Source organism: Aegilops tauschii, chromosome 5 (assembly GCF_002575655.3).
Source record: "Aegilops tauschii subsp. strangulata cultivar AL8/78 chromosome 5, Aet v6.0, whole genome shotgun sequence".
Lineage (NCBI taxonomy): Eukaryota > Viridiplantae > Streptophyta > Magnoliopsida > Poales > Poaceae > Aegilops > Aegilops tauschii.
In genome coordinates this window covers 78,120,367-78,192,455 of record NC_053039.3, presented here as the reverse complement: position 1 = coordinate 78,192,455, position 72,089 = coordinate 78,120,367, and the positions used below count along the sequence as shown (strand labels likewise).

Below are 72,089 nucleotides of genomic sequence, written 5' to 3'. Positions count from 1 at the left end.
GTCCATAGCTCGTACGATGTTTTGGGCATCGACTTGCTTGGTACTCTGTTGAGAATGTGAATGACGGTTTCAAGTGCCTCAATCCATAATCCCAATGGCAAGTTGGAATAACTCATCATGCTGCGCACCATATCCATAAGTGTACGGTTGTGCCTTTCAGATACTCCATTCTTTTCTCCCAGAGTGGGATACATGAAAAGCACATGAGTTATCATATCTTTTTCTTGCCGGAATTTCTCCCGCCATACAGGATTTTTGACATAATATTATGTCAGCTTTACCCCATTACGCAGGTATTTTCCCAGACTTTTCCCGCCATGCGGGTTTTATCGTAATCATCTTTTCCCGCCATGCGGGTAATTCCCTGTAAGGGAACATAAATGCCAGAATTGGCTCTTTTGACTGCATATTTAATCATCAAATTTAGGAATAAATCTGCATGCTCTTTGACACACATGCTTGCTCCGACGTTGGTCAAATTAAACATGCATGTTGCTTGTTTCATCTCAAATCATGTTGACTGAATAATCTTCTTCATAGAGAGTACATGAAAGACATTCATCAACCAAGACTCTCAATGATCTATCTCACTTCTTTTGATGCCATTCTTTAGAGAGAACATACTCCCTCACGTTATGACCTTTCTTGGTCATCTTTCGGGTCACAAGTACCCAGCCATTCGCTTTCACGAATGAAAGCATGGAAAACTTTTAGTCTGAGAAAACTTAGCCAATAATCAACAATAATGGGCATAAAAATAACCCTACGTTGGTCTGGTTAAAAGAAATGCACATTAAACTTTTGAAACTTTCTTTTATATTCTAAATCACCGTTGTGGCAGAATTAGAATAAACATCATCCTTCTACATTAATTCCATATCACCGTTGGGCGAAAATGGAAATAATGCATATAACTCAAAAACAATGTGATGATATTATTTCTATTAAACAACTTTACTAAGAATTAATCATCATCATCAACTTTATTGCAGCGGGAACAAGAAATATACATTTCTCTAGTTCAAGAGCATTTCTTGATCTTTATCCGTTCTCTGAAAATTGATCACTTCGATACAAAATTTGTCAGAGATTTAAACTTTGAACATAAGACTCATAGAATTATAGCACTGTTATCATCAACGTTGGTCAGAAAATAACAATACCATATTTTAACTTTAAAACAAATATCTTTCTTTTGTCATAGCGGAAACTATCTGCATCTTATTTCACCCACAGGGGAAAAACATTGCTAAGAACATTTCTTTCAATTAAATTTTCCCGTTGGCTCCAATTTAATTGGAGGATAAAACTTTTACTTTGGAGCGGAAACTTTACAATATTCTATTCAATAATAAAACATGATCATGTTATTAGCAACGTTGGTCATAAAAAGTAACATAATCATATTCATCACTTTAACATGCTCTTAAAAACTTAATTATATCTAAACTTTTATTTTCTTTGTAAAAGAGCGCTATTAATTATTTACACAACGGAAAAACATGAATAAAAAATTCATGAACTTTTTACATATTGCAGAAACTTTTCTTTGACTAAATAAAAATTCATGAACTTTATAATTGTCTTTATTAAATTCATGAACTTTTCTTTTTCTGAAAATTTTCTATTTTCATTTTCAGAACTTTTCTGTTTACTTTTGTATTTTCTAAAACAAAAATTTCGTTGGAAATTTTTTTTGCATAGAAAAACTATTTGAAATTTTCCCAAATACTCGACAAAAAACATCAAAACTCTGCTCTGTAAAAAAAATAACAGAGAAAACTCTGTTTCGCAGCCCAGCCCACGGCCTGCCTACTGCGCGCCGTACAATGCGCTTCTGCGTGCCTGAGCTGGCCTAAAACGGACTAGCGGCCCAAGGCCTCGCTTCACTTTCGGCCCGAAAAAGCCCGTGGCCAGCTAGGGTTTCATCACGACCATCCAACGCGATCGGACGGTCCACCGCCGGTTTCGCTGGATCAAAACCAGTGCCGACCGATCCTCCCGAACCCTAGCCCCATTCTCGTTCTCTCCTCGCGCGCCCCCGCTCTCTGTCTCCCTTTGCGGCGGCGGCCCCTGTCCAGGTCGCCGGGCCACCGCGCCGCGGCCGGTCGCCGGCGACGGCCATCGCGTCGCGCCGTGCCGTGGTGCTCCTTTCCTTTCCCTCTCTCCTTTCTTCCATCCTGTGATAGGGAGCGACAGAGAGGTGCGGCCAAGCCCTCTGCTCCCGTGCAGCCGGGTTGGGGCTCCGCCAGCGACGGCGTGCAGCCACCGCACCGCGCGAGCCGTGCGAGAGCCGCCTTCCCGTTTCCCTTTCCACCACCACCTAGCAGAGAGAAAAAAGAGAAGCCCGACGGCCTTCTCTTCCCCTCACGCGAGGCTACTTTGCCCTTTCTGCTCCCCTTCGTTTTCGACGACGACAGAGCACTCTACGGCCGCGTCGTGGTCATCCCCCTCGCCGGCTGCGCGTCCACCTTGCGGTGAGCGCGCCACCGTCGAGCGGTTTGTTTGCGATGCCCTTTGCCCCGTGTGGGGTAGTTCTTCTTCCCGGATCCTCGGCTTGCCGATGCGATTCGGGATCGAGAGGAACGACGCGGCCATGTGCGGCGGCGCAACTTTTCTTTTACCCTTGTTTTCCCCTCCTTTTCAGTTTGGGGTTAGGGTTCTTTAGGGGGAGGGATCTTTTTTCTTTCTCTGTTTATACTTTGCACCGAAAATCATAGCCTAGCATGGCTCTGATACCATTGATAGATTGCTTTGGATCGGAGTAGGCTAGATCTTCCGGTGAACGTACCTTCTCCTTGTCCAGATGAGGAACTCCCGGTGCCGGCCATGGTGACGGTGGCCGATGATGGCAGAGAGTGGATGGCGGCGGCGGTGGAGCTTCCCGTGAGCGCGGCGCTAACCCTAGATCGGAAGGGATTATCGGTGGGGTTTGTGGCAACGATCAACCTCATAAGTCGTGCCCCGGCCCCCACCTTTGTTTATATAGCGCGGGTCACAGGGGCCCACCAACCATGGTTTGGTTGGGCGCCCCCGATCAGGGCGTGAGTCAGGGGCCCGTTCGACCTGTTGAGTTCAAACGGGAGAGAGATCAACCTAACAGGTATGACACATATGTAATCTAGACCATAATCCAAAAAAGATATTGGCACCGCTTTGATACCATCCTTTAGTGGTGGGACGTCGTGTCTCTACACAATGCTAATCCTTCTAAGGCCATCGCCATAATTTTTATGCTTGTCTCATAGGAAATTTGAAATGAACGCAACTCGATGCGCCTCCATCGTGTGCACTATCATTTTCTCCGACATCAAGAAAGAAACATTGCTTTGGATAAAACTTGGGGCACGTCAGCCTGGTGTAATAATCCCGGGAGAGTTGTCCCGTTGTTTTGACTATGGCCTTGTCATGTAAATAAACTCTCTTATGCGTAATGAAGTATGACAAATCTTTCCCCATTCGTTTGAGAGGAAAAAAAAGATCTTGCGATCCACGTGACCCTGCTACTTTTGGACACGTCAGTACATCACCAGCGACACGTATGGCACGGACCTAATTCAATAACAATTCACTAGACATCTACAATTAGTATCTGATCAAGGATTAGTAACGTACAGCTTGATCACCATCTATGTTAATTCTCGGGAGACAGGAAGAAGCATGCCACATGACGATCCTAAGCTACTATTTGTATATTTTAGCGGGCACTAAGCTGGCGCATTGTAACTACGCCACGTCGTGCCAAATAAATCTATGCTTTGACTTACTAATATGATACTATGATCAGGAACAGATAACTTCCGCAGGCAAGGCGCAACACTGCTACGTGGCATATTTGTTTGTCAACTGCAGAGATCGATCGAGTTTTGTTGCCAGATTTTGGTCGGTGCTCCTTAATAATTCCTTGGTTTTCCTAGTGAGACACTTGCTTTATGAAAGCAGGGCTCAGAACCATTTTTCTCAACAAAAAATGAAGTTTATATCATGCAGTTAATCTTCTATTTCCTTCTAGTATCCTTTTTTGTACCAACTTGCGGACCGGGAGAGAGGGAACGTCTGGCATGTACATATACATGTGTTATTCATCTCATAGGTCATAATTGAAGCAAGAGTAGAGATGATTTCTAGTGCTCGGGCGCGAGTGAGCTCCTTTTCTTTTTGTTAAAAAAATTCATATCTCGAAGTTTCAAAACAAACATGAAAAAAAATCCACATTACACATGTATCTATACTGCATTCTGTAAATTTTCATGATGAAATACATTAACAAGCAAGCTACACAAAAAGAGAAAGTCTTAATTTTGAAGACAGCAAACATTGTACGTACTGTTCAATATCAAAAAGCAACTCATTTGTTTTTTGTGTGGCTCTTGAGTTAATGCGCACGAAATTTTAAATACATGTAGTATACATTCATATGAACATCTAGATTTTTTCCAGATTTTTCGAAACTTTGAAATATGATTTTAAAAAAATCAAAGAAAAGGCTCCATGGAGCTCTATCACACAAAGTCACAAACACCACACCCAAGTAAGAGTCTTATAAAAATACACTTTTATTGGGAAAACATTATTTTTGCGCGGCATGAGCTCTGCTTATTTTACGAACTAGCCTCGCTTCAGTCCCCTGGGAGGCTAACCGAAGAAAACCTAAATCTACTAAGAACATAAGAGTATTGACCACTGAGTATTGAGAGTCACATTTTGTTGGCACATTTATAGAACACAATAATATGACAACTTTTATACATTGTGCATGCGATAGGGATTGTAAGGTCAAACCGGAAGGGCTTCGAGAGCGGAAAGATCGGCCAGTGGGAAATCATGAGGCCATAGCCAAGGAAACCTAATCAATTTGACTTGACCTGCAAACCGCAGCCATAGCCAACAGCCAGCATGAGGCAAAATCAGCTTGGGGCCGATCTTTTTTCGGGGGAAGGCTTGAGCCGATCTTATATATTTGCACCAATTTAGCTCAATACCATTTGCATTTGGCCAATTCGGATCATATGTAAACTAGTGATGATCGAACTCGACGTAATAGTATTGGAGAGAGGTAATGCGAGGTACGCACGGTAACACATTGATGCTGGTAATTCAACCGCTAAGACATGCATGTTAACTCGTTACTGTGTGGATCATTGTGACAAAAAAACAAACACATCGATCTGGACGATAGAGACGCGTGCGAGGCTGCAGGTTCTGCCATGAAATAAATGGGGTTGAAAAATGAAAAGCACGTGAGGGTACTATATGCGTGAGAAAAATGGTGCCAAAGGATCGTGACGGTTTTATATGTGTTGATTAATTTTGATTTGGATATAGTATATGCGTACTGCAGTGGTGATGTCAGGAGGGTGACTTCTTAGCTGAGATTAATTTACTGATGTACTGATGTACACATATCGCGACTGCCAATTATGGTTACTCATCGTGCCATGGGCTATACTGCAAGCCACCAACACCTAGCTTATTGTATGTACAAGTAGGTTCTATTATTTTGCAAGAATAATTATTCATGTTGTGTAACATTCATTTGTACTTCCCCTAAAAATATATATAAGCGTTTAAATCACTACTTTAGTAAACTAAACGCTTTTATAATACTTTACAGAGAGAGAAACAAACTTCTCTATCTGCTTAACAAATAGGCGATGCAAATTTTTTGTCTCCATTTCAAAAAAAAAATAATCCTATCATCGCTGGAGTTTGGCAGCTACTACCTCCGTCCTGATTTATTAGTTCCCTATGTAATTTGTGTTAAATTTTGATCAAATACTTAAGTGACAAAATGTTAGTGCATGTTAACATAAATTATATCGTTATATATTTGAGCATACTCCCTCCGTCCGTGAATAAGTGTACATCTAACTTTTGTCCTAAGTCAAAGTTTTAAAACTTTAACCAATTTTATAGGGAAAAGTAACATCATTCATGGCACTAAACTAGTATCACTAGATTTATTTTGAAATGTAGTTTCATAATTTACCAATTTGATGCCATATATGCTACTACACTTTTCTATAAAGTTGGTCAATATTTTAAAACCTTGACTTAGGATAAAAGCTAAATGTACACTTATTCACGGACGGAGGGAGTAGTTTTCAATGATATAATTTTTTATGACAGTCATAAACATTTTGTTAGTTAAAATTGTAGTCAAAATTTGACATAAATTACAATGAGGACCAATAAACCAGGATAGAGATAGTAGCTTATAGAGGTAGTAGCTTATAGTAGAAGACATGCATATATGGATGCAACAGTAGCATACAAAAGACACGGTCGGTGGCCGTACGTAGGCATACATGACTGATGCGACCCAACAACGGCTGCCTTGCACTTTTGTGCCTCGAATATTACTCCTTTCCAAGTCAGGCATCTACTGAGCAGGAGATGGGAAAAGAAACCGTTGGGCCGGCGCCACGTGCCCCCAAAAGCCGATCGCACACTGTCGCTGCACGCAAATGCGACGACAGATCGATACGCAGCGGACGCATAGGCGATTCCTCTGCGAGGCGACGGCGGGTCTATCGTCTGTCGATTCCAGCAACCCACCACGACAGAAAGCTAGCTGTTCGGAGGCGCGACACGACGCCGAAATTTCTTCTTCTTTCAGGTCGCGCGCGCGGCCGGGGCTTTCCCTTCGTCACCTCCGTCCGCTAGCTCTAGTTGCGTGGAAATTCAGCATCGACTCGTCGGTCGATGCCGTGCCGTGCGGCCGCGGATAGTCGATCGATGCCCTGAGCGGATAATTTTCAGCGGCCTCTGGCTGCTGCGTGCCTGGCCGCGCGCCGTGTCGAGCCAAGGGCACGCGCCTTCACCTTGGAGGCGAGGCAATCTCCTCGGATCGCACATTCAGAGCTTCTCCGGACAAGAAAGACTGAAAGAGATGAGTGGATAACGACTGACTGACCAATGTGCTCTCACTTTGGTCCTTCACCCAGTTGGCTGGCTAGCTAAGAAATAGTACTCCGACTATTCCAAGGTATATCTAGCTAGCAATTCTGTGTCCTATTAGATTAATTTTTCTTTTACAGAAAGAAGGAATACCCCAGACACCTCTGCATCAAGCGATGCACGTCAGATTAATAAGGCGATTTCCCCGCGCATTTCTGCCGGATTTTAAAGATTAGTTTTGGATAAATTTGTACAAATGATATGATCTAAAGCGAAATCTATTATTTTCAGAAGTATTTGTGTGTAAACAAAGAGTATGCATGTACGATGGACCATTGGAGATGGAACAATTAAATTTAGGATACGCATGTGCTGCAAAAAAGTATTATTAGATGATGATGTCACACATTTGATGATGTGGAGGAGGCTGCATGTTAAGAGAATTAGAGTTAGTGGGATCAACTATTTAGGTATTATATATTTATGATGTTTTTATATTTTTTCTCATGGTAATATGTGTCTTATTCCTATAATTAGATCAAGTTACAAGCGGCTAGGGAGGTAGGGGCCTTGTTTGTAATTCCTTTGGATGCCAATGAGCACGTTCTTTGAATCCAATGTCTTTCGAAATTATTAATTGAGGAGTACTTCCAAACATCACTCATATCTTGTCAGGTTGCGACAAGTGACGTGCTGTATGTGCGCCATTTGTCGTAGCCTGGTTGTTTTTTCTTTTTTTGAAGATTCCTTTGTTTAATACGTTTTATCTTTTAAAACGTGTGTTCAAATTTCGAACTGTTTTCACTGTTAGGTCTCTCATGTCGAGATCTTAAAAATTAGATACTATGTTGATAGGTTTTGATGAATTTTTTTTCACGAAAAAAAAGACGAAAAAACCTGAACCGGGAGCATGTTTGTTTTCCTTTCCGAAGAGGCACACGTTTTTCCCTTTCCGACGGGTATGGTAATGCCCCCGCGGAAGCAAATCCGTGCCTCCACAAGAACTAAATCCATGCTTCTCGCGGAAGCAAATCCGTGCCTTAAATCTGTGCCTCTTGCGGAATGAAAAGAAACCGCTTTTTTTCTCTTTCGTGCCTCTCGCGGAAGCAAATCCGTGCTTCCACGAGAAGTAAATCCGTGCCTCTCGCGGAACGAAAAAAATGAGTTTTTTTCTCTTTCCGAGAGGCACACACGTGCCTCTCGCGGAAGCAAATCCATACCACTACGAGAAGTAAATCCGTGCCTCTCGGGGAACCAAAAAAATAGAGAAAATATGTTTTTCCCTTTCCGAGAGGCTCGCCCGTGCCTCTCGCGGAAGCAAATCCGTGCTTCGAGAAGTAAATCTGTGCCTTTTGTGCAAGGGGGAAAACGTGTTTTTTTAGCATTTTTTGTCCAAATTCTAAGAAAACCCGGGGAAACAGAAAAGCCAAAAAAAGCTAAAGCTCATCTAGAAACCGGAAATGTGTACTGAGAGCGCGTAAGTGACGCGTTCCTAGCCCACACTAGTGACCCTTGAAGGGCTCCCGAAGGAGTACACCTCATTAGTTCCCCGCAAAAAAAAAAGAGTACACCTCATTAGTTGCTCTCAATGTCTTCTCTCTCGCGAACCAATCTGTGGTTGGATGGTTAGAGGGAGTGTGGTATCCTCATCCCACCAGGTTTAAATCCTGATGCTCGCATTTATTTCTGGATTTATTTCAGGATTTTCGGCGATGCGCATTCAGTGGAAGGAGATGTTCCCGTCGACGACGAGGTGCCTACGGTGACTTCGTAAATTTCAAGATGATATGCTGGCTCAGTCTTTCGGAGGTGCTCATAGAGGTAGGATGTGCGTGTGTGTTCATAGGGGTGAATGTATGCGCGCGTATATGAGCACTTGCGTCCGTATTGTGTTAAAAAAAGTCTTCTCTCTCCATACCGAAAACGTTCTTGGATTTGAAAAGAAAAAATAGTTGGATCGACCCGACGCACAAAGACCGGTTCATCGACATAATCGAAGCGAGATCTCTGGACGCTCACGTCACCTGCTATTTTTAGGACACATCGCCCTCAAGACCTGTACACGAGCCTAGCCAGATGGCCCAACAAAACAATATACTAGTACTACTACTAGTTTGGGTAATTAGGAGATGATGATCGATCTAGGGTTAATTTGTTGCCCACCTGCTTTGTTAACTATCAGGAGACAAGACGAACCATGATGTTAAGCTGGCCATTAGTTAACTAGCAACTAGGTCCACGTCGTGCTAAGCAAATCTATGAGTTGACCTAATGACATGACAGGATTACCAACAGATAACGTCTGCTCATAAGTCGCAACACGTGTCCTTCTTGTTCTGTTTTGTATATATAAGAGCAATCTTGCTAATCTTGCTAATTATACGCGAGATTGCGCTCGCCAATTTGCTTTCTGCTGATGCACAATTAGGTAGCAAGAAATGGCATCTACTCCATACGGTTCAGTTCATACGAGTAATTAATAAAGGTTCAGTTCATACGATCACGGTGCTGTGTCATAGAGAGGGAGCAGGTCCTTACGTATGACTCCCTCCGTAAACTAATATAAGAGTGTTTAGATTACTAAAATATTGATCTAAACGTTTTTATATTAATTTACAAGGGAGTACATCAGTTTAAAGTATTGATGTTTTGCTTGCGAACGATCGATCTCAACGTAATCATGCAGTGCCTGCGAAATACTAGTAACCACAGAAAACGGCCGCTCTTGCTGACAATTAACCACAAAATTGACACCACGGGTTCCTTTTCCATCATTTTCTTGAGAGAAACCCCTTGTCTGCAGATGTCTTGTCAATCTCTAATCTCTTAGTGTTCAAGCCTGATCTGAAAGTATATCTGCATATGGAGGTGTGTGTGAGGTCTTCAGATTCGTCACTGCAAGATAGCTACCGATACCTAGCTCTATCTACCACTCCACGTCTGTCAATCATCAGTTAATGAGTTTGGTTTGATTTGATTTGATGGAACCCATTAGTGAGCGGTGGAAAGATATTATGAGAGAAACTTATACTACTGTTACCCCGCAAAAAACTAATACTACTGTTATTGTTTGCCAAAGAAAGATCGAGGGGACTTGCCTGTACTTTGATCTTGCAAGTTACAAAAGTTGTACCCCGGCTTTTTTTTTTTAAGAAATGGAGGATGACCCCGTACCCCCGGCTAAAATTGTACTAACACAACGATCGAACGTCAATTAATATGGATCGAAGGGAGTGACCTTTGTTTTCTTTAGACGAATAGCTAATTTTCAAGAACCCGTATATTTGCAGCAAAATCAGCCCAGCCTGCGTTAGGGCATGGCCAACGGGTAGCCTCAACGTGCTGCCCCGCAGGTCCACGTAGGTTCGGAGCTAGGCTCGGATTAAAAGGTATAGCCTTGCAGATGAAGGTGCAGCCTGCAGAAGAGCCGGTCTCTTCGGCTGAGAAAGGAGAAAAGAGAAGCAACGCTGATGCATGAGAGGAGAGAGACAGAGAAGGAAAGAAAAATGCCATGCATGTGATGAGAAAGGGGTGATGCAAGATGGGGTTCACTGGAGTGCAGCCTCGGTTGGACTAGAATATTCACGAACGGTAGTTTCATTAATTTTTGCTTAGGTAAGGAGCTGGGGAAGCACCAAAGTGCTGCCTCCATTGTAATGCCCTTATGCACAGAAAAAAGGTTCATTTTTTGGAAAAAAATAAATCAGCCTGTGTTTTGTGAAGTAGGTAGCTCCATACGTAGACGTACATATGTCACTCCTTTTACATCGTTTACAACAACAACGGGTCAGAGAAGATCAACAGTTTGCGTCAAAACTTTTCCCAATATCTTCCATGCTCGAGTTCGAAGCAAAAACAGAGATGAAAATAATTTTGAGAGGTATGCTTTCATTGTCAACATAACGACCAAGAGTTCCCAATATCTTTCATACTAGATACATTATAGGCGGTTCCCACGCAGAAAAGGTAAAATTTTTACTCCCCCTCCATCAACATTCACACTCCACGGCTTGTCCGAAACAACGGGTGCCGTCCAACTATCAACATTTCTGGGGGAGTTTTGTTTAAATTATTTGCGAATTTGTTTTTGATCTTTTGATCATAGGACTGGACATCCCAGTTACCAGCCATTTTCTCGTGAATGATGAGCGGAGTCCACTCATCGTGAGAATAACCCACCTAGCATGGAAGATACTGACAGCCCCTAGTCGCTACATGAGCGATTCGGGCATACAAAACAGATTATTATTTGAAGGTTTAGAGTTTGGCACATGCAAATTTACTTGGAACGGCAGATAAATACCGCATACAGGTAGATATGGTGGACACTCATGGAATAAACTTGGTTCAAGGAACTTGGATGCACAAGCAGTATTCCCGCTTAGTACAGATATTTTGGCTAGCAAAGGATTCTAAATAGCAAGCACCACATGTTAGAGGATCCATAACAATATAACTTCTATACAAATATACCCAAGCATAACTCATTATGTTGTCTTCCTTGTCCAACTTCAACTAATTTGCTCAGGTTTGAAAATAATTAATGGGGCTCACAATCATAGAAGATGTCCAAGGTAGTATATTTATATGTGAAATCTCTCTTCCTTCAATATTCTTTCATGAATGGTTCAAGTGACCAATATAATGTTTGCTAACCTTCAATAAATTTACCACCTCTACTTCTTATATGTGAAGGCATTACTCCCCATGGGAAAGTCATATGAAACATATATAATTTCAGATTTATGATATTCAAATTATTCAACCATTTACTCATAGGATATAAGTGAAGCACATGAGTAAATGACAAACTACTCCAAAAAGATATAAGTGAAGATCAATGAGTAGTTGAATAATTATGTAGCTATGTGAAGACTCTCTCTCTCATTTAAGAATTTCAGATCTTGGTATTTTATTCAAACAGCAAGCAAGGCTAAAGAAAATAAAATAACGCTCGAAGCAAAACACATACCATGTGGTGAATAAAAATATAGCCCCAAGTAAAGTTACCGATGAACGAAGACGAAAGAGGGGATGCCATCCGGGGCATCCCCAAGCTTAGGCTCTTGGTTATCCTTGAATATTACCTTGGGGTGCCTTGGGCATCCCCAAGCTTAGGCTCTTGCCACTCCTTATTCCATAATCCATCGAATCTTTACCCAAAACTTGAAAACTTCACAACACAAAACTTAACAGAAGATCTCGTGAGCTCCGTTAGCGAAAGAAAACAAAACACCACTTCAAGGTACTGTAATGAACTCATTATTTATTTATATTGGTGTTAAACCTACTGTATTCCAGCTTCTCTATGGTTTATAAACTATTTTACTAGCCATAGATTCATCAAAATAAGCAAACAACATACGAAAATCAGAATCTGTCAAAAACAGAACAGTCTGTAGTAATCTGTAACTAACGCAAACTTCTGGAACTCAAAAAATTCTACCAAAATAGGAAGACCTAGATAATTTGATTATTGATCTGCTGCAATTGGAATCAGTATTTTATCACGTTCTGGTGATTTTAAACAATTATTTTCGTGAACAGAAAGTTTCTGGAATTTTCAGCAAGATCAAATAACTATCATCCAAGAAGATCCTATAGGTCTTACTTGGCACAAACACTAATTAAAACATAAAACCACATCTAACCAGAGGCTAGATAGATTATTTATTACTAAACAGAACCAAAAAGCAAGGAACAAAAATAAAATTGGGTTGCCTCCCAACAAGCGCTAATATTTAACGCCCCTAGCTAGGCATAATGATTTCAATGATGCTCGCATAAAAGATAAAAATTGAAACATAAAGAGAGCATCATGAAGAATATGACTAGCACATTTAAGTCTAACCCACTTCCTATGCATAGGGATTTTGTGAGAAAACAACTTATGGGAACAATAATCAACTAGCATAGGAAGGCAAAACAAGCATAACTTCAAAATTTTAAGCACAAAGAGAGGAAACTTGATATTATTGCAATTCCTACAAGCATATGTTCCTCACTCATAATAATTTTCAGTAACATCATGAATGAATTCAACAATATAACCATCAAATAAAGCATTCTTTTCATGATCCACAAGCATATAAATTTTATTACTCTCCACATAAGCAAAATTCTTCTCATTCGGAATAGTGGGAGTATCATAAGAAACTCGAATACTATAAATTGTTTCCACATTAAAGGAGTAATGTTCAGAAAAAGGGTAATCATAATCATGACAAGTTTTATAAATATAATCATCACTACTTTTTATAGCATAAGTTTCGTCACAATAATCATCATAAATAGGAGACATGCTATCATCATAATAAATTTGCTCATCAAAACTTGGGGGACTAAAAATATCATCTCCATTAAACGTAGCATCCCCAAGCTTGGGACAAACATTAATTGCAGCAAATATATTCTCAAACATGTCATTCTCATCAAACATAGCATCCCCAAGCTTGGGCCTTTTCATATCATAAGCATAATCACTCTCATCATTAATAATATGGATAGCACCAATAGTATAGCAATTATCATCATCACAGTGAGTAATAGGAGCAACATCATTTGGGAGAGATACCTTTCTACCTTTGCTACTCCGTTTTTTATTTTTCTTCTTCACATCATGTGCGGGTTTATCCCTCTTTTTTGAGCTCCTTATTGATGAGATTGGTTGAATAGAAAGCTCCTCCTCGTTACCTGATTCATCATAAGAAATAATAGGAGAAAATTGGAAAGTCTCTTCCCTTTCATTAGTATTCTCTTCATCTTCTATTTGCTTTCTTTTCTTTATGTAATTGGCAATATAAGGATTTTCAATGCAATTCACTGCACAATACATATAAATTTCCTCTAGATCAAAATCAAGAAGTTTATCACGGGCAAATACTGGAAGATAGTTAGTTATATGTTTCATTTCTTCATAACCCATAAGCAAACTAAGTTCATTATGATGTGCAAGGGAAATCAAATCACCACAATTTTTAGAAATGATTAGATCATGAAACAATTTGCATCGGATAGTTAAATGACCATATTCATTGCAAAGTTCACAAGTACGGCTAAGAAAATTTAAATTTTTAGCACAAACATCTAGCCTTTCTTGCAACCATTTAGTTTCTAAGTACTTATGCCTCTTACAAAATCTATCTTCCCTTTTTGGTATGTATTTGCAAACTCTATGCACTCCACAAAAATCGACATGCTTATAAGAGATATTTTCATCATGACTAGTGCAATCATCATTAGTACCATGGATATTCAAGGAGTTCATACTAACAACATTGCAATCATGCTTATCATTCAAAGATTTAGTGCCAAACATTTTAATGCATTCTTGTTCTAACACTTTGGCACAATTTTCCTTTCCATCATTTTCACGAAAGATATTTAAAAGGTGAAGCGTATGTGGCAAACTTAATTCCATTTTTGTAGTTTTTTTTATTGACTAACTAGTGATAAAACAAGAAACAAAAAGATTTGATTGCAAGATCTAAAGATATACCTTCAAGCACTCACCTCCCCGGCAACGGCGCCAGAAAAGAGCTTGATGTCTACTAGGCAACCTTCTTCTTGTAGACGTTGTTGGGCCTCCAAGTGCAGAAGTTTGTAGGACAGTATCAAATTTCCCTCAAGTGGATGACCTAAGGTTTATCAATCCGTGGGAGGCGTAGATGAAGATGGTCTCTCTCAAACAACCCTGCAACCAAATAACAAAGAGTCTCTTGTGTCCCCAACACACCCAATACAATGATAAATTGTATAGGTGCACTAGTTCGGCGAAGAGATGGTGATACAAGTGCAATATGGATGGTAGATATAGGTTTTTGTAATCTGAAAATATAAAAACAGCAAGGTAACTAATGATAAAAGTGAGCACAAACTATTGCAATGAGTTGAAACAAGGCCTAGGGTTCATACTTTCACTAGTGCAAGTTCTCTCAACAATAATAACATAATTGGATCATATAAATATCCCTCAACATGCAACAAAGAGTCACTCCAAAGCCACTAATAGCGGAGAACAAACGAAGAGATTATGGTAGGGTACGAAACCACCTCAAAGTTATCCTTTCTGATCTATCTTTTCAAGAGTCCGTAGTAAAATAACATGAAGCTATTCTTTCCGTTCGAACTATCATAGAGTTCGTACTAGAATAATGATGACCCACAAGTATAGGGGATCTATCGTAGTCCTTTCGATAAGTAAGAGTGTCGAACCCAACGAGGAGCAGATGGAAATGATAAGCGGTTTTCAGCAAGGTATTCTCTACAAGCACTGAAATTATAGGTAACAGATAGTTTTGTGATAAGATAATTTGTAACGAGCAACAAGTAACAAAAGTAAATAAAGTCCAGCAGGGTGGCCCAATCCTTTTTGTAGCAAAGGACAAGCCTGGACAAACTCTTATATAGAGAAAAGCGCTCCCGAGGACACATGGGAATTATCGTCAAGCTAGTTTTCATCATGTTCATATGATTCGCGTTCGGTACTTTGATAATTTGATATCTGGGTGGACCGGTGCTTGGGTGCTGTCCTTACTTGGACAAGCATCCCACTTATGATTAACCCCTATTGCAAGCATCCGCAACTACAAAAGAAGTATTAAGGTAAACCTAACCATAGCATGAAACATATGGATCCAAATCAGCCCCTTACGAAGCAATGCATAAACTAGGGTTTAAGCTTCTGTCACTCTGGCAACCCATCATCTACTTATTACTTCCCAATGCCTTCCTCTAGGCCCAAATAATGGTGAAGTGTCATGTAGTCGACGTTCACATAACACCACTAGAGGAGAGACAACATACATCTCATCAAAATATCGAACGAATACCAAATTCACATGACTACTAATAGCAAGACTTCTCCCATGTCCTCAGGAACAAATGTAACTACTCACAAAGCATATTCATGTTCATAATCAGAGGAGTATTAATATGCATATAGGATCTGAACATATGATCTTCCACCAAATAAACCAACTAGCATCAACTACAAGGAGTAATCAACACTACTAGCAACCTACAGGTACCAATCCCAGACTTAGAGACAAGAATTGGATACAAGAGATGAACTAGGGTTTGAGAGGAGATGGTGTTGGTGAAGATGTTGATGGAGATTGGCCCCCTCCCGATGAGAGGAGCGTTGGTGATGACGATGGCGATGATTTCCCCCTCCCGGAGGGAAGTGTCCCCGGCAGAACAGCTCTGCCGGAGCCCTAGATTGGTTCCGCCAAGTGGCGGCGGAGTCTCGTCCCGAAAGCTTGCTTCTAATTTTTCGGATGAAAGACTTCATATAGCAGATGATGGACATCGGAGGGCCACCAGGGGGCCCACGAGGCAGGGGGCGCGCCCAGGGGGTAGGGCGCGCCCCCACCCTCGTGGCCAGGGTGTGGGCCCCCTCTGGTATTTCTTCCGCTCAATATTTTTTATTATTTCCAAAAATAACTTTCGTGGAGTTTCAGGACTTTTGGAGTTGTGCAGAATAGGTCTCTAATATTTGCTCCTTTTCCAACCCAGAATTCCAGCTGCCGGCATTCTCCCTCTTCATGTAAACCTTGTAAAATAAGAGAGAATAGGCATAAGTATTGTGACTTAATATGTAATAACAACCCATAATGCAATAAATATCGATATAAAAGCATGATGCAAAATGGACGTATCAACTCCCCCAAGCTTAGACCTCGCTTGTCCTCAAGCGGAAGCCGATAACGATAAATATGTCCACATGTTTAGAGGTAGAGGTGTCGATACAATAAAATACGGACATGAGGGCATCATGATTATTCTTATAACAGCAACATATATGGATATTGTCATATGATTTCTTTTGCTCAAGTAATAATCTATTCTCATTGCAAAGTATGAATCAGAAACTTTATTAACAACTGACAAACTATAATCTCAGTCATTGAAGCAATTACAATTTATCATAACATCAGAAAGAGTCTATGTCAGAGCTTTTTAGCAAGTCCACATACTCAACTATCATTTAGTCTTTCACAATTGCTAACACTCACGCAATACTTGTGGTTACGGAGTTTTAATCGGACACAGAGAAAGATAGGGGCTTATAGTTTCGCCTCCCAACCTTTTACCTCAAGGGTAATGTCAACAATAATAGCTCATGCTAACTTACATCCAATTGGATATATCTATCAGGATCTTTCCAACACACTGTGCTTGCCAAAGGATAAAATGTAAAAAGGAAAGGTGAAGATCACCATGACTCTTGCATAAGGTAAAAGATAATAATAAAAGATAGGCCCTTCGCAGAGGGAAGCAGAGGTTGCCATGCGCTTTCAGGGTTGGATGCACAAAATCTTAATGTGAAAGAACGTCACTTTATATTGCCCTGTGATATGAACCTTTATTATGCAGTCCGTCACTTTTATTTCTTCCACATCACAAGATCGTATAAAGCTTATTTCCTCCACACTAATCAATCATACATATTTAGAGAGCAATTTTTATTGCTTGCACCAATGACAACTTACTTGAGGGATCTTACTCAATCCATAGGTAGGTATGGTGGACTCTCATGGCAAAACTTGGTTTAAGGGATTTGGAAGCACAAGTAGTATCTCTACTTGGTGCAAAGAATTTGGCTAGCATGAGGGGGAAAGGCAAGCTCAACATGTTGGATGATCCATGACAATATACTTTATCTCAGATATAAGAAAACATAACCCATTACGTTGTCTTCCTTGTCCAACATCAACTCTTTAGCATGTCATATTTTAATGAGTGCTCCCAATCATAAAAGATGTCCAAGATAGTATATTTATATGTGAAACCTCTCTTTCTTTATTACTTCCTATTAATTGCAACGATGACCAAAGCTATGTTTGTCAACTCTCAACAACTTTTAATCATCATACTCTTTCTATGTGAAGTCATTACTCTCCATAAGGTCAATATGATCTCTTTATTTCTTTTTATTCTTTTCTTTTATTCACTCAAGATCATAGCAAGATAATCAAGCCCTTGACTCAACACTAATCTTTATTATATAGCTCACGGACTCGATTACATAGAGGGATCATAAAGCAAAACTCAAAACTATATTATACCAAAAACTTTATTCTACTAGATCAAGATATTACTAAAAGGATGGAACTAAGAAAAACGGTAAAGATAGGAGTGTGATGATGATACGATATCGGGGCACCTCCCCCAAGCTTGGCAGTTGCCAAGGGGAGTGCCCATACCCATGTGATTACGTCTCCTTTGCTGGTGAAGGGGTTGTTGATGATGCAGGCTTGTCGTCCATCTTCCAAGGCATAGATAGGCTCACCATCATAGAAGGATGATCGAGTCTCTGGGATCCTTAAATTTGCAGTCAAACTCATCCTCTTGAATCTATATTCATACTCACAGTTTTGATTTTGCAGGTCATAGATTTGGGCTTGGAGGTGCTCGATTTTCTCGTGGAGCTTGAAGATGGCCTCCCCAATGTCCTTGGCACCTAGCTTACGGTTGTTGGTGAACTCCGCGATCATCATGTGATTGGAATCAAGTCCACGCTCCACCATCTCCTGGCACTTGAAAACTTGTTGCTCCATTGCCTCGAGCCTTGTCTCCACGCTTCCGGTCCTCCTTGGTCCCTCAACATCGCGGATGTGCAGCACCCCCTCATGCAGCTCAATGGTTTGAGGGTGTTGTAGCACCTCCGCGAGGTAGGGGTTGATGACCTTCTCGAAGAACTTGTCCTTGGGGGCACTTGGAGATGTCATGATGATCTAGATATGTCAGAAAAACAGCTCGAAACAAGAACAGAGGATATTTGTGTGATACAGGAGTCAAAACCTTCGGGAGATTGTATAATGAATTTTTACCGACCAAAATACGCATCGTGCAAGAAAACAGAGTCCGGAGAGCGCACGAGGTGCCCACGAGGCAGGGGGGCGCGCCCAGGGGGTAGGGCGCGCCCTCCACCCTCGTGGAGCCCTCGTGTCCTTCCCGGACTGCTTCTTATTTTTCTATTTTTCTAAATATTCCAAAACGGAGAAAAATTGCCATCAGAACTGTTTTGGAGTTGGTTTACTTACCGTACCACATACCTATTCCTTTTCGGAGTCCGAAACGTTCTGGAAAGTGTCCCTTATGTATTCCTCCGGGGTTACGGTTTCAATAATATTGGTTTCAACATTTATAGGATTACCTGAGATATAATGTTTGATTCTTTGACCGTTCACCACCTTCGGATTTGTGCCTTCGAAGTTGTTGATTTTTATGGCACCGGAACGATAGACCTCCTCGATAATGTAAGGACCTTCCCATTTAGAGAGAAGTTTTCCTGCAAAAAATCTTAAATGAGAGTTGTATAGCAATACATAATCACCTACATTAAACTCACGCTTTTGTATTCTTTTGTCATGCCATCTTTTAACTTTTTCTTTAAACAACTTGGCATTTTCATAAGCTTGGGTTCTCCATTCATCAAGTGAGCTAATGTCAAATAACCTCTTCTCACCGGCAAGTTTAAAATCATAATTGAGCTCTTTAATGGCCCAATATGCCTTATGTTCTAGTTCAAGAGGTAAGTGACATGCTTTTTCCATAAACCATTTTATACGGAGACATACCCATAGGATTTTTATATGTAGTTCTATAGGCCCATAATGCATCATCAAGTTTCTTGGACCAATTCTTTCTAGATCTATTAACAGTCTTTTGCAAAATCAATTTGAGCTCTCTGTTACTCAATTCTACTTGACCACTAGACTGAGGGTGACATGGAGATGCAATTCTATGATTAACATCATACTTAGCAAGCATTTTACGAAAGGCACCATGAATAAAATGTGAACCACCATCAGTCATTAAATATCTAGGGACTCCAAACCTCGGAAAAATAACTTCTTTAAGCATTTTGATAGAAGTGTTATGATCAGCACTACTAGTTGGAATAGCTTCTACCCACTTAGTAACGTAATCAACAACAACTAAAATATGTGTATACCCAATAGAGGCAGGAAACAGTCCCATATAATCAAAGCCCCAAACATCAAATGGTTCAATAACAAGTGAATAATTCATAGGCATTTCTTGACGTCTACTAATATTACCAATTCTTTGACATTCATCACAAGATAAGACAAACTTACGAGCATCCTTGAAGAGATTAGGCCAATAAAAACCGGATTGCAATACCTTATGTGCAGTTCTGTCTCCAGCGTGGTGCCCTCCATAAGCCTCGGAGTGACACTTGCATAGGATCTGTTCCTGTTCATGCTCAGGTACACATCGTCTAATGACACCATCTACTCCTTCTTTATAAAGATGTGGGTCATCCCAAAAGTAATGTCTCAAATCATAGAAAAACTTTTTCTTTTGTTGGTATGTGAAACTAGGTGGTATAAATTTAGCAACAATGTAATTAGCATAATCAGCATACCATGGAGCAGTACGAGAAGCATTTATGACATTCAATTGTTCATCAGGAAAGCTATCATCAATAGGTAGTGGGTCATCAAGAACATTCGCTAACCTAGACAAGTTGTCTACAACGGGGTTCTCAGCTCCCTTTCTATCAATAATATGCAAATCAAATTCTTGTAGCAAGAGAACCCATCTAATAAGTCTAGGTTTAGCATCTTTCTTTTCCATAAGGTATTTAATAGCAGCATGATCAGTGTGAATAGTTACTTTAGAATCAACAATATAAGGTCTGAACTTATCACAAGCAAATACAACTGCTAATAATTCTTTTTCAGTAGTAGCATAATTTCTCTGGGCATTATCTAGAGTTTTACTAGCATATTGAATAACATTTAATTTCTTATCAACTCTTTGCCCTAGAATAGCACCTACATCATAATCACTAGCATCACACATAATTTCAAAGGGTAAATTCCAATCAGGTGGCTGAACAATAGGTGTAGAAATCAATGCTTTCTTAACTATTTCAAATGCTTCTACACAATCATCATCAAAGACAAATGGTATATCTTTTTGTAATAGATTAGTCAGAGGCCGAGAGATTTTTGAGAAGTCCTTAATGAACCTCCTATAAAACCCGACATGACCAAGGAAACTTCTTATACCTTTGATGTCCTTGGGGCATGACATATTTTCAATAGCATCAACTTTAGCTTTATCAATTTCAATACCTCTTTCAGAAATTTTATGCCCCAAGACAATACCTTCATTAACCATAAAGTGGCACTTCTCCGAATTCAAGACAAGGTTAGTTTCTTCACATCTCTGCAAAACTCGACCAAGGTTGCTTAAGCAATCATCAAAAGAGGATCCATAAATGGAGAAATCGTCCATGAAAACCTCACAAATCTTTTCACAAAAGTCAGAGAATATAGCCATCATGCATCTTTGAAAGGTAGCAGGTGCATTACATAAACCAAAAGGCATACGTCTATAAGCAAAAGTACCGAAAGGGCAGGTAAAAGTGGTCTTAGCTTGATCATCAGCTGACACATGTATTTGAGAGAAACCAGAATAACCATCTAGAAAGCAAAAATGTGTATGTTTGGATAATCTTTCTAGCATTTGATCAATAAAAGGTAAGGGGTAATGATCTTTTTTAGTAGCTTTATTTAATTTGCGGAAATCAATTACCATCCTATAACCTGTAATAATTCTTTGCGGAATCAATTCATCTTTATCATTTGGAACGACAGTAATACCTCCCTTCTTAGGAACACAATGGACAGGACTTACCCACTGACTATCAGCAACGGGATAAATTATACCCGTCTCAAGGAGCTTTAGTATTTCTTTTCTTACCACTTCTCTCATCTTAGGATTCAGCCGTCATTGATGATCAATAACTGGTTTGGCATCTTTCTCCAAATTTATTTTATGTTGACATAGAGTGGGACTAATGCCCTTAAGATCATCAAGAGTATATCCAATAGCAGCACGGTGCTTCTTCAGAGTTTTCAATAATTTTTCTTCCTCCTTCTCTGAAAGGTTAGCACTAATAATAACATGATATATTTTCTTCTCATCAAGATAAGCATTTAAGAGTATCAGGCAATGGTTTAAGCTCAAACACGGGATCACCCTTGGGTGGAGGAGGATCCCCTAAGATTTCAACAGGCAAGTTGTTTTTCAGAATAGGTCCTTGTTTAAAGAACACTTCATCTATTTCCCTTCTTTCATTCATAAACATATCATTTTCATGGTCTACCAAATATTGTTCTAAAGGATCACTAGGAGGTACGGCAATAGAAGCAAGACCAATAATTTCATCTTTACTAGGTAATTCCTCTTCACGGTGTTGTCTACGAAACTTAGAGAAATTAAACTCATGAGACATATCACCTAGAACAATAGTAACAACATCCTTTTCACAGTCTATCTTAGCATTAACAGTGTTCAATAAGGGTCTACCAAATATAATGGGCCAAAAGTTATCTTGTGGGGAACCAAGAACAAGAAAATCAGCAGGATATTTAGTTTTTCCACACAAGACTTCAACATCTCTAACAATTCCCATTGGTGAAATAGTATCTCTATTAGCAAGTTTAATTGTGACATCAATATCTTCTAACTCAGTAGGTGCAATATCATGCATAATTTCTTTGTATAAGTCAATAGGTATTGCACTAGCACTAGCACCCATATCACACAAGCCATGATAACAATGATCTCCTATTTTAACAGAAATAACAGGCATGCCCACCACAGGTCTATGTTTATCTTTAGCACAAGGTTTAGCAATTCTAGCAGTTTCATTACAGAAATAAATAACATGCCCATCAATATTATCAGCCAAGAGATCTTTAACAATATCCATATTAGGTTCAACTTTAACTTGCTCAGGAGGTGTATAAGTTCTAATATTGCTTTTACGAACCACAGTTGAAGCTTTAGCATGATCCTTTATTCTAACAGGGAAAGGTGGTTTCTCAACATAAGCAGTAGGAACAATAGGATCATTATAAGTGATGGTCTTTTCTTCAACTTTAATAGGTGCAGCTACTTTTACTTCTATGGGGGGATGTTATTTAAACCACTTCTCCTTAGGGAGATCAACATGAGTAGCAAAAGATTCACAGAAAGAAGCTACTATCTCAGAGTCAAGTCCATATTTAGTGCTAAATTTACGGAAAACATCGGTATCCATAAAAGATTTAACACAATCAAACTTAGGTGTCATACCTGACTCCTTACCTTCGTCGAGGTCCCAATCTTCAGAGTTGCGTTTACTTCTTTCCAATAAATCCCATTTGAATTCAATAGTCTTCATCATAAAAGAGCCAGCACAAGAAGTATCGAGCATGGTGCGATTGTTATCAGAAAGCCGAGCATAAATTTTTTGAATAATCATTTCTCTTGAGAGCTCATGATTGGGGCATGAATATAACATTGATTTAAGCCTCCCCCAAGTTTGAGCGATGCTTTCTCCTTCGCGAGGCCAAAAATTATATATATAATTACGATCATGATGAACAAGATGCATAGGATAAAACTTCTGATGAAATTCCAATTTCAATCGCTTGTAGTTCCATGATCCCATATCATCACATAGCCTATACCATGTCAATGCATCTTCCTTCAAAGATACAGGGAAGACCTTATTCTTAATAGCATCATCGGGCATACCTGCAAGCTTAAATAATCCACAAACTTCATCCACATATATTAGGTGCTCATGCATCAGGATGTAATGTTCCATCTCCTGTAAAAGGATTAGCTAGCAGTTTTTCTACCATACCCGAAGGGATTTCAAAGTAGACATTTTCATTTTCAGTAGGTTCAGTAGGTTGAGGAGCAACTCTTTGCTCTACTGGTCGGGGTGAAGATACCCCGAACAAGCCCCTCACAGGATTACTTTCCATAGTAACAAGTGACAGTATATTTCAGCACACTATATAAATTTTTCCTTACCAAATTCCACCTACCAAAGGCGCTTCACTCCCCGGAAACGGCGCCAGAAAAGAGTCTTGATGACCCACAAGTATAGGGGATCTATCATAGTCCTTTCGATAAGTAAGAGTGTCGAACCCAACGAGGAGCAGATGGAAATGATAAGCGGTTTTCAGCAAGGTATTCTCTGCAAGCACTGAAATTATAGGTAACATATAGTTTTGTGATAAGATAATTTGTAACGAGCAACAAGTAACAAAAGTAAATAAAGTGCAGCAAGGTGGCCCAATCCTTTTTGTAGCAAAGGGCAAGCCTGGACAAACTCTTATATAGAGAAAAGCGCTCCCGAGGACACATGGGAATTATCGTCAAGCTAGTTTTCATCACGTTCATATGATTCGCGTTCGGCACTTTGATAATTTGATATGTGGGTGGACCGGTGCTTGGGTGCTGTCCTTACTTGGACAAGCATCCCACTTATGATTAACCCCTATTGCAAGCAACTGCAACTACAAAAGAAGTATTAAGGTAAACCTAACCATAGCATGAAACATATGGATCCAAATCAGCCCCTTACGAAGCAACGCATAAACTAGGGTTTAAGCTTCTGTCACTCTAGCAACCCATCATCTACTTATTACTTCCCAATGCCTTCCTCTAGGCCCAAATAATGGTGAAGTGTCATGTAGTCGATGTTCACATAACACCACTAGAGGAGAGACAACATACATCTCATCAAAATATCGAACGAATACCAAATTCACATGACTACTAATAGCAAGACTTCTCCCATGTCCTCAGGAACAAACGTAACTACTCACAAAGCATATTCATGTTCATAATCAGAGGAGTATTAATATGCATATAGGATCTGAACATATGATCTTCCACCAAATAAACCAACTAGCATCAACTACAAGGAGTAATCAACACTACTAGCAACCTACAGGTACCAATCCCAGACTTAGAGACAAGAATTGGATACAAGAGATGAACTAGGGTTTGAGAGGAGATGGTGTTGGTGAAGATGTTGATGGAGATTGGCCCCCTCCCGATGAAAGGAGCGTTGGTGATGACGATGGCGATGATTTCCCCCTCCCGGAGGGAAGTGTCCTCGGCAGAACAGCTCTGCCGGAGCCCTAGATTGGTTCCGCCAAGGTTCCGCCTCGTGGCGGCGGAGTCTCGTCCCGAAAGCTTGCTTCTAATTTTTCTTCGGACGAAAGACTTCATATAGCAGATGATGGACACCGGAGGGCCACCAGGGGGCCCACGAGGCAGGGGGCGCGCCCAGGGGGTAGGGCGCGCCCCCACCCTCGTGGCCAGGGTGTGGGCCCCCTCTGGTATTTCTTCCGCTCAATTTTTTTTATTATTTCCAAAAATAACTTTCGTGGAGTTTCAGGACTTTTGGAGTTGTGCAGAATAGGTCTCTAATATTTGCTCCTTTTCCAGCCCAGAATTCCAGCTGCTGGCATTCTCCCTCTTCATGTAAACCTTGTAAAATAAGAGAGAATAGGCATAAGTATTGTGACTTAATATGTAATAACAACCCATAATGCAATAAATATCGATATAAAAGCATGATGCAAAATGGACGTATCAAATAACACCTTAAGACACAAATCAACCAAAACCCTAATGTCACCTAGATACTCCAATGTCACCTCAAGTATCCGTGGGTATGATTATACGATATGGATCACACAATCTCAGATTCATCTATTCAAACCAACACAAAGAACTTCAAAGAGTGCCCCAAAGTTTCTACCGGAGAGTCAAGACGAAAACGTGTGCCAACCCCTATGCATAGGTTCATGGGCGGAACTCGCAAGTTGATCACCAAAACATACATCAAGTGGATCAATAGAATACCCCATTGTCACCACGGGTATCCCACGCAAGACATACATCAAGTGTTCTCAAATCCTTAAAGACTCAATCCGATAAGATAATTTCAAAGGGAAAACTCAATTCATTACAAGAGAGTAGAGGGGGAGAAACATCATAAGATCCAACTATAATAGCAAAGCTCGCGATACATCAAGATCATATCACCTCAAGAACACGAGAGAGAGATCAAACACATAGCTACTGGTACATACCCTCAGCCCCGAGGGTGAACTACTCCCTCCTCATCATGGAGAGCGCGGGATGATGAAGATGGCCACCAGTGAGGGTTCCCCCCTCCGGCAGGGTGCCGGAACAGGGTCCCGATTGGTTTTTGGTGGCTACAGAGGCTTGCGGCTGCGGAACTCCCGATCTATTCTGTTCTCGAAGGTTTTTAGGGTATATGGATATATATATAGGCGAAAGAAGTCAGTAAGGGGAGCCACGAGGGGCCCACGAGGGTGGAGGGCGCGCCCCTGCCTCGTGCCTTCCTCGTTGCTTCCCTTACGTACACTCCAAGTCTTCTGAATTGCTTCCGTTCCAAAAATAACTCTCCCGAAGGTTTCATTCCGTTTGGACTCCGTTTGATATTCCTTTTCTTTGAAACACTGAAACAAGGGAAAAAAACAGAAACTGGCATTGGGCTCTGGGTCAATAGGTTAGTCCCAAAAATAATATAAAGTGCATAGTAAAGCCCATTAAACATCCAAGATGGATAATATAATAGCATGAATACTTCATAAATTATAGATACGTTGGAGACGTATCAGTAGTGTAGGAGAGGATGCAAATAGTGGTATGTGTCGGCGGTAACTGTAAGACGATGGATCATGTGATGAGTTCGTGGTTGTCGAGCGAGGGTGTCAGATCTGAAGTTTGAAGTCATGTCCAGGGTGCTACCCTGACCAGATTCTTTCAAGGACAATAGCTTTACCTTTTCTAAGCTACTTTGGAGGTTCAGAAAGTTGCATATAAGCGATGGGGCCGCGTCAAGCTCGGGTGAAGAGGTGACCCGTCATATTTTTCTTTGATGGATGTTGCGGTGCTGCGGGAGGCGAGTGACAGGCATTGGCATCAAGCTTAGGGATTTTCATCCGTCTTGATTGTAATTTTTCTTCTTCGTTGATGGTTCTTTGTGCAAATGCTAGAGTTCGGTTATTTTTATAGTTTTCTTAGATCGGTATACACGTATCACCATGAAAAAAAATCAGCAGTTGCATGTCAATCTTCCGAGGCTTAAACCTAAACTTAATCATCAGGGCTCAGGGCGAGGTGAGCTCCTATACGACGCTTACCATGTCGAATTGCCATCTTTTTGCATAGGGGAATTCGTGACTGGACCGGCCCATTGCTTCGCATTGTAACGCTCACGATAGAGTAGCGAGCAGGAGCGGAAACAATAACAAGATGACAATTGTAGTGCCTGTTTTATTGTTGTTTTTTAATTTAGTTTTTGGAAAATTAAACATGAAAAAAAGATATGTAAAAATTGTGAATATTTTAAAAATAAATTGTGATAATTTTTCTAAAATGGTGAGTATATCAAAATTTTACATATTTTTTAAACATGGCAAAAGTGAACATTTTTTAAAACACAACAGTTTTTGTCAACGTGTTATTTTTCAAATTTGAATTTTTTTAACACATGGAACATTTTTTAAATTCGTGAACATTTATTAATTTCTAATATTTTATGAAAAGCTATTTTTTTCAAATTTCTCAACATTTTTAGAAACACAAATATTTTGTCAAATGTCCAAACATGCCCCAGCGGCGAATTTTCCGCACGTGGCAGCACTACGCACGCACACACCTCCATGTCTAGCCCAGGACCCAAACCAAATAGTCCCAGAAATGTTGACACGTCACCAGCCTCCCTCCACCCTACCACGCCCTCTCTCGTCTCCCTCACGCTGTCTCGCAATCGTTCCTCTCCACCCACTGTCATCATCAAGAAAAAAAGAATCGTTCCTCTCCACCTCCCTGACGCGTCGCACCGGCGGCCGACGCGGCATCGGCGGCGGAGGTATGCTCCCCTCCCACCCGAAACTTCCCCCTATCCCACCTATTATCTTCCGTTTCTATCAGTTGAATCCTCTAAGACCTAGTTCCGTGAGATGGAACTTAGCAGCCCCTTTGGGCACCGACGACAGCCCCTACTTCAGAGGCACCTCAAATAGATGTTCATGAACTTGGTTGGGCATTTCACCGGCAGTCACTCGATCCAGTTTCCCTTCGTAATCGATTGTAGCACGATTCTTATTCCTAGTAGTATTTGGCAACAGCTCAGTAGGTAACTTACTTTGGTGATAGTTCTAGTCCCATTCAAATTTCATTAAAACTGAATTTGCGTGCAATGGGTTAGCTCTAGTTACCAGTGCAAGCAAGATGTCACTAGGGTAATTAATTTGATTTTGCAAACTGTATCTGCTCATATGGAAATGCAGGGCCTCCCGAGCGTTTTAGGCAGTCATCTCTTAGATGCCTTTTTGTATCCCGCGTCTGGCATGTCTTTCATCAGGAATTATCATCCACACTGAAATATTCTTTTATACAGAAGGTGCTGTTAGATCGACTGTCTAAGAAAATATAGAGGGGTCTTTCTGTCCTCTGCTCGTACCTGAAGCAAGCGTGGAGGGGCTGCTCTAATAGGTCTATGCACCCTGTGTCAATCTCCTTTCAACCATTCACTGCAACTCCAGCGGGCAATTTTCCCTCAAGGTAAGTTTTTGCCTGCTGGACCTGTATTCAGTTTCTTGGCCAACTCTTGTGTTTCCTTTAATTTTAACCCTGTTTCTTGTTTTTTTGGCATTAGGACCACTAATGTGAGGTCTCGCCGTGATTTTGTCAAGTTGCCGACAGTTGAAAGAAGTAGTGGATACCGTGCCATGAATTCCGGACCAAATTCTGCTTCCAGGTCTGAAATGACTGGGGAACAGGATTATGCTGTGGGAGAGAATGATGGTGTGATCATAGTCGACCATGGGTCACGGCGACAGGAATCTAATCTCATGCTAAGTAATGGACCGATTATTTTCTGTGAATTTTATGGTGTTTCCCATGGTGCTTATCTTGAGTAGTAATTTCTTGAAAATTGCAGACGATTTTGTTACTATGTTCAGGGCAAGGACTGGCTACAGGATTGTTGAGCCTGCTCACATGGTATGCTTGTTGTTCTTGCAATTTTTGTGCAATTGCTTTTCTGATTAGGGAGGGAGGTGCAGATTCTAAATTTATTAAACTCTGCTTTAAGCCTGCAGCCCTTTGCCAATTTTATGACAGTAAACTGGCAATCAGTAAATCAACTTGTAATTTTGATTTCAGGTTACATAAAGCATTTCTGGATTTAATTTTCCCTTGCTTGCCACTGAACATGGCTGCAGATTTCTAATGGAGTGCAGGCTATTCTTTGAAACTACCTTGTACTGGCCAACTCACAAGACCGCTCTCTGCGGAAAAATAAAAATAATTAACATGGTCACTCATTTAGAATTCTCTATCTGACATGATTTTATTCAGTAGATTCTTTCTATTTACCAATGAGAATCTGTATATATACCTTTGGATTCTCTGACATTCCTCTCATTCGAGTCCATACATATTTTGTTGGCAACATCCACAAAGGAACACTTTGAGTTTAGGTTAACATCATTTGTCAATCTAGTTGAGGATACTAACTATATTTAATGGTCTAAATCGTCAGCTTATGCGTCTAAGATAAGCATCTGCCACTGTTAATGTTACTCATGTTGCGGTTTCTGATGCTTTGTAGTAACAATGTGACATAAGTAATTTAAAATTCGTTTCCAAAGTACTGATTTAGAAATATTTGTGAAGACATTGTCTTCATAAGTAGTTTTTCAAAATTATTCCTAAAAGATATTTGTGGCATAATTGGGAGTTTACTTGTTGATTGAAACATTGCTCGGAGCTATTTTAACAAATATTTAATTTGGTATGATAATACAATTCTAGCAACACATTGGCTTTTTATGTTGGTATCTATTTGTCCATTCTTTGCTATTTGGTTGTACTACTAAACTATATATGGTCTGGAGACTCTGGGGCAAATAAATCATATTTATCTAGTTCTTTTTTCTATTCATTTGACAAAATGAAGGAGCTCGCTGAGCCTACCATTAAAGAAGCATTTGGAAAATGTGTCCAGCAAGGAGCATCCCGCATTATTGTCAGCCCATATTTCCTCTCACCTGGACGGCACTGGAAACAAGTAAGATTTTCAGCCATTTAACATTGGTATTCAGTTTATTAAAATGTTCAATGCAGAAGTAGGTAGCGGTTTCTGTGTAATATCTTAATGCTTACATAGCTATAGTAAGACAATATTTCTCATTCAATTCTGCACTGTTTTTTCTCAGGATATACCTTCTTTAGCAGCAGAAGCCTCTAAAGAGCACTCTAACGTGGCCTACATTGTCACTGCTCCTCTTGGATTGCATGAGCTTATGGTGGTATGTGCTCATTAATTCCCCCATAGTCTATCACAGTTTGCATTGTGCAGTCTCATTTTCTTATGAGAACTAGTTGTTAATCGAAAAGTAAACTAGATGCCCGCTGAAAGTTGGAAACTGCATTTTTTAGACAACTTATTCTTCCAGCCCTCCAGAAAAATCATGAAAAGGAATGTGGATTTTCGTTGATAAGTAGATCTACTAAAACTTCCATCCTTTTGAATTTCCTAAATTTTTCTTGAAGGGAATGTTGAACTTCTCTACTAAAAAGGCATAATGGTTTTTTTTTTCCGCACAATGAATCAAAGAGTTATTGAACACGATGGATTAATTTTTCATTACCTTAGCATGCCATTATGTTACTGTGTTACATTCTTGTAAATTTTACTTGTAGATCACTGTGGTATTTGATTCTATACTGTATCAGTATGCCACTTTGTTGCTATATTAGTAAGCGGTATGCTAGTAATCTGAAATTATCGTGATAATCTGCTTTAATTCTGTAATATGGTATTTATAGATAGCAGACCAAATTGAATATACCACCTACTCCACTGTTCATATTATCCCAGGCAATCTTCTCTTTTTTTTTTGACAATCAAGAAGAGCAATCTCCTCTTCAGTATAATCTCAAAGTTGATTGGCTACAAATTCCACGGCAAACATGTTTCTGTAGGATATTATGAATGACCGCATCAAGTACTGCCTGAGGCACGTTGCAGGCGATGCCGATGAGTGTGCAGTATGTGCTGGGACTGGAAAGTGCCACCTCTACTCCTGATGATGATGACATGTGAGCTGCTCGAAAGTCTAATCAGGACACCTTGTTTTTCTCTCATTGGCAGCGCAGATTGATGGCTGAGGCCAATATTTCCATCTTGTTAACCCATGCTCCTTGTTATCTGCCATGTGATCAGAAAACATTGTAACAATGATCTCGGCGGTTTTGTTCAGCTTGTAGATCTAGAGTGTTTTCAGTAGTCTGAACAAGATACCATGACAAGAGAGTGTAAATTTGTCATGTAAATCAAACACTGCCTGGTATGCACCACAACAAATTTGTTATGCCCCTGCAAGAAAAAAAATGTTACGGAAATGTCTGGAATGACGCTCCATCGCCATCCTCTGCCTCTGAGTTGTTCTCTCTCTGTTTTTTGTTTGTTTGCGGGGTGCCTCTGAGTTGTTCTTTCTCCCTGCTGCAACCTTTTCGCCGTCGCTGTGTATACGCTGCCTTGCCCGTTTATTGTTGCTTGTTGCTGCCGGACCGCCGCCTCCTCTGTTACAAAATACAAGATGTTTGAATTTTAGCGTGAAAGTTCTAAAACGTTGTCAACAAGCCAACAAGAAAACTTATGTGTCTTATCTTATACTCTCTTCATCCGAAAATACTTGTTTCTTCGATAAGTATTTCCGGATGGAGGGAGTATTTTGGAACGACGAACCATCACATCGTCTTGCTCATGGTTCCCGTGGATGGTCGTTGGATCCAGGTCATTTTATATGCTTCGTCTTGCATTCAACCCCGAGCTGCTCTGTAGAGTGACATTTCTTCCAAGCATTTTTTTGATCGTTCTTCTAATTATTCAACATTTTGTTTATTCGGCTGCATTTGTTATGTTCTTTTTGTCCCCATGAACACACCAATCTGACTATTGTCGAGTGTGTCTTCTTAGGATACAGTTAAATTTGAACACTATGAGATAAAATAAACTTCAAACTATGGTAAGCACTTTTAGTAGTGCAGACTCTTGCAGGGGTGTGCTTCCATATGAGTCTATCCATAAAATCACAAGCATAAACAAGAATACAAGAAATTCAGGCCGTACTATTAGCGCCAAATAAGTTTCTAATAAGAGGAATATTCTAATTTTTGGATTGAGGAAACCAAAGATGAGAGACTCGTCCAAGGGTAAATAAAGCCTTGATTTTGAACTCGACGATGACTATGAATATTTTCCAAAAAAGGGTACCTAGGTTCATTCTAGACAATAGTATGCGTTTACAAATTTGCAAGGTGCACAATCTAAATGATTATGTTTTATCTTAAGAACTGATCTCCAGAAGACATATTTAGGCACATGCTTAGGGTGCCTCTAGGCGATCCCTTAAAATATTTAACTCCTCAACATATTACCTTTTGAGGAGTTAACTGTACCTAGCTAGCCGAACCCCTATCCAGTTAAATCCCCACTGTCAAAACCCACCCAACTCTCTCATGTTTTAGGGCAACCACAAGTTCTCAGGAAAACTCCTTCCCATCTGCGATGCTCCGCCTTCACCGGCGCCACCGGCTGCCCCAGGATTGGAACTGCCGGCTGCTGGCGCACCCCCGACAACTCCTCTCACCGGAGTTGCGCCATCGACGTCGTTGCCCACACTGCCGCCCATGGGTATTTGGCCGGATTTGGGTGATCCACGGGGCTCTGAGAGTTACTTCCCACTCTGACCAACTCTACGGCAACCCCGAGCTTCCGTCATGGCAGCAACGTCCCTCGGTGCCTCCTCATCGTCGCAGACAATGATATCCCACCACATCCCCGATCATGGCTTCTCCACCAAAGTGTCCTCCTCCTCTCCCTAGTCGTGTGATGTGAGCGACGAGGACATGCTCAACCTGGACTCCTTGTGGGTGGCGGCGGTCGAGGCGGAATCCTGACTGGAGGAGGTTGCTCGTTGTTGGTGATCCATGGGATCCCAGACTTGGCGGCGGTGGCAGAGGCCGGTGGCGAGGCGATGGGGTCAGGGCTAGGTGACATGCTGGAGCTGTGCGCCGACTGAGGTGCTGCTCTGGCTGGGCGCGTCAGAAGAGAGAAGAAGAGGGTGAGACACTTCTTCCATGTGGGGTCTACTTTGTTTGAGGAGTTAAATTTAAAGGTTTGGTTGAAGTTAAAATTTCCTCCACTAACGCCGATTGGGGATCGGCTGGGTGCCAGTTCGAGTAAAACCGGGTTTTTACTCCTCTAACCGGTTATTGGGGATCAGTTAGAGTTGCCCTTATGTCCGAACACTATCTAACTCATCAAAATTTAATGAGTTATGGTTTAGGAGAGTAATTTAAGGAGTTACAGTTTAGGAGAGTATTTGAGGAGTTATAGGATAGGGGATCGGGGTTTCCCTTAGGAGCTTTTGAAAAAGACGTGTCCGAAAAACGTCTTACCTTGAGAACCTTGAATATAGTGTCAGCTGGGTCTGTTACAATTCTTTAGGCAATAGATGTACGCAGATCCTTGTTAACTGCTTCAATGTCTCTTATTCTTAAATGTGTGCAGCATCAAAATATAGCCGTTGCATTGTGTATGTGTTAGATATGAATCACCTATATTGTCATAATTTTACTTTGCAAAATGATTGTTCAATTACCTACAAATATACATATCATTGCTTTACGGTCAGTTAGCATATAAATATATTCACTCGGGCCCCAGTGGCATTACAGACCAAATCTACAATTTCACAGTCGTTTTAACCAAACAGCCTCCAGCTTTTCTACAACAACATTTTCACAGTAGCTTTTCCATAGCAGCTTTTTCAGAATATGCAGCTCAACCAAACACAACCTAAGTCCACCTTCAACTTTAGGCTTGCAGATTTCATACCAAGCTTTGAGAAACTGCTAGCCAAGACGAAAGTTGTGATGAGAGATATTCTATGGACTGGGGTACAAGGAGAGAGTAATACTAAATGACTGAATGGGGGAAAGTTCATCATCCCTCCTCCTCCTCTTCCTCATACTTCTTCTTCTGCTTCTGTTGTTCCTCTCGTCTGACCTCTGTTATCCCACATTGCCTGTGCCCACTCCAGCCTTTTGTTCTTTCAGACTTCATTGTCAAATGCCTCAACACCATGGCCACCGAGGTCAACATCGTCAGGCATCACATCTTCCTCCCCAGGCACCAGTTCATCAACACCCCATTGCAGGATCCAATTATGCAGAATGCAACATGCAAGAACAAGGTTAACCTAGGTAGGGTAAGGGTGGAATGGCTTCTGATCCAGGATCTTGAACCTGTTCTTCAGAGCTCCAAATGCCCTCTCAACTGTTACTCTAAGGTTGGAGTGTTTGAGATTGAACAACTCCTATGGAGTCCTAGTGTAACGCCCACGATGCGGCTATATCTCCCACGTGTCGAGGCACGACTTAGAGGCATAACCACATAGTGGTTTTGTCGCAAGAAGGGTCATCTTCACACAATCCCATGTAATGAACAAGAAAGGGATAAAGAGTTGGCTTACAATCGCCACTTCACACAATACATAAATATAATTCATACATCATCCAAAATACATACATATAGACCGACTACGGCCATAAACCAGATGAAAATAAGACAACCCCAAATGCTAGATCCCCGATCGTCCCAACTGGGCTCCACTACGGATCATCAGGAAAAGACACATAGTAACGACCACGCTCCTCGTCGAACTCCCACTTGAGATCGACCCCATCATCTGCACTGGCATCGTCGGCACCTGCAACTATTTTGGTAGAATCTGTGAGTCACGAGGACTCAGCAATCTCACACCCGCGAGATCAAGACTATTTAAGCTTATAGGAAAAGGATGGTGTAGTGAGGTGGAGCTGCAGCGGCAATAAGCATATATGGTGGCTAACATACGCAAGAGAGAGCGAGAAGAGAAGCAACGGAGCGGTCGTCAACTAGCAATGACCAAGAAGTGATCCTGAACTCCTACTTACGTCATACATAACTCAGACCGTGTTCACTTCCCGGACTCCGCCGAGAAGAGACCATCACGACTACACACACAGTTGATGTATTTTAATTGGGTCAAGTGACAAGTTCTCTACAACCGGACATTAACAAATTCCCATCTGCCTCATAACCGCGGGCACGGCTTTCGAAAGATAATACCCTGCAGGGGTGTCCCAACTTAGCCCATCATAAGCTCTCATGGTCAACGAAGGATAAACCTTCTCCCGGAAAAACCCGATCAGTCTCGAAATCCCGGTTTACAAGACATTTCGACAATGGTAAAACAAGACCAGCAAAGCCGCCCGATGCGCCGACAAATCCTGATAGGAGCTGCACATATCTCGTTCTCAGGGCACACCGGATGAGACATCCTACGAGTAAAACCAGACCTCGAGTTTCCAGGAGGGGCCCCTGCAGTCTACTCAGTTCGGACCAACACTCGAAGGAGCACTGGCCCGGGGGGTTAAAATAAGATGACCCTCGGGCTCGCGAAAACCCGGGGGAAAAGGCTTAGGTGGCAAATGGTAAAACCAAGGTTGGGCCTTGCTGGAGGAGTTTTATTCAAGGCGAACTGTCAAGGGGGTCCCATAAATCACCCGACCGTGTAAGGAACGCAAACTCAAGGAACATAATACCGGTATAACAGAAACTAGGGCGGCAAGAGTGGAACAAAACACTAGGCATAAGGCCGAGCCTTCCACCCTTTACCAAATATATAGATGCATTAATTAAATAAGAGATATGGTGATATCCCAACATATTCATGTTCCGACATGGAACAAACTTCAACTTCACCTGCAACTAGCAACGCTATAAGAGGGGCTGAGCAAAAGCGGTAACATAGCCAAACAACGGTTTGCTAGGAAAGGATGGTTAGGGGCTGACATGGCAAAATGGGAGACATGATATAGCAAGTGATATGTAGCGCGACATGGCAATAGAGCGAACAACTAGCAAAGCAAAGATAGAAGTGATTTCGAGGGGTGGTCATCTTGCCTGCAAGGTTCTCAGAGTTGTCGAAAGCTTGATCCTCGTAAGCGTACTCAACAGGTTCCTCGTTCACGAACTCGTCTCCCGGCTCTAACCAAGACAAGAACACAAACAAACGGAACCACAATCAATCACGAGAAATGCGCAAGCAACATGATGCAAAACATGTATGATATGCGAGATATGATATGCGATGCATATGCGTGCTCCGGAAGGAAAATGATGAACAAGGCAGTAACTTGGAAAACCAAGCGTGCCACTGGAAATATGAGATGATTTCGGTCGAAATCGATATAAAGTTCACCGGAAACGGATGCACGGTTTGCAAATGGCAAGCAAAACAAGAATGACATGAATCTGCGATAAACAGCATGATAGCACTTAAAATGCAACAAGTAACAATGCTACAGCACTCCAACATAGCAACAAAGCATATGGCAATACTCTACAGGAGATGCTTGACAAAATATGAACACTGAGCTACGGCTAGATCACAACATATCAAGCTCAAACAAGCATGGCAAAAGTGCAAAAGATAACAGGTTCACAGACTTGGTGAAATTACTGGACATGCAGAAAACAGCATCAGGTAGCAATGTTCAGAGCACGAAATCAACATGTTACAGGAACTTAACATAGCAAAACAAGGCATGGAAGTGTTCTACTAAATGCATATGACAAAAGTCCATTACTGACTATAAGCCAAAAAGGACCAGAAGATATGATGGCAAGCATGTGAACATAGCAAGTTTCGTTATCAGGTTTCAGACTTAGCAGAAAACAGAGCATGGCAGAAACAATAATATGTAGGCATGTTGGTGAGCTTGATGCACTCACTACAGAGCAATGCATGACAAAAAAAGCATACCTACAGTAAGATGACATGTTTATAACGCTATCCATGGCAAGAACAAGAGCATAGCATGTATGGATCAACTACAATAAGCTTGACAAAATTGCATATCATGTTAAGAATCTGCCAGAAATATTTTATAGCAAAAGTAGAGCAAGATTGAGTCATGCTATGGTACTACATAATTGCAAACAAGGGCAGGAATGGATCAATTACAACTATATATACAAAACATCCTTACTGAACATCTCCAAAATATGCATGGATCTCTCTGTAGCATCAAGTTTACATGGCAACAAAATAACAGCAGACAAGGACTTAGAGAAATCAGTAAGTCCCTGAAATCAGAAACATTACGGGGCCTAGTTTGCATGCTTGTGCTAGTCACCACAGAGATCACAAAAATACATGACATACACTCCTGGAAATATGGCATGGTATATAACAAAACACATGTAGAGCTCATGCCCATAAGATGCACAGATTAAAAGATACAAAAATGACAAATCTCCAAGTTCCGATAAGAACCAGAAGATAACAGCAACTAGCCCTCTTGCAACAGAGATTTGGGCATCAAGATGACCTCTAATGAACATGGTGCAATTGAACAAAATGTAGAGCATCACGAGGTGAACAATTTGACATATTACACGCGCGAAACAAAGCTATGCACAGTAAGTTATGCAATGAGGAACAGGGACATATAATATGGAGAATGCAAAAAACTTAGGAAATTTGAGGGGGGCTCGGGGTCAACCTTATGCGTTGACTCGATCCAGATCGGGGCCGGCTGGGCTCGAGGCTCCCGTGGCCAGCGATGGTGGCCGGCGACGGGGGAAAGGAGAGGAGGCCGGAGGGAGGAAGGAGGCGGCGGCACCGGCGGGCGGCGGCGGCGCGGGTGGCCGGGGCCGGCGGAGAAGCAACGCGGCGGGGCAAGCCGGGCGGGAGGCAGGCGGCGGCGGTACAGGCCGGGCGGGCCCCGCCTGGGCCCGGCGGGCTGGCGGCGCGAGGAGGAGAGAGAGGGCGCCCGGGGTGACGTGGCGCGCCCTTATTGGCTGCGGGCGGCGGCGGGTTGTGTCCGGCGGCGTACGGACACGTCCGGCGCGCGGAGGGACGAAGGCTAGGGTTTCGGGGACTGCGAATGTAATTTCGGGGTGCCCACATATAAATAGGTAGAGGGAGCTAGGAGGCTCCAAATGAGGTGCGGTTTTCGCCCACACGATCGTGATCGAACGACCTAGAGCATGGAAGAGAGTTTGGTGGGTTTTGGGCTGGTTTTTAGGGGGTTTTTTGCTGCACACTCAAATGGACTTTGCGGATGCCCGGTTAACCGTTGGAGTACCAAACGACCTCCAAATGGAACGAAACTTGACCGGTGGTCTCCGGGTGGTATACTAAGGCCACATGACAAGCCTCCGTCCATTCCGAGAAAGTTTGACACCCGCTCACGAAAGAAAACAAGAGGGGTGCACCGGAGGAGATAGGAGCGCCGGATTGCAAAACGGACAACGGGGAAAATGCTCGGATGCAAGAGACGAACACGTATGCAAATGCAATGCACATGATGACATGATATGAAAATGCATGACATGAATAAAAAGCAAAACAAAAACAAAACCCGACCACGAAGGGAATATCATATCACATAGCCGAAAATGGCAAGAGTTGGAGTTACAAATATGGAAAGTTGCATGCGGGGTGTTACACCTAGGGTAGTTCCTACCAGCGAAGTCGTTCAGATGGTACCTGGTTTTCCTGAAGGGTGGAAGAATACCTGGCCGACATGCATAGCCAACATCTCCTAGGTAGAACTTGCCATCAGGGATGTTGATGCCATCAGGACGACTCATGATGTCACTGAGTATGTTAGCATCATGTGCTGACCCTTCCCAGCCAGCCAGCACATAGGTGAACTTCAGATCGAAGTCAACAACAGCAAGCACAGTCTGGCTTGTGTAGTGCTTCCTCCCCCTGTATGTTGCAGCTTGTGACCTCGGCACTCTGGCAGTGACATGAGTACCATCTATTGCCCCAATCCAATCCTGAAATGGCAATACAAGATTGTGTTAGTGCTCAACCTAAACAATCCAAGCATATCAAGCAATGAACTACATTGTGCAATGCTCACCTTGAAGTATGGATACCATCTTGGTCTAGTGCGAATCTTGGTAGGAGTCCGGCCAGTTGGTGACTTGATCATCTCTCCTCTGAGCTCCCGAACAACATACAACACTTGCTTGAAGTACCTTGAGATGATCCCCATTGATCTCCTAAATGTGATGAGGACATCAATACCATTGTTATACCCACAGCCCCTGCTGCTATACATACTGGACCAATTACTAGAGCTCGCGCACGCCAATTGAATTACTAGGTACTTTTGTTTCTAGGTAACAATTCTAATGTTCATGAGAATATGATGCTGCCTAAATTGGATACATTTGTGTTGATTACTCATGAAGGGCTTAGCATGGACAGGTGGGATGAACACTGGAGCAGAAACAAGCATGGAGATGAAGGCGCGCGCGAAGGGAACCAGAACGGCGTTTCTAGTGCAGATTTCAGTGCTTTGAAGCCTCCTTGATGACATACAAGGACATGGACGAAATATAACACTGAATGGGTAAGTCACCAATCCAATCCCTTTGACAAATCGGATTGGGGCTTCACAATTACTAGCCAATATTTATCTCATGCCTTTCCTCGTTCATGGTTCGGAAAGATGGGTGTTTTTATCCAAGCAAGGGAATAGAATAGGTAACAACCCGACTTTTTTCCTGAAATCCCTGCAAAAGAAGAAATTATACCTCCTTTTTTCTTAATGTTAATAAAAAAAGAAGAAAATTCTTGTTTTTTCTAAGATGCCCTTTCATAAATTTCGTCCATAGCTTATAATAGTGTTGCGCCACCTTATTTTTGGGCCAGGCCCATGTAATTTCGAAATACTTGACTATAGGATATTTTTAGAGTCCGTATGTGTGGGGAAACAAGAGTTAGGGTTGGTTTCGGAGGGGTCATGAAATTCCCCTCTCTTCCTCCATATATACAGCCCTTAGGGCGTCGTTTAGACGTTGGGTTTTGTTTAGATTAAAAGTTCGTCATAGCTGCAATTTCGCGTACTTCGTTTGTGTCCAACGACCAGACCAAGACGTCACAGAACCCCACCTTCATTAATAAAGCTTCCATCTTATATTCGCAATATCCAGACTGCGATTTTAGTTTCTTGCTTGTTCTTCGTTTGCGTGCAGGAAACAGACCCTCGTGGTCAGGTTGATCGTCCTCCGGCGTGGTCAATAACCTCTTGGAGTTGGTTTAGCGATTGCTAAGGCGCGACGTCTTCGCACGTTCGTAGTCGGATTGTCAAAGTCTACTCCACCAAAAACGATAGCTACCATCTCATCGAAAGACGAGACACCCTCGCCTCTATCAAGTGGTATCAGATTTCCAGATTGCTCGGTGAGGTTTTCCAGTTTTTTCATAGTTTAGATCGAATATGTTCTTCATATCTACAGTCCATGAAAAAGCCAAAAAAATAGGGTTAGTTCATCATATCCAAACCAATCTCAGCTATAGCATAATCTTTTCTGTATTTGCTTTGCTGAATTTGCGGTTGCATCGTCGTATCAAGTTGCTGGTCTTAGTGTCTAGTCCTTTAGAGTTTCGAGTTCTGTTCACAAGTTGTCACGCGCCACCGCACCATCGTCATCACCACTGCCATACACTACTAGGAAAATGCTTATAGATAGAAGTTTACCCGTAGCGTTTGTTTATGACCCCACGCTACTAGTAGTTAGTAGTAGCGCTGGGTAGAAAGAGCGCTCACTACAAAAAAAATACACTTCCGTGATGATACGTGTTTGTCACAGTAGGTCGCGTTTTCTGTCATGCATGTACATCCATGATAAATTTATGACAGAATCAAGATAGTCATACCTGTGCTGTCGTAGAAGTGTTCCATGACATTGCCAAAATTATCATCACGGAAGTGTCCACTTCCATGACGATAAATCGCGCGTCACAGAAGTGCTTTCATTAAGGGTGACCGACACGTGGCATCCACCGTAACGGAACGCCGTTAAGCTATCGGGTCGGATTTTGGATCCGATAACCCATTAACAGCCACGACCAATGCCGATTTTCCACGTGTAAAATTCTCATTGGCTGACGGATCCACGCGTCAGCTCCGCGTTGGCACATGTGTCACTCATCCAACGGTCGAGATGGGCCTATGATATGTTGACACGTGGACCGGCCCAAAAGTGGCCCACAAAGTTTAAATGGGCCGGCCCAACCGAAGGCCCATAAGATTTAGCGGACCATAATGGGCCGGGCCAGCTAAAGGCCCACAAAATTTAGCGGACCATAATGGGCCGGCCCAGCTAAAGGCCCACACGATTTTGCAGACCATAATGGGCCAGCCCAGCTAAAGGCCCATAAGATTTTGCGGACCACAATGGGCCGGCCCAGCTAAAGGCCCACAAGATTCTGCAGACCATAATGGGCCGGCCCAGCTAAAGGCCCAACATTCTCTGTCAAATTGGCCCGTCAACGGCCTGTCCTAAACTTGTCATCAACGCGGCCCATGGTCACTTCTGGCCCGTTAATAGTCCGCTAAGTAATTGGGCCGAATTACGGCCCGGTGTATTTCCGGCCTGTTAAAGGTCCGGCTTCATTTGGGCCCATTTACAGGCCATCAAAACTTTCGGCCCATAAACGACCATGAAGGATTTGGGTCATATTCGGCCATGTCTGACATTCGGCCTGTTAGAGGCCCACTATAGCTTTGGGCCACTTTCGGCCTGTTGTCATTTTCGGCCTGTTAACGCCGGACGTAAACCATGGGCCATATGTGGCCCAACGTCATATCGGGCCCATTAATGGCCCATATAAAAATGACTATAATCTAGCCCGACCGAAGTTCCGGCATGTTAAAGGCCCGTGTATTAGGTCGGCGCATTTACGGCCCGTCCGAATTTCGGCCTGTCAAAGATCCGCATCGTAAATGGGCCACCATTTCGGCCTGCTAAGTCCAGTGGGTTATTTGGCACAATCAGGGCCCAATCTCACTTTCGGTCTATTAAAGGCCCATGTTTTTTATGGGCTCGAGATATTTACACCTGTAAACGGCCTATTTTTACTGAGGGCCCAAATTATGTTTAGGCCTGTTAAAGGCCCACTATGGGCACAGGCCTACCAGAAAAATATGAAAGCTTATGCTGATTTAGGCCCAGATATTTTTAGTGGGCTACATGCCAATTTCGGCCCGTAATCGTTTTTAGCCCAATTGGAATGGGCCCGACAAATGTTGGCATGTTGGGCTCCTACGAAGCTTTCGGCCGAATACATTACTAAGATAAACCTACACTATACAAAAATAGCGTCGTAATTACTGCAACCTGAGGTAGCATCATAAATGTTGTATCACAACAAAATAAATTCCAACCATACAACAAAAGGCCTGTTGGCATAAAGTTTACAGTCCTTCCAGATAAAAGCACTATCAGATGTATAGAAGCACAGATCATTTGACCTGAGTGCTAATGTTTCAGGCTGTAGAATCTGATGGAGCAGCACGATCTCCACCTTTTTTCCGCCATTGCTCTTGAACAACGAAGCGAATGTCTGATAGTCTGGTTTCAAAACCATTCATATCTTGACGACATTTCTCAACCACTATTCTTGTTTCCGAAACAATGTCCATTAGGGATTGGACTTGTGTCTGGAGCACAGATATATCACTCTGTCTAGCAGGAATATTTTGTTCAGTAGGCGATTTGGACGAGGTTACCTTGACAACCAACCCAGAATTACGCAGGAAGGTGCTTTTTGCACTGTTAGTGGAGAGATACTGACGCACTGCAGCAAGAGGTGACATTGTGCCTATAGTAGCCTCGTCACCTTCAGGTAGTTGGGGCTGTTCAATCATTTGTTCCATAGCTTCCTGAAAGTTTGAACTTGTAGATTAGTGTACTAGATAAGTTACTAATGAGACAAAAACAAACAAAGTAGGTTAAACATTTATACATAACTTATTTTGGTGAACTACTGTAATACATTAGCATGTATTGTAGTGCCAACTACATAATAAAATCACTTTCGGAACATATGTCCATGTAGCATGCCTACTGTATTGTCTATTTCCTCACATTCGTTGACATCTAAGGATAAAGAGACATGGTTAAAGTAGGATGAACATAGTATGACATCATTCATATCATGGGCAAATAGATATAAAACAAACAGGCTATTTTATCATTGTGTGCGCACGTGAACATAACAACTAGATTACAGATCAAGACCAAAAGAATATCCTTCATCTCTTTTAAACCTTGTAAGGTGAAATGATATGTTAAGACAACTGTGAATAAAAGTGAACAGAGTAACTGACATTGGCTGCAAACCAAGTAGTTAAATGAACACATCACAGTACCAATCAGTTCAAGGCAGGAGGAGTAAGGACTTACAACAGCGGCTTGAACTAGTGTGCTCATGCCCTTCATCTTGCTGGTGTGGTAATCCTTGAAGATTTGCACTGCATTCGGTTCAGGTTCTTTTTGGTCCGCACGGGCTTTCCTCTGTATTTGGAACAAGTCAATGTAGATACGATAATATGGCACAAAAAAGAAGGAAGTAGCAGCTATTTACAAGAGCCTCGCAGTGTGCAATATAGCTACAAGATCCTGTTGTCTGTTGGAATTTCACTTTAGAACGGTTGGTTTTGTTCTTCAAACAGTTAGCCTAGAAGAAGATACACTTGTAAGGCACATACATAAATACAAGTTCAATATGTGGTCTGATCAAATACATATAGCCTACCTGATACTTTGGATCAGACCAGTGTTTAACGAGGGCTGTCCAGTCTTCATCTGTAATATATTCCACTGGAGATGTTTGGGTGATTTCATTGTCAGCCTTGCCTTCAAAGTGAGATTTTCTAAGGTGGTACCGATACTGTCGCAGAGCAGACTGAAAAACATGAGTGCATGCTTGTTTAGTTGCATCATCTTTCGGATCCAACTTGAACCTCATCTGTTGAAAAAAGAATGCGAGTCTTATTAGGAGGAAGCTAGAAAGTATGGGACAGAGCAAGACAATATTACTAATTGCGATGAATAACATTACTTACGGATAAATGGTCAAGGAAGGTGTTAAACTGGGTATTGTCTTTCTTATTCCTGTACTGGATCCACGTTGGGAGGATACGTGCATGACACCTAACGGCAACGGCTGCCTCTGATACTAACTTGGCTGACTCTGTAGCATCACGTGGCCTTTTTAAACCTGCCTCAAAATGGATCTCCATTCTTCCTCCTTTAGATTTTGTTAATCTATCAAGCATTATCCCTGATGTCTGTTTCCGCTTGCACCGTGGTGCTAGTTCAACAATGAATATGGAAAGTGTTAGTGTACATCAAACTGTGAGAGTACATATAAAGGAGCATGCAACTGCAACTTGACTCGGTCAGGTACCGTCTTGGTGTTGATGCTCATGAGGTTCATCTGATCTTGCCAAGTCCTGTTGTGTCAGCAGTGCTTCGGAAGTAGTGTTAGGTGTGAAGGCAGCTTGGGAACTGGCCAGTTCCGGAGCAAATGAACGAGTAACTGGTTGAGATGCTGGTACAGTTGAAGCGGATGCTGCAGCTGGTGGAGCAGGTGATACTGTGTTTGTAGATTTAGCCGGTGGACTTGGACCTTCTACTGCACTATAAGTACCAGCAGAATCTCGACGGCAGAACCTTTTCCGTTTCACCCGACAAGTAACAGCACTCCCTACTATATTATTTTCCTTGCTCTTTTTTGACTTTGCCATGTCAAGCTGTACCCACAACACAAAAGAATAAAATCACTCTTCAGAACTCATTGATGCATGATACAGACAAGCAATACTTTGATGTAAGACAACCGTATGAGGATGGAATATGTAAGAAAAACAGGACGACATGAATATTCACAGCTACGATGTGCAAACTAAGCAGAAGGATTTTCAAGAAAATAGAAGTAATGCAAGCTAGACACCATATGAAAGATGCAACCAATATTACTCTGCCAAGTTAAAACTGTCTTGTCATAAGTGGCAATTCGAAAAATTAGAAGCAATACAACGTAGAAATCAATGCAAGATGCAACCACTATCAAACTGCCATGTTAAAAGCGTCCAATCATGAGTGACTGATGCGGGATACACAACAGCAGTACTTTGATGTAAGAACATGGTATGATAGATAGATGCAGTGTATTCTAGACACAGAAAGCCATGTCATATGCACATGTATAACGTATAAACTCAGCAGCTGCAATTTAATCAAAATAGAAGAAATACAGGCTAGACAACATATGCAACATGAAACCAATTATCACACTGTCAACTTAGAGCAAGCACCTGCGATGGTGGAGTACGGGAGATGAACTCATCATGTAGACGTGGGACTTCAACTTCATTAGGAGTAGCAGTGGCAAATCTAGAGAGTCTGTGTTTGCGTCGGTGCGGAGGACCACCAACATCCCCTAACTTACTCTTTTCCTTCATATTTTCTGATATTGCCTTATGAAGTCAAAACCACAAGAAGATGAATAAAATTAGCTCTGCATAACTGGTTGATGCATCATACAGACGAACACTACTTTGATGTAAGGCAAGCGCAGGATAGGAGGATGGAATATATACAAAAAAAGACATCATTTCATATTCACACGTACGATAGGAGGATGGAATATGTATGAAAAAACAGTAAGCGGAAGGCACTTCAACAAAATTAGAAGAAATGAAAGCTAGGCACCATATGAACATGCAACCAATATCACTCTATCAGGTAAAAAGTGTCTCGTCGTAAGTGCCATTTCAAGAAATTAGAAGCAGTACAAGCTAGAAGACAATGCAAGATGCAACCACATCACAGTCCCAAGTTAAATGTGGCTTATGGGTAAGTGATCGTTGCAGGTATAAGTTGTAAGCTACGCAGATGCAATTCAACATAATCAGAAGCAATACAAACTAGACATCATACGGAAAACGCAACCACGTATAACAGTTCCAAGTAAGAGCAAGCACCTGTGATGGTGGAGTAGGGGAGATGTGCTCATCATGTACACGTATGTTCTAGAAACAGGAACACGTGTCATATTCACATGCATTATGTGTAAAGTAAGCAGATGCAATTCAAGTTAGAAGCAATACAAGCTAGACATCATACGCAACATGCAACCACATATAATAGTGTCAAGTTAGAGCACGCACCTGTGATGGTGGAGTAGGGGAGATGTGCTCATCATCTACACAGCTACGTTGACTGTCCAACCTTGTGTTGTCTTGCGAATCTTGTTGGGAGGATGGCGGAGTAGAATCAGTAGAGACCCCCTGTTTGAGTTGCTCCGAAGGACCACCATCATCCACTGCCGGACTAATTTCCTTCAGCTGTAATGATTTTGCATTGTGAAGTCAAACCGATAAGAAAAAGGAATAAAATTTGCTCTTCAGAACTCATTCATGCATGATACTGACGAACACTACTCGGATGAAAGGCAAACACATGATGCGAGGATGGAATATGTATGAAAAACAGGATGGTGTGACATATTCACACCTATGATGTGGTAACTAAGCAGAAGGCATTTCAACAAATTAGAAGCACTGCAAGCTAGACACCATATGGAAGATGCAACCAATATCACTTTGCCAAGTTCAAACTGTATGGCGTTTCAACAAATTAGAAGCAGTACATGATAGAAATCATATGCAAGACACAACCAATATCACAGTGGCGACTTAAAGGTGCCTTATCATAAGTGACTGATGCGGGATATGCAAGAATAGTAGTCTGATGTAGAAACAGGAACACATGTCATATTCACAGGCATTATGTGTAAAGTAAGCAGATGCAATTCAACAAAGTTAGAAGCAATACAAGCTAGACATCATACGCAACATGCAACCACATATAATAGTGCCAAGTTAGAGCAAGCACCTGTGATGGTGGAGTAGGGGAGATGTGCTCATCATCTACACAGCTACGTTGACTGTCTAGCCTTGCATTGTCTTGCGAATCTTGTTGGGAGGGTGGCGGAGTAGAATCTGTAGAGAACCTCCGCTTCAGTTGCTCGGAAGGACCACCATCATCCAATGCCTTGCCAATTTCCTTCAGCTTTATTGATTTTGCATTGTGAGGTCATACCGACAAGAAAAAGGAATATCATTCGCTCTTCAGAACTCATTCATGCATGATACTGACGAACACTACTCTGATGAAAGGCAAAGTCATGATACGAGGATAGAATATGTACGAAAAAATGAACGGCTTGACATATTCACACCTATGATGTGGTAACTAAGCAGAAGGCACTTCAACAAATTAGAAACACTGCAAGACACCATATGGAAGGTGCAATCAATATCACTCTGCCAAGTTAAAACTGTCTCGTCATAGGTGGCGTTCATCAAACTAGAAGTAATACATGCTAGAAATCATATTCAAGACGCAAACCAATATCACACTGCCAACTTAAAGGTGTCCCATCATAAGTGACTGATGCATGATACACAAGAAGAGTAGTTTCATGTAAGAACATGGTGTGATAGACAGATATAGTATGTACCAAAAAACAGGAAAGCGTGTCATATTCACATGTATCATGTGTAAGCTAAGCAGATGCAGTTTACACTAATTAGGAGCAATATGAGCTAGACACCATATGCAACATGCAACCAGATATCACACTGCCAAGTTAGAGCAAGCACCTTGGATGGTGGAGTAGGGGAGCGGAGACTTGGACCTTGTAATGCACTATCAGTACAAGGAGAATCGGTACAGATGCTCCGTTTACGTTGCTGCAGAGGACCACCATCATCGCCTTCCTTACTCTTTTCCTTCCTATTTCTTGATTTTGCCTTGTCAAGTCAAACCCACAAGAAAAAGGAATAAAATTTGCTCTTCAGAACTCATTGATGCATGATACTGACGAACACTACTTTCATGTAAGGCAGCCGCATGATAGGAGGATGGAATATGTATGAAAAACAGGACGGCATGACATATTGACATGTATGATGTATAAAGTGTAAACTAAGCACAAGGTGCTTGAACTTGTTAGAATCGATGCAAGCTAGAAACCATATGAAAGATGAAACCAATATCACTCTGCCAAATTAAAAGGGTGCCCTAACAAATGTATTTGACCAAATTAGAAGCAATACATGGCAACAGGCTAGAAATAATATGCAATATGCAACGAATAAAGGTGACTCATCGTAAGTGATTGATGCAGGATATAGAAGAGAGGTAGTTTCATGTAAGAACAAGGTTAACACATAGATGTAGTGTGTACCAAAAATAGGAAGGCATGTCATATTCACAGGTATAGTGTGTAAACTAAGCAGATGCAATTTACCCTAATTAGAAGCATTACAAGCTAGACACCGTATGCAACATGCAACCACATATCACACTGCGAAGTCAGAGCAAGCACCTGTGATGGTGGTGTAGGGGAAGTGCGGTCTTCAGGTACAGAGCTACGTTCAATATCTTCATTTAGGCTTGCTGTTTCTTGAGAATCATGTGGAGAGGATGAAATTGCATTCTTTATAAGAGTATTGCGTCTCATATTAACCCACGCGCGTGACTGTCTCATCATAAGCAATAGACGCAGGATACACAAGAACAGTAGTTTGATGTAAGAACATGGTGTGATAGGCAGATGTAGTATGTACCAAAAATAGGAAGGCGTGTCATATTCACATGTATAATGTGTAAGCTAAGGAGATGCAATTTAACAAATTAGGAGCATTGATGAGGGATACACAAGAAAAGTAGTTTGATGTAAGAACATGGTTAATAGAAAGACGTAGTATGTACCAAAAACAGGAAGGCATGTCATATTCACAGGTATAATGTGTTAACTAAGCAGATGCAATTTACCCTAATTAGAAGCATTACAAGGTAGACACCATATGCAACATGCAACCACATATCACACTGCCAAGTAAGAGCAAGCACCTGCGATGGTGGTGTGGGGGAATTGCGGTGATCAACTAGAGAGCTACGTTGACTATCTTCATTTAGCCTTGCTGTTTCTTGAGAATCATGTCGGGAGGATGACACTGCACTCTTTAAACGAGTAGGGCGTCTCACAGTAACCCACTCAGGTGACTGTCTCATCATAAGTGATTGACGAGGGATACAAAAGAGCATTAGTTTGATGTACGAACATGGTTAATAGACATATGTAGTATGTATCAAAAACAGGAAGGCATGTCATTATCAAAGGTATAATGTGTAAAGTAAGCAGATGCAATTTAACCAAATTGGAAGCAATACAAGCTAGACACCATATGCAACAACCACATTTGACAGCGCGAAGTTAAAGCAAGCACCTGGGATGGTTGTGTGTGGCAATTGAGATCATCAACTGCATAGCTACGTTTACTGTCTCCAACTGCTGACACTGCACCCATTAGAGCGCTGAAACGCTTAGTGCTTATCTTCAAATTACACTGGAGCGACTTCTGTCTTTTCTTTTCTGCATTCATCAACACTGCGTCAGAGTCTGAAATACCCATGCATAAAAAAACAATAGTGTGAGTATGGGTGAAGTGTGTGCACAATTAGTACAGTGTAAAGGTAGCAGATAGCAGGTCGATGAGAAATAAATGACGGGAGACATATGATAGCTCTACAACATGCATGGCACACTAAATTACTACAGGATTCTATGAAAATAACAGTCGACTGAAAGCAAATAGGCCAGTCCATTTTTTCTGCACCGTCCAATGTACAAAGAACGGGCAGATCGCCTTCATCTACCTCCAGCCAGTCAGTGTTGACAATCTTCCTCGAAACGGCAGCAACCACCGACCCAGTATTCCTCTCCTGCCTGCGCCCTCCCCTTGACCTCACCTCACCGCACCGCCGTGGTTGGCACCGCCCCCCGGCCATCCATTCAAGCCCCGCCGACCTCCAGATCGGGTGCAAGCAGCTCCTGCGCCCCACACCCCTATGATAGACACCGATGCGCCGCTTCCCGGGGGAACAGGTGGACTAGGTGCTCCGCGCGCCTAAGCGGGTGCTGCTTCTTTTAATTGCGGTTCGACTGACCCTGAATTGAAATCCAGGCGGGCTACTGACCTCTAGCAAAGGTGAAATAGTAAAAGGGAGGAAACCTTGTGCATTTAGTATCACGAAGAAGATGCAGTAAGAAGCGCTCAACTAGTTTCTTTCGTGGGATGAATACGGTGTGAGTGGAGACGTAAGATTTGCACGAATAAGGGAAGAGGAGTACCTCTTTCTGCTGGCAGTGCTGTGCCCTCCTTCTATTTTTCCGACGATCTTCTTGTTGTTCGCCGGAAACCAGAAGTTGTGGAGGACGGTGCAGCCTTGGACGAACCCATGGCCAAGTTGTTGAGTGTGGTGCGGTGGCCGTCTGTCGGCGGCGGGGAAGCAGATCCGAGGCGGCGAACGACGGCGTAGCGGGAACAGCTCCGGTGCGGTGGATGGTTGCGACAGTGGATGGTTCTGGTATGGCGCACGTCGGCGTCGGCGTCGGCGTCGTGGAGGCAGCTCTGCCTCGGCTTCAATTGCTAAGTTCTTGTGGGCGTTGCGGTTGCGGTTGCGTTGGACGACGACGTCGGGGTACCGACTCCGGCGTGATGGAGGAGGGCGGCGGTGGATTGGCCGCTATGGGGTGGAGGACGGAGGAGGCTGGGGTTTCGCGGCTGGTGGAGAGGGCGTTTTCGCGCCCACGGAGTATGAATGGGGAAACAGAGGGAGGCGGGGAACTAAGGGGGAACAATGTTTCGGTTTGGGACGCGCTTGTTTGAAATTTGGGGAAAGTTACAAACTTTGCCCCCATCTAAAATTTCGGACATATTGCGGGTTGGGGGTAGGACAGTCATGTCAGGTGTCCCAAATGTGGGTGGGATAGATTTCGGCCGAGCGCATGGGTAGGCGCCCACGGCGTATGAATGCTTCTCGGAGGCGGTTGAGACTGGCGTCTTGGTGAAGTTAGAAACCTACCTCGGTTTAGACCTTTGGACATCGGGCCGATAGGCTACACGGGCCAGAGTCAGGACAGTAATTTCCTACCACCAAAACATTAGTCTCACGCGGTTTCGGGTGACCAGAGGCCTATTTGGCGCTTCGTTCAATATTTGGGAGCAGAAGCATTAACGTTTTCGGTTCTCTTGAATTGAACTTTCAGGATTTGTCAAACTTCACAAATCTTTACTCTTGAAAATCCTAAAGCTACGATTATTTTGGAATGGAGGGGGTACATTTGAATATACATTGTACACGAGTATATATTAAAAAATATGCAACTTACCTCAGTTCATGCATGGTTCCAGATATAATCTCCTTGGTTGCAAAAAAAGAGTTAGATATGGGTATGAATATATATAGCATGTTCAAACTCACAACAAAGATTGATGCCCCCTTTTACATCTGATTTACAAATGCCATTATCTCGGGTTCAAATAGATGAATGCACTTCCTATGAATTCGAATCTTCGAAACCCCCTTTATGTTGATTTCGACATGTATTCTATTTCGTAGCTAGCAATTTGGAATGTATCCATGCAAGTGACAAATGTATAAAGTGCTTCACACAAACAACATGGAGTGCACTAATTAATGTTTATATATGAATTGCAAAAGCATCCATTACCTGTATTTCAAACCGCTCTCACTCTATGGATCGATAATATGAAATAAACACATGCACATGCTAGAATTCAATAGAGTATGGGTGTCTGATAGACCGATTTTCGTCCATACACAATTTGCAAAATTCATGATCTCATCCAAAAATAATAATGCCATTTATATTTTAATTTAATGCGTAGAACCGCCTTTTACACGTAGATGCACTATGCCTCGCCCCGTTCTCACAAACGCGTTATATATCTCTCTATCTAACGCATAAGTGCACACACTTTATATGCATCGGCATTTCTCTTTCACACATGCTCACAATCTCTCTCAGGGTGTCGGGGTGTCTCACGCACATGCTCTCTCTATTTCTCTCTCTCTCTCTCTCTTTCTGACTACTATGTACCACTCTTTTCACTAATCTCAGTTGGAAAACACTATTTCTCTCACATGCATATATACACATGCATGGTCTCTACTAGCCCTCTATACGCACATATATGTGCCTACGTGTCTCCCGCACGCACATTATCTTTAGGCCTCTCTCGCACACATTGCCCCCCCGACACACCTCTCTCTTAGTAGTTGGCAGATATGATTTCATCATATCATTCAGTAGGATATCCCTGGCTGTTAGGCTGGATGGTAATACGAGGCAAAGTTTTACCCTAGTTCGGATCGGACCCTTGCAGTTGAAGAAAGAGCCTACTCCTGGTACTGTATATTAGTGATAGGGGTGTGTACAAAGTACACATGAATACCAGACATTGTGCGTGTGTGTATACTATCGACGAACTAGCCCCCAAGCTTGTATAACATACTAAGGGCCTAGGGTTACAAATCATATATAGTCGGCATATCACCAGTGGGGATAGAGTCCTCCGCGACTCTGGTAGCTTCGTGTTGTACGCCGAGTCCTCCACATGGGTCTTCGTATAACACGTCTCGGTCCAACCTATATGTGGTGCAGGATGGAACCGACCCATGAGTCTTCATGTTGACCCACCACAACTAGAAATGATGTGCCCACCACACCACACACGCAATCGGCCGGGGGGGCTAGAGGGATGGCCGGTGCGGCGGCAGACCGACGGTGGGGAGTGGTTTCGGGGAGGGCGGGCCGGCCGCGGGCGGCGGGGGCTGGCGGTTCGGCCGGTGGTGGCTGGTGGCTCAGGGGGGGGGGGTGGAGTTTGATGATAAACTGGAGGCCCTTGATTTCGTATCCAACGGCTGGAAAATCTAATGACCAGAGATGAAAAAGTCAGTCGACTGACGTGTAGCCTCACCCCGCACGTACACATGCACGCACGCAAGACACGCACGCATGTAGGCGTGCAACACTGACACGTACACACGCACGCATGCTGGCGTGCAACACTGACACGTACACATGCACTCATGAACACACGCACGTACGCACCCATGCATGCAACTGAAACGCACCCTTGCACGCACGCAACACTCGCACGCCTGCATGCACACAGCACACGACGCAAGATACACGCTCAACCTATACGTGCATGCACCCTTTGTTAAGGACATGGATTTTTACGGGTATTAATCAATCTTATATGTGATAAGCAGAACATTGATGTTTGCAGCGGTCTTTATGAATCACAACGTATCGAACGGGCTATCAACATAGTAGGCTTATCTACATGAAAAAGATGACGTCACACTCAATGAACAATCATCGGTTTATGAAATGGCCGCTTCTGACCGCCCTGACCCACCAAAGGTTCCTCTGCTGTGCGCTGCCTGCGTTGGGTCACTGACATGCAGGCCATGCACCCAAAGAGCCCACACGTCAGTGGAAGAATGGCGCGGTGTCCTAGGTCAGAGTCGAGGGCGCCACTCGCGGCACGCCCGGCTGAACACGCCTCCGTGCCGCATTCAAACGCCTCCATGAAACCCGCCCGTGTGGAAGCCGAGAAACCCACTCTGGACACACGTCTGTTCATGACCGGGCCGGCGTTAAACGCAACGCCGGCCGAGCTCCTCCCGTCCGCCATCTATTTAATCTCCTATTTAAACGAGGCCAAACGCCGGCCAAGAATCGCACACCTCCGTCGCTCCCCTATCTCCTCCACCATTTTGTCCACTCTTACAATGGCTTATGAAGAGTAGTTATTCCGCATCCAAGCTGGTTGGGTAGCCCGCCAGATACGAGCTATGCAGCTCGCTGATCCACCTCCCTTCCCTCGCCCGACGGAGCCAGTTGCCGCCCCAAGCCGGCGCGCGGTTCAGCAACTCGCCGCTCCAGGCCAGCTCGATGAGGAGCGGCGCACGGGCGTCGTTGCTGCCGTCCACACCGCTGCCTCGTACCGCGTTTCCCGTTTCTGTGGCCGAGACTCCCATGCCGGCGGCCGCGCCATGCAAGCAGCGACAGAAGCCGGGTGCGCGGAGAGCGACGAGTCGGTGGCCAGCGCCTCCGCGTCCGCCGCCATCATCGAGGAGAAGTAGAACACGGGAGGCCGCCGCCGCTTGGGTCCCATGAAGGCCACCGCGGAGGCGACGCCGGCGTACACAGCAGGTGTCTTGCCGGATCCTTTTGTTGCGAGGACCTTCGTCGACCCTGCATGGGCTCCACGGAAGAGGGGAATGTTAGGATGAACTCGAGCCGGTGCCGGCCATGGCGAAGTAGTGGCCGGTGATGAACTCGAACCGGTGCGGGCCACCATCATCTTCGGCACCAGCCAATGATATTAGTTGGGCAGTGGGGAAGCGAGCCATCCTTTGCGCTGAAGCATATACCTCCGGGGCTCCCGGCAGTCCGGTGATTGTGCCGCCGGACATGAGGAACACAAATCGATCGGCGGGCGACCATTTAGGCCAGGTATTATATACCTGTGCTGTCCAGAACTAGCACCGCGTAGTTCATTTGAATGTAATGAAATCCGTCATGTTTGTATGAAAATCCGGTATTTTATATGATTACTGTCGTTGTTTATATGAAATATCAGTTTGTCTACATGTTTGCGTGAATTTCGTCCGGTTGGTTGAGTTGCTGTCATAATGTGTGCGGCTACGGTTGGATGGCGTAATTTGCGGGTCACCGGTCGGTCTGCGGGCGGCTCGGGCGGTGTTGTGGGACAAAAAAACACAGCTCGTGCGAGCTCGTCTCCAACATGCGCGCTGGAGGATGCATGACAGCATGAGCACCCGAGCCATTCCTCGTTCATCGGTGGCAAAGGCACCGGTGGACAAAAGGGTCGCCAATATTTTGGCTACCCCGGGCAAGATCCAAACAGCCCCTCCCAACTGATTCAAATCCCTCATTCGCCGTGGAATTTTGCCATGTGTTGTTTTCGTGGACTAGCAAGATGCCCGTGCATTGCACGGAACATCAAGATGCATTTTTTTACAAACTCCCGCATGCATGCAAGGGATAATTAATGTCCTCCTTTGCTAGTACCACAAGGCAAACACCATTAATATTGCATCGATTAGTGTTAGTGGCCTTGTATATCTGCAAATTGTAATTTTGATAGTGGCCCCTTGTATATAAAAATGGAGGGAGAAAGATGAGAGATAAGGTGAGGAGGAGTGGGGCGTGGTGGTGACTGGTGGTTGGACTGGGCGGAGGCATGGGGATGGACGGCGCATTATGTCTAGGTTTGTATCTCTCTCACACACACCCATGTAGGTGGGGGACGTGCACGAAGAGAAGAGGTGCACGCACGGCGCACGTACTCCCGTCTCTTTCCCAACCACACCCGCGCGGGTACACGGTGGAGCTCATTTCTGTACGAAAAAGGCAGCCCACGTGGTAATTTGGCACATGTACTGGTTGTCCACTTGGTGGAGGGAGGATCGTCTACCACGGGTGAACAAACAAATTGTGACTCGACGCGTTATGTTAAATTAAAAAAAGAGGTAAACCATGTGGGGCCTACCTTAGAGGCAAGGCTCTATACACTGGAGTACTTTTGATGTGTCCCGTCAACTCGCAGAACGAGGAGAAGCTTGCTTAGTATGCCGTCTCCCCCGCCCACGGGCGCGGTGGCTCGCAGGATGAGGTGAAGCTTGCTTACGAGTAGTAGTAGTAGTAGTACTACTGTACGCCTTTACGCTCGCTCCCTCGCCCACGCGCGCGGTGGCTCGCAGCACGAGGAGAAAATTTTACTACTCCCTCCGTTTACTCCTCGTCCCTACTACGTACTTTGGTTAGTACTCCCTCCATTTACTTATACAAGGCCACTATAAAAAATACATTTTGCATCTATATAAGGCCACAAATAGTAATCGAGACAAAAGTTACTACTCCCTCCTTTCCAGTTTATGGCTCAATTTCAAAATCTCTCCAACGAAGGTAGACGGTGAGTGGTCAAATTAATTTCGTAGTTAGCACAAGTAATTAGTACGCTCGTTTTTCTCAAGAAGTTATGTTTACCGAGGCATTAATTAGAACGAATGCATGAATGACCACTAAATTTCCATGAACTTGTACATGCATTGGTTAGTTTCCTCTTGACACTGCTTGCGTCGGGTGATCTAACGCACCACGAAATCCAACATGTAATTGTACTACTACTAGTATAGTAGAACTGAGACTTATCAAACGGAAAAACGAATGTTTTTTAGATGAGCCCTATAAACCCTAGTGGGTACGTACTCCGTAAAAACAGATTTTTCCAAAACTAAGTCACTCCCTTTCATGAATTTTGTAGTATACTCCTCCGTCGACGCTCGCTTTCATGAATTCTGTACTTCCTGTCGCTGACATGTGGGACATATAGCAACCGGGTCGACGTGTCAAGCACCAAATAACAGTGCAGAACAGCAGGGGGGACGCACCCCACTCGTACTGGCCCAGTAGTAGTAATGAGCAATGAGACGTCAAATCACAATGCCGCACCTTCCCAGACGGTCGAAGCAACCATTATTTCACACTTCGGTTCGCCATCATCTCAAACCACGTAGTATTGCTTCTGCCTCAAGAGGGACACGCGCATCGCCTTGGTACATCATGACACGTGGGACCGCATGACAAGCCATGCTCCCCCGCCGATCGCTCGGTAAAATCACCTCATTTTTACTATACTTCCTCCATATCGGTTTACTACATGGCATGCATGTCGTTCTAGGTTGAGAATTTAACTGGCTATATATGTGATGAACAGTACTCTAGCCTTTTAAAAAAATGTATACTTTTGTACAGTAGTACTATCGATGGATTGCGCCATGGAGCAAAAATTGAAATTATAAAAAAGGTGGTACATATAGAGAGCGCTCGTCGCCAAATTATGCATATAGTACTATTAAAAAAGCTAGTACGTGCTTAATTGGGGTGCTAAATTCTATTAAAGAAATACTAGTAGTATGTACATACTGAAGAGTTAAAGTAACGAGAAGAAACATAACATAGTTCTGCTGGGGGCTCAGCACAACACACCCCTCAAATTAAACTAAGCACACCTGGAATTAAACTATGCAACTAATCCGGTAGACACTGCATTAGAAGTTTAGAACCACCATGAACAACGACACTGCCACGTTACTCGGAGTCCTCGTCCATGTCCTCGACTTCGTCCTTGTCCCTCTTCCTCTTGGCCGATACTTCTTTGCTTGAACCGCACACTTGGCTGTTGCTCTTCATCCAACCCTTGTAGATATTGAAACAAAGGTAGCCATCCATTGCAGCGTAGTGGATGTGGTCTATATCTAGTACATTCCACTGCCATGCATGACGATGAAACGTGTAATGAGGTTTCTCCAGTTTACGGTACGAAGGATGAACCATGGCTCCTGCCAGGGTCAGCATTGAAGGCTGACGAGAGGGCACCAGCCGATTCTTCTGGAGGTCGAAGGGGTTGCCTACAACGAGGCCTATCCGACCCAGGACTTCTTTGTCGTTCTTAAAGTCTACAGTAACGAATTTCACTATTTTGTCCTTGAGGAAGTTCTTAAAATCCTGGCACTCAGCGTCGGCATGGCATATGTGGTAGACCAAGCAAACGTTATGTACGCAAACCTGGATCACGGCGGGCTTCTTCCTCTCTTCGTCCTTTAGATCCTTCTCTCGTCCCAGGACTGTGGTGTACTCAACATCTAGCCCAGCGACCCACTCATCATCTGAGTTTTCGAACATGCGTCTGAAGGGAGAAAGGCATCCTTTCACCGTCGCGGAAGAACGGGTGTAGATGACGTCGAACTCATCGCCGGTGATGGTTCTAACCTTGTACTCACCGCCGATCGTGGAGATTTGGGACGCCATGGATTTGGGAGGAGGGTTAGGATTAGTGGAACTGCCGTAATGTGAATGGACGGGACGACTAGGAGCGAACCGCCGTAGTATTGAAGGACGTGCGAGGACGAGTAGGAGCGAACTGCCAGCGTGCGAACGGTAGGGTAGTGGCTTTCCATTCTCCCATGATATGGGCTTCCGAGAGCCCTTGGATCTGAGATCGAACGGTTGCATGGCGTGATTCTAGACCTATGGGTGAATATCCTATCCTGGAGGGTTATTCTGCAAATTTTCAGCAACTTAGCATGCGACCGTTTGATCTCAGATCCAAGTGCTGCCAGCAGCCCGTATCATGGTCGCGCCTACCACGACCGTCGCGTCGCTCGCGCGGTCGCGCCCTTGGAGATTTAACACGGTGCGTTAGGCTATGTGATGTTGGCATGTCATACATAGTCATCACTTAGTCACTCATACTACAACAAGGTTGGCTATAAGTGTATTTTTTTACTCCTCTCTATCTCTTTCTTCGTACTCCCTCCGTCCCATAATATAAGAACGTTTTTGACACTAGCGTAGTGCCAAAAACGTTCTTATATTATGGGACACATGGAGTACTAGTATTTATTGCGTTTGCCAAGGAGTGACCTCTTCCAATGAAATGGTGTTGCTAAGTTTGCTTCATTTAATTAGCTATAGACTCAAAATTGTCTTTTCACCTAGGTACACGCGCTTAGCACCGTTTCTTCCTTAGGTCACCAAACTAGTCTCTCTCTTCTTGATTAACTTTCCACATCATACTTTATGCCTATGTGGCAAGCTTAAGCACCTGTAGGAGCAAGTAAAAGTAAGTACAATAGTGCGCTTTACATGGCATTTTTGCATATGTGGAGGAAAGAGAGGCAAGGAAAAAGTGGAGAAGTGGGCTCTCATGCAAGAGCCAGCCTCTACTACATGGTGGAGCATTGGGAGAGGCACCTGTATGGAGGTGGTCAGGAATCGGGAGACTCACGCCGGTCGTAGCGCCGCAGTTAAAATGATAATGGCAAGTCAAATCACGGGGCCCCACCTGTCCAGCAGTAACTCGCTGTCAAATCACACATCCCTACGTTTGCAGCAGCCTACTCCCTCGTCTTCTCGCGTCTCTGTCGAACCGACTAGGCGGAACTGCCCCGCCTACCGCGCAGGAAAAGCCCCACCCTCGACTTTTAAATACAACTACATCCGCTTAAGAATCCAATGATATACTTTTTGTGACATAGTAACTCATATTTAGTTAGTCAAATGGATGACCTAGAACTACGTGCAGGCCCTATAAACCGAGACGCCTAAAAATAAAAAAACCGAGACGGAGAGGGTAGTTCAGCACATATCTTTTTAGATCAATATAGTCGGGATTCACCAAGGAGCAAAACCAAGTGGTAGGCTGCTCCTGTCGTGTTGGCGTAGCAACTCAAGCAGGGTCAGTCCGCACACGAAATGGCGACACACTTAACAGGACCCCTTTGGCCGACATGTGGCTCATCCACCGTCTTGTTCCACGTGCGATGCACCAAATTACAGTTCGGAGCAGCGGTTGGAATTGGAGGCACCCCGGTCGTAGCGCCGCAGTAGTAGAAAATGAGCGATGAGGGGTCAAATCACAAAGCCCCACCTTTCCCGCATTAAGCTGGACGGACGAAGCAACCATCATTTCACTCTAGGGCGCAAGAGCATAAAGAAAAGAGAAAACAATGATGCGTGTGGCAGCTACCTAGGGCACCCTAGGGTAGGGGTCTCCACTACAGATCCTTTTTTTGAAAGCGCCTCCACTACAAATCGGCTTCTCCCTCGTCCTCTTGAAGAAAACCGATGATGAGTGCGGCAGTAGGGTTTGTAGGAGTACTACGGCATGCGGGGCCACATCGTAGTAAACGGGTTCGAGTCGACGCCTTAAATATGTGTGGGCCGCTTGGTTTTACGGGAATGAGGCAGCATTTTGGGTTCGGGGACCAGTGGAGATATAGTACGTACAAAAAATTGTGGACGTAGGTTCGACCGAAAGGCAATGATGCATGGGCCCTGCATTTTGATATACCCGGGGCCGCGTGAAATTTGCTACTCTACTCAAAACTAGTAAGGTACACATGTATTGAACGCATGAGATTTCGAAACCAAATTATGAATAAATACACACTATAGCATGTAAAGCTTTGAGTCATATATGCATGATGTAGATGTTCGTTTAGTTCTTATAGTTCATCTCATTCAAAATCAATTAGTTTTATAAAAATGTTAAGATTCATGGGGTTGTGCATTGTAAATCATAAAGTAAAAAACAAATAATGGCAATTCATTTAGAAAAAAAATCAATTATGATACAGAAGATTCTAGAACAAAGGAGAAGTGCTTGTGTTTTGAGGTTTGTGCATTATGCTTAAGTTCAACCATGGAGTCTTCTAAATTGTACATGTGGCAGATCTGGTGGAATGTTGATGATATCCAACGGCCAGTAGTGCTTGGATTTGCCTATCTCTGCACTGTCGGGTTAGCTTCATCCAGCGTCCATCTTTCAAAGTTATTGGCTCACTATATTGTTCTTGTGCCATAGTTGCATGTTTTGGAAAAAAGCTACTAGTGGGTTGTACTATCTCTTTAGGAATAGAAGATGTATACATGGAAGTTGTAGGGAAAGAGATGACATGGAGCATCTCAATTCCTATGAGTATGGATTGGAAAAGAGATGTCATTTGGTTCACATCATAGGAACTTTTCTATTGAATCTAGAGATGACATGTATCTCAATTCCTATGAGGAGGTATTACAAAAGAGATGTAATTTGGTTCATATCATAGGAACTTTTCTATTGAATATACGCTAATGTTTATTTTCCTTTGAAATTAAGGGAGTATAGGAATCCATTCATATGAACCAAGTGGCTCTAAAGCTATAGAAATGATATCATGTTTATTTCCTTTGAAATGTGGAGTATATGAATCTATTCCTATGAACCAATTGGCTCTAAAGGAAAAAATCCTATAAAAATCATATCATATAGAGTTCCTATGATATTCCTCGACACTAAAGGATGCTTGAAATTGCTGCGGGTGATACGATGGTCTTTCTTTGTAGACCCCTCACCCATCTTTATAGTTACCTCTCGAAGATGAATGAAATGATATATACATGGTATTCTACATGTGCAATTTGGTACACAAAAACTCGGTAAAAGTTTGCGAGGTTCGAATTTTCAATAAAGCTATATGCACTGCATTTCGGAACGGAGGGAGCATACGGCAGTTGCTAACACTCACGTGGAAGATTTGTGTGTAGGAGGAGTGGCTGTTCTGTTAAATGACATGGCAAAACTGACACTGTCGGATGCCGATCTAACAGTTCTTACGGAGTTCGTCAGGAAAAGGCTTGTGGCGAACGTTTGTCGGATAATGATTTACGGACACATGCATTGCATTGATACGTGCCCCCTCTCTCTCACGCACACGCACCCTCACAAGTCACGACTCTCCCGAGTCCTCTCGCAGACTCGCACGTCACACCCACCGTCTATCTGCAGGTAGACGTCACGCACATATGTGCTCTTCACACCCTACCCTCAGAACTTCTAAAAATCAAAAGACGGCGCGCACATTTTATTTTAGCTCACACGTCACACACTTATACTATTACTCTTGCGGCAAACGTTCTTTGGGCATAGTATATTGTACTCTCACGAAGAGAAGCGGTGCACGCACACACTAGTTCTCTCACACCCACTTGTGGGTACACGTAGGAGCGCATTTTTTTGAAGCTGGTACAACAAAATCACTCCACTATATATAAAAGCAGGAGCCTTAGCGCTTGCTTTACTAGGGTTCCTCTCGTTCACTCTCTCATGCTCTCCAGATCTAAGCAACACATAGGTGGCCACACTCTCTCTCAGCTCACGGCTGGTCACAAATCCGGCCGGAGAACCTCGACCGGGGCAGGGGTGTAGGTGCATCGTTAACGCTGTCGTCGGCGGCGAGGGAGGAGACCAACGGCTGCCCGCCCGTCCCGATCGGCGGCCGTGCCGTTCTCTCCGAGAGAGTGCCGGCTCGGGAGGGCCTCCGACCCCTTCTTCCTCCCTGCGGTATTGTGGCCAAGATGCGGCCTCCCGACGCCATCTTTGCCACATGCCGACGACCCTCAGGTATATATTCCTTCGAAACCTGCCTTGCTCTACTGCCCCAGCTCCCTTCGTGTGGATCCTTTTCTACTTCCGTCCGCTGTTCCAAAGCCACCTAGACTTCTACTATTATTAGAAGTAAAGCTAGTTCATACAGTCGACTCAAAGCGTTGGTTCAAACAGGGAAGAAAGTGGGAAAGCTGTAGCATGAATCTAGGACTTGGTTCTAAGAGGAAACGGGGGAAAGTAGTAATATCTGTCACTGTTTAAATAACCGTATTTTGTATTTGCACAAACAGGGATGTCTGTCTCCATATCGTTTCGGGATGTCTGTCTCCGTATCGTTTCTATCCGCGCAATCAAAAGCACACACCTCAGTTTTAGTACAACTGCGCAAAATGAGATGGCTATCCCTCGTTGCCGTCGTCTAACCTCCCGTCTTCAAGGTATCCCTACATTGGTAGTAACTAAGGTAGAATGACCAACGCAATTTAAAAGAAGCTGATTCGTACGTTTTACTTCCTGATTGCAGTGTAGGGACGAGCAAAAACAACTGCATCCTAGTCCGGAATGCACTTTCTACCAGTTCATTCATGGACCGAGGACTAGCTGGCACGGCTGCACATCGGTTTTTTGGACAGGTGCGCGGACAAGAGGCATTGTGGTCTGCTTATTTCTGCAAATAGTGGTGCTTAAATTTAGTAGAATGCACAAGCATTTGAGCTGGTCAGTACACTGCATGGTTCAGTTCAGCATTCCAGCTGAGACCACAATTATAATTGGTTATTCTGGAATGAGAGAACCTAACCCTGGATGGTGGCAACAAGAAAATCCAGAGTGAACTCCAGGAAATTTAAGCCTGCTGGGAGGCCCTTTGCTCAGAGAATCCTTGCTTGTTTTTTCCTGATTTGTAAACCTTCTCACAACTTTGTCTTTTGCTGTGAACTAGTATATGTTTGTTATGTTCTATGAATCATTGAGATGTATAAAATTGCTTAACTTATGCTTTTCAAGTTTTTTATGAAGACGAGTTTAATGTGAGTATTCCACATGAGCGCTGGACTAGCTTGTGAACGTTTGGAATTTATTACATTGTGGCCTCAATTAACTGCATGAACCACTGTAACAAGATACATAGTTGCTTATATGTCAGACAGCAGATTGTTGGTTGTTAGCTGGTCGATAGCCTAGTGTTGAAGCGAGTTGAGCCAATGTGCCATGTTTTGCACAACTGCTTACAAGTGGGGTAGCACCAACAGTGTTTACAAGTACTTATGTATACGTCGGCGCACGGTTCACGAACGAGTGCTCTATTTCATCAAAACACACACTGCTCGTATGATAAACCGTGACAACTTATGTCTTACCATGCCATATTCATGAAAAAACTAGTGAGGACGCATCTATTTCGGCAACAATTACGATGGTTCTCACATGATTCACGGGCACACAAAAGTAGCAGCAGTTCCCATAGACGGATTCAAACAGAGTACTTGCCCCAGAGGGGTCGATAACAGGCAAGGTTCGGATAATTAGACACAATCCAAACTACTATTAAACACTAGCTGGGGCAACTATTTCATGCCTCGATCTAATTTGGGCTGGACACAAGACGGACCTTGCCATGAACATCATCGAGGACGTCCCGCAGCAGCTCAATCCTGTGAACCTTCATGAAGACAACCTTGTGGCCTTGCCACTGATAAACTTGTTTGTGGAGGCATACCACGTCATCTTCCTGCGTAAGCTTGACAAGAACAGTATGCCTCACAAACGAAGGAGTAGCTTTGAATTTCTTGTGCTTCAGTACACCCTGGACAACACTCCTGACAACAGTGAGGCTGGAATACAACTCTTCATTGGTATAACCGCAAATGGCTTCCAGGATCCAACAACCTAAGAACTCTGTTTTCCCAGTGCGTATATTCAGGTCGTCCGCCTCATAGCGAGTGACATGTACAACCACACAATCCTTGTCTGCATCAGGGCTCTAATTGAAACAAAAACAAATTCTGAATTACTTTTCAATATAAGAAACACAAGTTATTTAAACCACTATGTATAGCATGGCATCGAAGCTAATAAAATTTTGCATTATTAATCACCACATACTTCCTTTTCTAAAAAAATCACCACATACTTATCGGCAAAGAAGGAAATCACCTTGGGCAGCTCAGCGGGGGGGGGGGGGGGGGGGGGGGGGGCGCACATCCTCAAAGGGGGAAAACTGCTCCTGCAGTGCCACGGGGGCTGTAACCTCAAACGGGGCGTTGACCATCTCAGTAGTGGCCGTGAGCGTATCTGGGGTCGGCTCGGTGGTTGCCTCCATCTTCTTGGAGCTCTCTGTCTCGTGGGGATCAGCCTCCCGCGTCTGCTCCAATATCGGCATATCTTTGCCTAGTTCTCCTTGGTCCATCATGAAACTGACGAATACTAGGAGACCACTGAAAGGAAAACACAATCGCAATGACAATGAAACAAAAAAGAGAGTGAGGATCGGTTACTGCTTTGCAAAAGTTCTTTTTTTTTCTCTGAACAAAGATATACCAACATCACGGATCCGCTTACCTTCCCTTTGTTCGGAGAGAAGAATAGTGGCAGATGCGAGTGTTGCCTTTCTTGAAGACGGTGAGGGAGAAGGGGATTCAGCGAAGAGTGAAATGATGGTTGCTTCGTCCGTCAAACTTAGACTGCGGGGAGGTGGGGTTTTGTGATACGACGGCTCGTTACTGCCGCGCTACGACCGGGGTGACTCTCCGCTTGCATACTGCCTTCTAATTTGGTGGATGGCATTTGGGACCGCGTGCTGCATGGCGCGCATGTCGGTGAACAAAAGTATAACAGCATTCAGTAGAGGGAGACGTTTCAATGACCTAGGAGGAGCCAGAAGCGGTAGACTGTGTCCACTGTACTAGTAGTAATTGTTTTTCTAGGTAGCTGTAGAGTGTCTCCATTGTACTAGTAGTAATTGTTTCTCTGGGCCAAAGACAAAACAGCCCATCCACACTAGTAAATAGTAAAATCAATTCAAAATCCCATATATTTACTAAATGAGAGGCGCTACCCACACCCAGCACACCGCCCTCCCCCCAAAAAACCTGGGTGCTCTTCTTCCTCCTCGCTCCCACCCACCTCATGTCAGCTCGCTCCACTCGTACCCCCAAATTCCTCACCTCACTCCTACAGAAAACCCCAGCTCCCCTTCTTCCTCACTCCTACAGAAAACCCCCAGCTCCCCTTCTTCTTCACTCGCACTACAACTAGGCTCGTCATTCGTTACTCTGCTCAAATCCGTGAGCGCGACACGACGCCCTCGAGGAAAATGGAGTCGGCTGACCCCAGCGCCAAGAAGATGAGGCTCCCGCTAGCAGCGACACCTGTTGTAGATCCCGCACCCGGCAGCGTGGGGAGAAGCGGCGACCTCGCACCCACCGGATCCCAGGAACCCGTAGAATCTCGGGTGGACCACATCAGCGATCTCTCGGACGCTGTCCTTGGGGAGATCATCTCGCTTCTCCCCACCAAGGATTGCTGCCGCACCCAAGTCCCCTCAATTCGGTGGCGCCCTCTATGGCGCGCCGTGCCCCTTAATCTCGACTGTCGTCAGCTATCTCTCTTCAATGATTTTGAAATCCCCAGAGCCATCATCTCCTCCCACCAGGGCTCCGTTCAAAGCCTCTGCATCCCGCCATGCTACCTGAGCAAGCATACCATGCCCTGCATGGTGGACGCCGGGCTGAAATCCCCTGAATTCACAGAACTACAGCTGCTTGAGTTCTACTATTCCCCTGGAAATCACATACCACATACCGAACGCCATGAACTTGTGCCCTCAACACCGATGTCCATCTTGCGGTTTTCGTCCTCTCTCCACACCACCACCTTTGCGCTGTGCTACCTACCAGACAATCTGGTACTAAACCTTCGACTCCCATTTCTCAAGAAACTTTCACTTGTGTGGGTTCGTATATCGGAGGCCTCATTGCACAACATCATCCACTCCAGTTGCCCTGCGCTGGAGTGCTTGGTGCTTGTTTTCACAGTTAGAATCGGTTGTCTCCAAATAAAGTCGCCTAACCTTGTAAGAATTGGAATTTCTTTTGACGGAAGGCAGCTCATCATCCAAGATGCCCCTTCACTTCAAAGGTTGATCCTTGATTCTAGTTATTCACCGTTGCAAATAACCGTCCTCTCTGCGCCTAAACTGGAGACCTTGGGTGTAATACATGATCTCCGTGCTCATTTCAATATGGTGTTTGGCTCCACAGTTCTTCAGGTACTTTATATTATCATCTAAACTTGTAACCATAAGCTGCATTTTAAATTTCTGCGCATAATTTATATATCATCTTGGAGTACACATTTTGTACTAATATTATGTTCTATGCTCAATGAAGAGTTTCTCCATGGATGGCCTATCAATGGTGCTGGATTCTGTCAAGATCTTATATATCCAAATGAATAGTTTTGATCTGAACAAGATTATTGGCTTGCTGCAATGCTTTCCATGTCTGGAGAAGTTGTATATAAAGGTGATAATTTCACGCACATTGGAAGCCCGCATATAGTGTACTAGAATTAACCGTTCAGCTGTTGCTCTTTCGACACTCTTCTTTTAGACCTTAACTGTTTTCAATCTTCATGTCTATTTAGGCAACATGACGGGGTAAGAAAGTTATAACCAATCGGTGGATTCGTAAGCATCGGGATTTTCTCACTTCTCATGAGATTCGATTGAAGACAATAACGTTAGAACGATATGTAGCCAACCGTGCAAACACAAGATTTGTCACATTCTTCCTGCTGAATGTGAGGTTACTATTGTCCATCAGGCTTAAGTTTATCAGCAGCATGGTTTTGACGGATGGGTATGTCGAAGAGCAAAAAAAGGAGTTTCAGGTGGGCAAAAGAGCTGCTGAACATCCCAGGCTTCTATTTACAACATATTGTGGTCATAATCCAGTAAATTTTACGACCCAGGATGTTCATTCTATGGACCTGACCGAAACATTTGACTGTGACTGCCAAAAACAGTGCTGGAGTTAGATGTTGTTGCCCTTTTCAATCTGGTTCTTTTTGTAAACCTGATGAACAATTAACCCTCGTGCTTTTGTATAGTTTGTAAGCTGGAGTTAGATGTTCCTGCCCTTTTCAACTCGGCTGTGACTGTCATATTTTCTTTGAAACAAGGCAAATGGCTTGCCATTCGTTTAATTTAGAGTGAAATATTGTAACAAATCCCAACCAAGGGAAATAACATCACTCTCGCCGGCTGCTTGAGCTCACTGTGCATTACAGAAGCCAAGTGATTAGCCCCCACCAGCACCCACAAACTTATTTCGAACTAGCACATCAAATGGGATGTAAATTTTCATAGGAAAGGCTGCATGACCGTGACAGATTTGGATTCTGACATTTGGGACCCGCGAGGAAATAGCCTATCCAAGGTGGTGTCGACTTACTAGCCAGTCAACAAACGATTCTACCTACCAGCCGTTGGATTGACATCCAACATCTGTCGTGTATCTTCTATCTCTTGTCTTCTTCTTCCTCCAGCCGCCCAAACCAAACCACCCCGTCGGCTCCACCTGCTCCCGCCTCCCATGGCTGGCTGCGCCTCCGCCGCCCTACCGTATGTACCCTCCAACGTTGGCCAGTCCCTCCCTCTATTCCCCCACACATCCTGTTATTCTCTGACGACGTCAGCCCCAACACGCACCCGCGCCCGAACTAGTCAATGTAGTCGATAAACGAGAGAATTACACTACGAGCGGCTGACACCAGGGACCCAGCAAGTCGCGCAGTTTTTTTGAGGAACAAGCAGTTCGGGGCTGTGCGGGGGCTGTGGCCCGTCTAGCCAGGGTTTTATTTATGTTTACCACATCATGAGCCCAGTTGTGTTTTTTTCTTGCTGAAAATGGCTAGCCCAGTTATATATGTTTTAAAGAAATACCCAAACAAGGCCTACTTGCTTTATCGGCCCTGCTGGGCTGCAAATCTTTCAAGATGAGGAGAGTTTCATTCGGTTTGCCCAGAAATGGGCTGTACATTTTAAAACACATCAAACCGGGAATTAGTTTCAATTTTTTTCATTACAAGATCTTAAATTCCATTGATTTTTATGCGTGGACAATTATTTGGATTTTATATTTATATAAATTATTTTTCAAAATAGTTTGAATGTGAATCGATATTTCTGGATTAAAAACAGTTGACCGCACCGAAATATGCAAAATTTCTTATACTTTTTAACCGTGGCCACAATATGGGGGTGTAATGCTAACAAAAAGAAGATGGGCTCCAAAAAAATTCTTAAGAATTAGCAAATGGGCTGTACATTATTAGAAATAATGGCAGATGGGCTGTATGCTGTTTTCCACAGATTTGAGGCTGACTTGTGCGCCTACTACAGGTTGACGCATATGCTTTGATAAAAAAAAGGTTGACGCACACGCAACGCCCTGTCAACTTAGTCAACACACGAGAGCAGTGACTGTTGGATGTCCATCCAACGGCTGTCGTGCTTCTTCAATCTCTGCTCTTCATGCTCCAGTCGCTCAAACAAGCGCCGACGGGACTGCCTGATCCCTCCTCCCGCGGCCGGCTATGCTGCCGCGCAGGCCTCACGGCCCCACCGTACTCCCATCGCTGGCCTAGCCATCCCTCTACTCACCCACACATGCTATTATTCTCCGGCGACGGCAGACGAACCAGTAAACCCTCGTACTCCTCCGCGTGGGAAACAACTGCCGAGTATTCCCTGGCTCCGTGTCGTTCCCTTCCTAGGCCTCCCGTCGTCCACCGCCCTGGTGCTCTCGGCGCGGCCTAGTCAACGTGGTCAATGAACGACATCCATCGGAAGTGGACTGTACGTGGAGAGGTTGACAACTGGGTCCACGGCCGCACGCATGGAAATGCCTCCTTATTACGCGCAAAATAATGATTCCTCCACCTGACAGCTAGGACCCACAGGAAGGGCCTCTGTATTTCGCGAAAAAAATGTTCCCCCCGCTGACAGGTCGGACCCACCAGCTATATCTTCGCACGCAAGGAAGTGCCTCCTTATTACGCCCAAAAAAATGAATACCCCCCTGCTAGCTTGTGGGCCTACTAAGTTGACGGGGACGGAGGGTTTGTCAACTTAGTCAATACTCCAGTGACCGTATGATGTCCATCCAACGACCATAGTGCTTCTTCAACCTCTGGTCTTCTTGCTCAAGCCGCCCAAAGCAGCGCCGGTCGTGCCGCCTGCTCCTGCCTCCCGTGGCCGGCTGTGATACCGCGGAGGCCTCACCGCCCCCATACTACTCCCACCACTGGCTAGGCCATCCCTCCACTCACCCACACCCCCTGTTATTCTGCAGCGAAGGCAGCCTGACACCGCAGCCGAACCAGTGAACGCTCGTACTCCTCTCCGCGTGGGCATCCACTGCCGCATCTTGCCCGGCTCCGCGTCGTCCCCTTCCTAGGCCTCGCCATCGTCCACCGCCGTGGTGCTCTCGGCGCGGCGTGGTCAATGTGGTCAACGACCGACTTCCATCGGAAGAGTACTGTACGTGGAGAGGCTGACAGCTGGGTCCATGGCAGCCGCAAGGAAGTGCCTCCTTATTACACGGAAAATAATTATTCCTCCACCTGACAGCGGGGACCCACCGGACGGGCCACCAGTATTTTGTGAAAAAGTCGTTTCCCCTGACTGCTGGGACCCACCGGACGGGCCACCGTATTTTGTGAATAAAACGTTCCCCCCGCTTTCAGCTCGGACCCACCGGAAGTGCCTCCTTATTACGCACAAAAAAAATGAATACTCACCCGGCTAGCTGGGACCCACCTTGGTGGGAGGCTGACTTGCGGGTCTACTAAGTTGACGGGGACGAAGGGCTTTGTCAACTTAGTCAATATGAACGATTTAGCTCGAGTGACCGTACGATGTCCATCCAACGGCCGTAGTGCTTCTTCAACCTCTGGTCTTCTTGCTCCAGCCGCCCAAAGCAGCGCCGGTCGTGCCGCATGCTCCTGCCTCCCGTGGGCGGCTGTGCTGCCGCAGAGGCCTCACCGCCCGCTACTATTCCCACCGCTGGCCAGGCCCTGCGGCGACGGCAACCTCACACCGCAGCCGAACCAGTGAACCCTCGTACTCCTCTCCGCGCGGGCTTCCACTGCCGTGTCTTCCCCGGCTCCGCGTCGTCCGCTTCCTAGGCCTCGCCGTCGTCCACCGCCGTGGTGCTCTCCGCGCGGCGTGGTCAACGTGGTCAAGGAACGACTTCCATCGGAAGAGTACTGTACGTGGAGAGGCTGACAGCTGGGTCCACGGCCACAGCCCAGTTTTTTTGTGATTTGCCAAGTAAGTCGCTTTGTCAGGCCTATTGGGCTGCAAATCTTTCAAGACGAGGAGAGCTTTCATTCGGCTGGTCGAGAAAATGGCCCATCAGTAATGAGAAATGGGCTGTACATTTTTAAAACACATCAAACCGGCAATTAGTTTCAAATATCTTTTTTTTCATTTCAAGATTTTAAATTACATTAATTTTTATGCGTGGAGAATTTGTTGGATTTTATATTGATATACATTTATTTTTAAAATCAGTTTGAATGTGAGTCGAAATTTCGGGATTAAAAACAGTTCGGACCGCACCGAAATATGCAAAAATTCGTATAATTTTTTAACCGTGGCCACAATATGGGCTGTAATGCTAACAAAAAGAATATGGGCTCCAAAAAAACCTTAAGAATTAGCAAATGGGCTGTAAATTATTAGAAATAATGGCAGATGGGTTGTATGCTGTTTTCCACAGATTTGAGGCTTTCCTAAAAAAAAGGTTGACGCACAAGCACTGACTGTTGGATGTCCATCCAACGGCCGTCGTGCTTCTTCAATCTCTGCTCTTCCTGCTCCAGCCGCTCAAACAAGCATCGGCGGGACTGCCTGCTCCCTCCTCCCCGCGGCCGGCTGTGCTGCCGCGCAGGCCTCACCGCCCCACCGTACTCCCATCGTTGGCCTAGCCATCCCTCTACTCACCCACACATGCTGTTATTCTCCGGCGACGGCAAACGAACCAGTAAACCCTCGTGAAGTCGTACTCCCCTCCGTGTGGGAAACAACTGCCGAGTCTTCCCTGCCTCCGTGTTGTCCCTTCCTAGGCCTTGCCGTCGTCCACCGCCGTGGTGCTCTCGGCGTGGCATGGTCAATGTGGTCAATGACCGACTTCCATCGGAAGAGTACTGTGCGTGGAGACGCTGCCAGCTGGGTACACGGCCGCAGCAAGGAAGTGCCTCCTTATTACGCGCAAAATAATTATTCCTCCACCTGACAGCGGGGACCCACCGGACGGGCCACCGTATTTCGCGAAAAAACGTTTCCCCCTGACTGCTGGGACCCACCAGCTACACCTTCGCACGCAAGGAAGTGCGTTCGGGCAAAAAAAACAAAACGATTCGTCCCCTGACTGCTGGGACCCACCAGCTACATCTTCGCACGCAAGGAAGTGCCTGACAGTCGGGACCCACCTGGTCGAAGCGTACGTAGCGTTGTCATTCTGGTCGCGAACGTGTATGTACATATATACTGGTGGATGTAGAGGCGCACACGTGTCGTAGTAGAGGCGCACACGTAGCATGTACACGTACGTACAACGACCAGGGTACAAGAAAGAAAATACGGCCACGTATGTGTACATACAGGCGGGGTCTCGAACGCCTACTCGCGCATACGTATGGCGAGGGCTCGTTGACATGGCTGGGTCGGAACGGAGAAACAGCGTCGTCGTCGTGTTCATGGGGAGGCAACGGAATGCGTCGTGTTCATGGGGAGGCAACGGAATGCGTCGTGTTCATCGGGAGGCAACGGAACGCGTGGGAGCCAACCGGCTGGGTCGGAATGGAATGCGTGGTCGTGTTCATCGGGAGGGCTTGGACGGAACATGCGATGGAAACGAGGCCTCGCGTACCGCAGAACGGAGGAAACGGCCTTGTGTTCGACCGGCCATGTTCGAAACGGGATCCTGTTCATCGGGAGGGGTCTGGCGTACCGCAAAACAGACGAAACGGGCCTCCTACGGTCGAAACGGGGGTCCTGTTGATCGGGAGGGGTGTGGCGTACCGCAAAACGGACGAAACGGACCTCCTACGGTCGAAACGGGGGTCCTGTTGATCGGGAGGGGTGTGGCGTACCGCAAAACAGACGAAACTGACCTCCTACGGTCGAAACGGGGGTCCTATTCATCGGGAGGGGTGTGGCGTACCGCAAAACGGGACTCCACGGGATACTGTTCATCTCCACCGTCGACCTCCTCCAGCCTCAGCGGGCTACCGTCGACCTCCTCCAGCCTCCACGGGCTCCTGCTCATCCAGCCTCCACCACGCGCTAGTCCACCGGCTACTGTTCAACCACCCCTCCACGGGCACCCCTCCACCGTCTACTGTTCATCCAGCCCTCCACACCACGGGGTCCTGTTCAACCACCCCTCCACGGGCACCCCTCCACC

At 44.0% G+C, this 72,089-nt stretch overlaps 2 protein-coding genes across 5 annotated transcripts; one reads left to right on the top strand and one right to left on the bottom strand.

The window, feature by feature from the left end:
* The first annotated feature begins 27,461 nt into the window (after positions 1–27,461).
* LOC109758196 (sirohydrochlorin ferrochelatase, chloroplastic) lies at positions 27,462–31,207 on the top strand. Of its 4 annotated transcripts, none has more exons than XM_020317041.4 (7): positions 27,462–27,640; positions 28,172–28,335; positions 28,430–28,632; positions 28,715–28,776; positions 29,735–29,845; positions 29,994–30,086; positions 30,763–31,207. In XM_020317041.4, the coding sequence occupies exons 2-7, from the start codon at positions 28,271–28,273 to the stop codon at positions 30,865–30,867; spliced, it is 639 nt and encodes a 212-aa protein (XP_020172630.1). In that variant the 5' UTR covers positions 27,462–27,640; positions 28,172–28,270; the 3' UTR covers positions 30,868–31,207. The 4 variants fall into 4 exon arrangements, with proteins under 4 accessions (XP_020172630.1, XP_040244882.1, XP_073355979.1 ...); XM_040388948.3 differs by having other exon boundaries at positions 30,659–31,207; XM_073499878.1 differs by having other exon boundaries at positions 27,506–27,640; positions 28,175–28,335.
* On the bottom strand, positions 31,114–38,904 carry LOC141022578 (uncharacterized). Its single transcript, XM_073498841.1, has 4 exons — positions 38,770–38,904; positions 38,365–38,683; positions 31,290–31,362; positions 31,114–31,156 (listed from the first exon to the last, which is right to left on the bottom strand). Exons 1-4 carry the CDS (start codon positions 38,902–38,904, stop codon positions 31,114–31,116), a joined length of 570 nt encoding a protein of 189 aa, XP_073354942.1.
* Between the last annotated feature and the right edge of the window lie 33,185 nt (positions 38,905–72,089).

What these genes read in the sequence shown, in the direction of transcription:
- LOC109758196 (XM_040388948.3), top strand. Translation starts at nt 28,271, where the DNA reads ATGCACCCTGTGTCAATCTCCTTTCAACCATTCACTGCAACTCCAGCG. An exon ending in CTGGACGGCACTGGAAACAA is followed by an intron (nt 29,846 to 29,993) that starts GTAAGATTTTCA and finishes GTTTTTTCTCAG; the next exon opens with GATATACCTTCTTTAGCAGC. An exon ending in GATTGCATGAGCTTATGGTG is followed by an intron (nt 30,087 to 30,658) that starts GTATGTGCTCAT and finishes ATATTATCCCAG; the next exon opens with GCAATCTTCTCTTTTTTTTT.
- LOC141022578 (XM_073498841.1), bottom strand. Translation starts at nt 38,904, where the DNA reads ATGGGGATCATCTCAAGGTACTTCAAGCAAGTGTTGTATGTTGTTCGG. An exon ending in GATGGTATCCATACTTCAAG is followed by an intron (nt 38,684 to 38,769) that starts GTGAGCATTGCA and finishes TTGCCATTTCAG; the next exon opens with GATTGGATTGGGGCAATAGA. An exon ending in TACACAGCGACGGCGAAAAG is followed by an intron (nt 31,157 to 31,289) that starts GTTGCAGCAGGG and finishes TTTTTCTTGCAG; the next exon opens with GGGCATAACAAATTTGTTGT.